Source organism: Hyposmocoma kahamanoa, unplaced genomic scaffold, assembly GCF_003589595.1.
Source record: "Hyposmocoma kahamanoa isolate Upper Pololo Valley unplaced genomic scaffold, ASM358959v1 230, whole genome shotgun sequence".
Taxonomy (NCBI): Eukaryota; Metazoa; Arthropoda; class Insecta; order Lepidoptera; family Cosmopterigidae; genus Hyposmocoma; species Hyposmocoma kahamanoa.
The window spans coordinates 987,679-1,053,226 of record NW_020653749.1 but is presented as its reverse complement, the minus strand read 5'-3'; the positions used below and the strand labels follow the sequence as shown (position 1 = coordinate 1,053,226).

At 35.9% G+C, this 65,548-nt stretch overlaps 1 protein-coding gene across 1 annotated transcript; it reads left to right on the top strand.

Annotated features, from left to right (window-relative positions):
- The first annotated feature begins 26,762 nt into the window (after window positions 1–26,762).
- LOC113228377 lies at window positions 26,763–57,953 on the top strand. Its single transcript, XM_026461653.1, has 24 exons — window positions 26,763–26,777; window positions 34,087–34,237; window positions 34,536–34,647; window positions 35,270–35,451; window positions 35,757–35,939; window positions 36,340–36,480; window positions 36,715–36,823; window positions 37,371–37,528; window positions 38,400–38,458; window positions 40,106–40,273; window positions 41,041–41,170; window positions 41,579–41,663; window positions 42,326–42,531; window positions 42,766–42,848; window positions 43,826–44,003; window positions 44,581–44,598; window positions 44,814–44,948; window positions 48,488–48,521; window positions 52,758–53,503; window positions 53,902–54,006; window positions 54,369–54,478; window positions 54,910–56,148; window positions 56,257–56,967; window positions 57,871–57,953. Exons 2-23 carry the CDS (start codon window positions 34,183–34,185, stop codon window positions 56,962–56,964), a joined length of 4,944 nt encoding a protein of 1,647 aa, XP_026317438.1. The 5' UTR covers window positions 26,763–26,777; window positions 34,087–34,182; the 3' UTR covers window positions 56,965–56,967; window positions 57,871–57,953.
- Window positions 57,954–65,548: the final 7,595 nt, after the last annotated feature.

Genomic DNA, 65,548 nt, shown 5'->3' with positions numbered 1-65,548 from the left:
GCATCGCGTGAGCGGTTATACGTTGAATCCTTTTTGCTTAACTACGTCCAATTACAGTACCACTCAGTGCATTAAATCGTAAAGATCTGAGGGGCACTGTTACCGCGTCCGTCACCCTGAGACATAAGGGACCGGAACGCAGTAATGCTCATATTACTACTTGGTGGCAGCATTTCCAGTGGTAGGATTTTTCATCAGAGGAGAAATATTGGATCCCAAACCGGTGGTACAGAGAAACCATCTTCTTTGTTGAAATTAGGATGTTTTTTAATTTCAATGGCATCTCGCAGCATCTTGGTTTGTTTGAAAAAAAACATACATACGCGATTTAAATCCGGAAAAATAGTTTCATTTCACCCGGATATTTAGAATGCTTGCCATCGTGTTGGAAGGATTTGCCAAGCACAATAAGATACTCGCCATTGTACGGGACAGGAGTCCTTTCGTGCACCTCCAGCAAAACAAGTTTCGCTGCACAACGCGGGAGTAGCGACAATTACATTCTTCCGCACAGCCCGTAAGTCAGTTAGTGACAATTAGTTTACATAATAAACGATAGTGAATTTAGCTACCCATACATATGAACTGTGAGAACACAGCGGTAACAAATAACGCGTATATCTGAATAGGGGGTAGATTCAGAACCTTACGATAACTCTTACCGATTCGATTTTATATCGTTCGATTTCTTTTCATTCTCTCGACTCGACGACAAAGCGCCTATTTTGCGTGTGGTGGGTGCAGGGTCCTACTCGTGCCACCCAAGCTCCTCCAGGAATCTCAGCAGCCTCCTTGGTTTGCTGAAGACTTCGGGGAGCGACCTTGGCACTCCAAGGTATTTTGCCCTGTAGTTGACCACGCCGGAGCACTGAAGTAGGACGTGCGCAGCCGTTTCCTCCCCCTCCATGCACGCTCTGCATAGAGGGCTGTCTGTGATACCTAAATTGAAAAGGTGTTTATTGTATGGACCATGACCCGTTAGGGCGGCAGTTAGAGTGCGAAGCTCTTGTCTTTTAAATTTAATTAGTATTCGAGATAGACTGGCATTGAGCGTTGGTAGTGCTTCTCTCGCCTGTCTACAAACCGTAAGGGTGGTCCATGTATTATTATGTGAAGATTTTGTACCTTGTGTATAGTTGTTCTGGACCATTGGCAGGGGAGGGACACGATCGGTTCTGGTCCTACAGCGTCCGTCTCCACAGCACCCGTATCGAACGTCAAACTATCGTATTCGAAGCCGAACCGAAACAACGTCACACCCGTACGATTACTCATACTTCTCGAACGGCAAAGACTACAAAAGTTATCGAACGAAAGTTACCGAACGTTCTATTGTTTACAACGCAAGAATGTAATATGGAAATCTCTTACTTCTCTCTTACTAAACTAATGCATTCTTATATTTTAGGCCTTTAAACTCTTCCTTACAATCTATTTCACCGACGAACTCCGTAAAAAAAGGGTACCCTTCGATTCGAGAACGATATCCATTCAAACGATTCGGTTATAATATCGAAGAGTTCTGAGTCGGGGTCCTGGCCTTACTACTCTGATCTTATGGGTAGGCGTGTCGTTTACCACCAGGGATGGGTCGAACAAGTCGTGCTAGTTCGTCCCGTCATTTGACATCATAAAAACAATTACGTTACGTCGTAAATGCCATTGATCTCACTCTAGCCTTGAACAGCTCCAAATTGTGGCTTTCGGGAAATTGCATAATTATTTAATATCTTGTGCCAAATACGACATTTTGTACAGTTGTAATTAACATAAGTTGTTTACGCTTAACTTAGTTAAGCAACAAGATACGCCTCTAATTAGTATATGCTTTAATTTATGGACACGATCTAACACAGAAACATCAATCGCGTTTACATATCGCCAGCCTTTAATTAAACACCCGCCCTCGGCGCAAAATTCAATTTTGCACACAAGATTACGTATAAGCGGAGACATAAAGTGATGCTAGATAAGCTTATGACGTATGTACCTTTCCTTGCGTATTTAAATTCAAATCGTAATGTATAAACGCTACCTCGTTCGTAAGGCAGATTCCCCTAAGAAAAATTCCAGGAATTATAAGATAAACACTGTTTATGTAGGGTGACAGCAGCCCAGTGGAAGAATAATTGCTTCTTATGGCGTGTTAACACAAGGTTAACTGCCTTCATCTGCCTAAGAAAGCGCAGTTGTCACGTTATTTACACGGACGAGACGAATGCCGCCTTCGCCGAAATCAGCAAGTCATTATAAATCCAAGTTTACTCACAGAGACACAACATATTGTTCGAAACATTCAACGAACTGATTATAGTTAAAGAAATATTATTTGCACCGTTGAATGTTATCTCTTGGAACGGCTTATCCTTTCCATCACAATAGTGTAATGCGTCGCGTCGCGTCGCATCGCCTAGGATTCCCTGGACTGCACATCGTATGAACGAGAAATTGCAGTTGTAAAATCACATAACTGTTACGTACACTGTCACCCCTCCCGCACAGCGCAGTTACCTCAGGAACCGACTTAGTTAAGCTGTAAGCCTGCAATACCTCTGGCTAACAGTAAAGGGAAACATTGTAATGAAACCTAGCAGGTCGAAGATGGTTATAAGTGGAAGTTTGGCCCATGTGGTGAATTATACCTTAAATTCTATAGAGATTTGTATGTACTTGTGTACTTACCTATTTCTGCCGCCAAGCAGTAATGTCTAAGGGTGCTGGTGAAATTACAGGCACATGGGACTTATCAACAACTCTGAGTGGCACTGCGACTGTTATGGACAGCGTGTAGCTTACCATCAGACATGCGACTTGTTCGTCCCGATATAAAAAAAAACTGTTATTTGTTTATGTTTGTAACTAATTTAATCTTAATTTTCATATTAACAATTGACAAATTAAACCGTAAACACCTTCGTCTCATTTATCATCTTTAAGCCACTTAGCAATATATAGTCCTGATTTCTACAACTTCATGTTTATTACGCATTTAATTTGCTTGTGTTAGTAGGTAGTATTGCTATCTTAAAACCCAGGTCTTGGAGGAATTCGAGCACACACTTGAAATTGCTAGCAATCTTCGTCTCTAGTGTTAGTCTTTAGTCTGCTGCTACTTCGCTTTAGTACAGCGATTCCCAAACTCTTCAATGACAGCAATCCCGTAGATCGAACAAAAATATCACATCCTTATTAAAATAACAAAAGTACTTTAAGCTATGGAATTTGTTTATATTTGTGTTACGGGTACATTTTCTCCAAGTCTGCAGACTTCAGATAACGATAAGCTGCATTAGTAGAATAAGATGTCTTCTCAGTAGAGACACATCTGTTCTCTCTCTATCCATGTATCACTAATGGTGGAAGGAATTAGGTCGCTGGATGCAATTTTTCATCCTGTCGCCGCGATCCGAGTCCGCTTAAACTGCGCATAAAGACGACGACAATCTTAATCTTTGTATATGAACTGACGAAGTTAATTTTCTTTACAAATTTGTTGTGTTTATTCAGATATTAAGGCGTACTGTAAGGGTGTAGAGTTATTTCAAATCAATGTAACGCTCTTTTATACGCGTACAACCTATGTTTAAGAATGTCTAGGTGTTCATTAAATACTTACAATAGTAACAATAATGTACCAGACAACCACTCCAATTACTTAGTCTCAAACTTAAGAATTCCCTGTAAAAACAGCCCCATATCTTTCTATATAAGTTTTGTTAATAGTGAAACCCCCATGTTAACCTCTTGGTTAAGCACGAAGAACTATAACCTGTGCAATTAAGTCCTCGCAGGGACCTTCTCAGTCAGGCCCTGACCCCAGATCGACTTCATCCGGTTCTCAGGAGGCTAGTTAGCGTCTAAGGTGAGTTGCCTGTACTAGAGCAATGGAATTTACGCAAATTTGAAAAGTAGGTTTCCCAAATTGGTCTTTTTTTGGATACACACATTATGTCGTTTAAAATGGCGTGACTTGTATATTTAAATGGAGTTGTTCACATGTAGTACAACATGATTAACTGTCGTTTGTGACTTTTTGTCGTTACGATGACAGAATGTCATGACAATGGGTCGTCACTATAAAAATGTGACGACAGATAATCGCAACTTCAAACGATTCTGTCGTGCAAACGACAAGGCGGCAGCCGTGACCCGATAAATTGTCGTCACGATCCAGTAGGAACAGCATGACAGTCGTTCAACGATAAAGTAAATTTATTAAACAACACCCTGACTTTTACACTAACACTGACGACCTGCCTCAACGACACACTTTTAGACCACGCAATAGATTGCTTCTGCCACGATCTCGGCTACACATGCACAGCTCAAGTCCCCACTCGATGTCGGTGAGGATATTCAATGAGCTCCCGCCCATTATTAAAAGCGAGGAAAAATATTCACTGTTTCTAAATAAATTAAAATTACATCTTATTAATAAATGCTATTACAATGTAAATGAATACTTTGATGACAAATAAAAATAATAACATTATAATAAATTTGAATAATAAATAAATGTTAATTATATACTGTAGGGTTATGCTACTGTAGTAGCACTACAGTTGCATGACTTTATAGTGTATAATTATATAATTATATATCTATAATTATAATCTAATTAAATTCAAACTTTCAAGTGACATAATTATACTCATAATATGACGTATTTCTTTATTATTATATGACATTTTTTTTATATTATTATTTGATAAATAACAATATTATTATTTAATTAATAATTGAAACCTCGGCCTATCTCTGCTGTTATTGTTATCCCTAATAAAGGGCTCATTAAGACATGTTTACCATATGAATGCAATAAATATATTGAGTATTGAGTATTGAAATAAACGTCCACGACACAGTCACGACAGATAGTCGTGATATGGAAACAGGCTAGACGCGACAGTCGTCCAACCATAAATAAAAAAATACGGTATAATGGGAACACGCCCTTAAACGACATGTCTGTCCAGAGCGGTTACAATGCCATTCAGACCTTTAAATAGTTCTCTCAAATCTGAGGGACACTGACACTGCGCCTGTCACATTGAGTCTTAAGTTTACATGTCCCATGTGCCTGTAATTTCACCAGCACCCTTACCGTTCAAAAACGTAGCTTATTATACTGTTTGGCGGCAAAAATAGATAAATACAGTGGCAATACTTTCCTGGACGAACTCTTTCACAAGGACCTCTACTGCTACTAAATCTATCCAGAGCCCATAGTGCAAGCCGTTGGGCCACCGAGGTCGTCGTACATTAAAAGTCAGTTGTTCAGTTTATTGAAGTATTTCTGAAATATATCCTCCTTCCGTTTACTAGAAAGTTCAAAACACTCCATCCTTAAGTCATTGACTCATCATCTATTCACACGAAATGCTTTGCTTCATCTTTCATGATGCGTAGCGCAAAAGCGACATCTATATTTCCCGAACGCTGCATTTTAGGGCTTAATCAAAGCTAGAGTGAGTAGGCATTTACTAAACAAACGAGTGGCATCGTCATCCACATCGTCAGTGTATTCAAACTTTCGTCTATTTTTAACCCCAAAAAAAGGGGGAGTTACAAGTTAAACCTTTGTCTCACTTTTTTCAGCATTTAGAATGAAATCTCAATCTCAAATAATCTTTATTTTATAGGTAAACAAAGTACAAAACTTGAACAAACTCTCACTCAAAAATTGATGAAGCTCTACTGCTTATTCGTAAGGTAGATTCCCCTGAAAAGAATGAGCAAGAAACTCTAGAGGTTGCACTTTGTAAATATATATGTGCTTTTTCTTATAGAAATGGTAATTTAATCAGAATAGTTCTTACGGCGAAAGCTCCGCAAATACGCCTGTTTGCGAAATGCCTGTGAGCTGCACGCGAGCATTACGTTGTGCGATCTACTTGCGAGCCGTTCCATAGATTAACATGTATTTAAATGCACGCGTGCAGCGCGCGTGCGGTATGCGAGCACATGCAGCGCGTTCGCGGTGCGTTCGCCAAACCCCACAGTCCAGTTACCAGTACCCAGTTAGTCGTAAAATGAATAATTTATTTTATTTCCACTTGTTCGATCGACTTCAAACTGATATGGTAACCTTGATCTGATATTGCAACCAAGAACAATCTGCAGACTACTAACTTCTAACTACTTCTTACATTAGAACCACTGTGTAAAAAACATACAATATGACATCGCCTTTGAAGTATCGCGAAATGGCACTTTCATCTAGACATTATGTCATTCCGTAGGGTTGTCATCATGTGTTTTTTTTATTTAGTTTGTTGCAGTGGGTATCCTGCTACTATGTCCATGTTGGGAATAATAAAAAAAATGTTGTTGTGGGGCTTTCTCACAAGCCGTTTCATAGTATGTGCAGTAGTTGAAATGTGTAGTATATAAGGAAGATAATTTAAAAAATATTTTAATAGCTTTTTGCACTCTAAAACAGCACAATAAGGCATTTTTATATGATTTTAGAGAATTCACGCGGAAGAATGACATACACATGAAAATGGCGGGCTGAGCTTACGTGGACAACTGTCCATACTGTGGTCACGCGTGCGATGCTAACCAACCATTTCTACTAGTATTTATTGTTCTATAGGCAAAACTACTGTGTTTGGACTCATTAAATTGATCTCGGCGTGCTCTTAGCTTACGATGGTGACTCTATCGACTTTTCGAAGTAATACTGTATAGTATCGGGTTCTTTTTAATCTACGAGACAAGTAGAAACCCCTTCAATAACAACACCATCTTACTCAAAAAGAACAAAACTTTTGCATTCGCTGTCCGTTGCTATAACAAAACTGTGAGAAAATAAAATTAGAGAGGTGCCAATTCTACAAGTATTCAGTGAATCATAAAAAAACCATTTGCTAGCAAACTTTCCGGCAATAAAAAAAACGAAAAGCAAGCAAAGCGAGCCGTCTCTTAAAATAGTATCTACTGGTCTAGAGTAACCACTTTATTCGAAATAAATAGTTTCGTCCTCAGCGAATACTTTCTTTAAAGCGTCGTTTGTTGCGAAAGAATTACTTACAGGCGTTCCTTGGAGTTGTATCTGTTGGTTTATTCGTTTCGGATTTGTCGTCAACGAACGAACGGTATCTCTAAGTAGAATAAAGTGATATGTACTCGTGATAAATAAATAAATTAACCAACATATGGGTCCCACAGATGATAATAATAATAATAAAGATATTTATTCTGGTTTTTTTTAATACTAAGTGACGTACCAATCGTGTGCCTGATGGTAAGCGACACACCGGAACCGGAACGTGATATTGCTCACGTTTTTGCTTCTTACAAAAGAAAGACAACTACTAAACACCAAAGTGAGAATCATCCTTTCTCCTACTAGGCTACCACTGCTTCTTAACATTTATATAATATATGTAGTTATTAAGCGACGAGAATTTTGTGAAACTTACTTTTTAATAACTTTCTTATGATAAAATAAGTATGCATTGTATCTTTATCTCACCTGACGGAAAGCGACGATGAGGTCGAAGATAGAGCATGCACACCTAAATAACACCCATTCGCTCTCGCGTTGAACATAGTTACCAAGTAATAACCAAGTCTTATATCTTACAAACTATTAGAAGTTAATAATAACTTAACTTAATAATTACTAAGTTCCATCCACTAACATAACATGACGTTTTCGCATTATCTTACACATTATGAGTTAAGAAAGTGAAGCCACTGGGTACCTAGAGACAATTAATCAGTTTTATAACAGCTCCAATGGGCTATGAGGTGCTTATTATAAAATTTTAAATGATATATCCGAAATTGGTACTAGTGTTGATTGATAGAAAGTTCAAACACAAAGAAAATTTCCTTCGGGGTGACCCGACTCGAACAATCACAACACTAATGTCATTGGCCGAATCAGTTGATCTTACAATTGTTTTTATGTGTCTGTACCATTGACCTACCATATATATGTCGGAGTTAAGGCCGGAAAGGGAGACGTTGAGGGAAATACCCTTTTCGCTGATTTATTCAGCAATTATTTGATAATTGGCTTAATCACTCTTCGTCATCAATTCTTTCAGCCGGCGATGAAATAATAACGTCAGTTGAATGCAATTAGTTCGAAAGTATAATGGATGAATCAGGTTAAATCGGATTCTAAAATATAACGCGGCAAGACAGAAAGCGAGGCTGCGTCATGTCTTCACTTTCCAAGCAACTTACACAAAAGGACCACTTTTTTTCGTGAAGGACATTTTGCAGTTGGCTACTGATGGCTTTGACTGCGCCACCGCATAAGAGGGCGAGCTGAAGGCTCATAACCAGTAAAATAAACTTGAAACTAAGTAGCGGGACTGGGGGCGGCCAAGAGGGCGCGGACCTCGGCTCAGGGCGCTGAGGGCTTGCAATAGGGGAGAAGACCCCTGTTGTCAATGTGCGCCATTTATAAGCCTTGATCATCAACTTTACTTGTTATTTTCATATGGTAACCCTGCCAGTGACCGTCAGACAACTAATTAAGCTGAACAGACTCAAACTACACATTGCAACCTTACCCAGTTTGAGCTGTCAAACAGACGTGACATCTGTAAACAAAGAAACCATGGTCGAACTAGTTAATGCGTTTTGTTGGTAGCTTAGTAATTCGTTTCTCTTATATAATTAGAATGCAACTCGTGATAATATTAGCCAAGATTCAACCTTTCTTAAAACACATTACGTAAACAATACACCGAATTCTGTTACATTACGAATACTGCCTAACCTTACCTATTTCTGACGCCAAGTAATAATGTGATCATTATTGCGTTCCTGTTTTGAAGGGTAAGTAATAGACTCAGGGTGTCCGGCACAGTTGCAGGACTACTCAGCTGCGGTTTAAAGTTCTGAGTGGGACTGCAACTGCGCTTACCCATCCCGCTACTTGGCATCATAAACGATTCTTTATATATTATATTACATAATAGTGTTGGGGTGCCTCAAGGATCAGTCCTGGGTCCTCGCCTATTTATTCTGTATGTTAACGATTTGCCCATGGTCACACAATATCCATGTACCATGTTTGCGGACGACGTATCCATTGTAGTTTACAAAAGACCGAGACTTGATTTAGAATTCGAAATAAACGAAACTATCAAACGAGTAGTAAATTGGTTGGAATGCAATAACCTTCAAAACTAAGTTAAAGTTAAAGTTAAACTTATCTAAAACAACGTTTCCACAATTCCTAAATCACAATAAAAATCCTGCAAAACTCTCCATAGCACAACAATAGTCCCATAGTAGAGTCAACCACAACGAAGTTTCTTGACATCATGCTCGACACACATTTGACCTGGACAAAACATGTTGAATCAGTTTGTGAAAAAATCAACAATTTGCGTACGCAATTTACCGGTTAAAAAACATCTGTGACCAGAAAACTGCTTTGGTGGCCTACCACGGTTATGTGTATGTTCGACTCTACGGTATGGAATTGTTGTCTGGGGTAACTCTGTTCACATAAGTCGAGCTTTTATCCTAAAGAAGAAGTGCGTAAACTTCAAAAAATGTTCGTTTTTTAACCCGCAGCTTGACTTTGATTGCCTCTCCCGATCGGAAACTGCGTCTTTTCCGAGTCGACGCGCATAATTGCGATTGACAACTGGTCGATCGGAAACTTTTGACATTTCTAATCGGAACAATAGTTGATTTAACTCACAAATTAGAAAGATATAGTAGGAATCAGGTTCATCTTCTCGCTCAGAAACCCTTCTGATTTCGAGACTACCCAATCAGATGGATTCCGGTTTGAATCAAAATCAGGACGCTGATCCCTATCATTTGGCCCGACATGTACACTCTACTACATGTTTTCAAAGGAATTGCTATGACATGTGCGTAAAATTATATAATGTATTACCTGACGATATAAAAATGTTACCTTCGTCAAGATTTAAGAAAGTACTATTTGAATTGCTTGTTACACAATGTTTTTATAATGTAAATGAGTTTTTGACATTTAAATTTTGAAGCCTGCGACCCTCTACATATTTATTGCTTTGATATGAGTTCCTCTTTTTTATTAAATCATTTTTTCTTTAATTATATTATTTAATGAACAAAATTTAATTATATAATGTAATAAATGCGAACAATATATACTATTTATCGAGTTCTTAGGTTTTCGCGATTGTTACACATAGGAAATGAAACTATTTTTCCGGATTTAAATCGCGTATATTTGTTTTTTCAAACAAACCGATGTTTCGGGCCTTTTACAGGTCCCATGGTCACGGTTGACTGAGGTGGTACAGTCTTCAACCAGTTATGTCTAATATTGATGCAAACCTCCCTATTTTTGCCCAATTTTATTCACCCAAAATTATTCACCCAAACTGGTGATTCGGAGAAACCATCTTCCCTGTTGAAATTAGGATGTTTTTTAATTTCAATGGCCTCTCGCAGCATCCTGGGTAGATAACGGACTTCTTTTGCAAGGACCTGGTTTGAGATCCAGTATTTCCTCTAATGAAAAATCCCAAACAGACATAAGACTGCAGTACTAATTAATATGTTTTAGTTTATTCTAATTTCTATTATTAATTAATAATAAATTGAACTTAATAAAAATTCATTCAATAAAATAATTTGTAAAACTTAATATAGCATAAATTGGAATGTTTTCTTTGTAAAATTAAAAATAAGGTATTTAATTAATAACTATTGTAACTATAGTGAAAAAATAGGGTGGTTTGCATCTATATTAGACATAACTGGTTGAAGACTGTACCACCTCAGTCAACCGTGACCATGGGACCTGTAAAGGGCCCGAAACGTCGGTTTGTTTGAAAAAACAAATACACGCGATTTAAATCCGGAAAAATAGTTTCATTTCCAATATATAATATTTGCTATTAACGCGCAACACGCTGAACCATAAGCGTAATCTTAAATATGTAAACTGTATTTACCGTGTATGCTTACAAATAAATATATCTCTATCTCTCTATCTCTTAAGCGGCGTTTCCGCCATTAGCGCCATCTGTAAAAAAAACTGATGAAGTATAATGAAGTAGTGGAGTATATGAATATCATGATAGTAAAAAATCTTGATATTCAATAAATAAGTATCCGCATTGTTGTTGTTAATTTCGGACATGTTTCGAGTATTCAGAATGTCATCTGCCACATCCCTATTTTCCGCTTAGTTTGCCCTGGAAGCGGTTGGGAAAATATTCGCGACCGTTTAAAGAATTATTGTGCAATTGTACCGTCTAATGCTTGCTGGTTACATTTAAGACGCTTTGCTACAATACAATTTTCTATAACAGTTTGCCGGGTCGCTTGTTAAGAGTTATGATTGTTTCTTACTTTTAAGTTACGTCTAGTGGCGAGACGATGATAATACCTTCGAATCTTCAATGTTCACTTTGTATACAAAACAATAGAGCTTCTTGTGAAAGACATCTTCCAGACAGGAACTGCCACCTTACCATTTTATGCGCGAAGCAGTAATGTGAGTATTGCTGCATTTTGGTTTTGAAGGGCAAGGGTGCTAACAAGGTAAGCTTTTTAAAAAACTAAGAATTGTAACGCTCCCGCTATATACGTATTTGAAGTACGCATGTTTGTTAAAAAAAATTTAGCCCTATTTACTAGGAAACGTGAAGTATGCAGTTTTTTATTTGGACATCCTAACCACTTGACTGGCCCCTTCCATAGCACTACTTGCTTTTCTGGAATTGCTATAATATGTCCATAAACATATATAATGCTTTGCCTGCAGCGATCGCAGACTTGCCCTTAAACATGTTTAAAAATAAATTATTTGACTCGTTATGTGATCTGTGTGTATATGATATCAAATATTATTTAAAATAGGAGCTGAAACCTGTGATTCAGATAACAGTTGCAGTGCCAGTCAGAGCTTTAAATCGCAAAGATCTGAGGGGCACTACAACTGCGCCCGTCACCCTGAGACATAAGTTGATAAGTCCCATGTGCCTGTACTATCACCAGCACCCTTACCCTTCAAAGCTGGAACAGAGTAATACTGACATTACTGCTTGGCGGCAGAAACAGGTAATGTGTCAGTAGTTCTCTGGACGAACTCTTTCACAAGGAGCTCTATAGCTGCTACAAAAATTCCCGAGGTTTAAATTTAATTTAAAAAAAAACGCTTAACTGAAAATAATTAACTTACGTTCCAATTTTAATTAATTTCTACCTAATCTTTTTGTAAATGTAATAATGAACAAGATAAGATTCTGTCAGAACTTAATTATTAATCGAAAGTAATTTAATTTTACGCTAAAGTTAATTATTTTTGTAACGAACTGGACGGTTCTGAACGCAAATTTATTCCATCGTTGTAATTTTTATATCAAATAACAGACGTCTCACTGTTATGTACGGATCTCTAAAAACGATTTCATTATTCATGGTCTGGGTTGCGGTACATCGTTAAAAGAATAAGAGGACTGGTATGAAAAGATTGATGAATTCACTCACTCAAATGTAAATGGCAATCGAATTATAGGTCTGAAAATTTTTCGCATTTTTTTAAACGCATACATTGCAGCGCCATTTCGACTACTTTGTTGTTTATTAGCAGTCAACGACTTCAATTCTATAGACAAGAACATTCACAGCTACTACATATTCCAAACAAAACACTACCAGTGCTAAAGTTTTGTTCTGGTGTTGAATTTTGTCAAAGAGTATATGTGCCGTTGTATCGTGGACATACGTGACAGACCTATGTGGAATGAGCTAGGCAAGCAGATTATATTGAGAGTTTACAATGATATTTTGTTCATATTTGGGGAACTAACGTAAAGCCCCTGGCAAAGTCGCTATTCGTTGCACAATAGATTTCATTTTGCTTCGGCCCATGGGCCTTTCGCTTACTATTTATAATTATTATAACACTAAAAAGAAAAACAAATTAAGTAAAGAGTTTGTCCAGGGAAGTACTGCCACCTTACCTATTTGACAAGCACAATATGGCAGCTAATCACTCTTTTATAGTTTCCACATTCAGGTCATCTTGTTCTTTTCCCTTTGCTTTGGAACCATCCGCGTACAGCGGTATAAATCTTTTTCCATCTTTTTTTTTTCCACCATATGCATTGAAGAATGAAATTAAATAAATGAAGACAAGGATGGTGAAATTACAGCCTTATAAGTTGACTTGTCAATCGGCTGTAGTGGCAGTGCCCCTCAGATCTTTGCGATTTACATTTTAAATGCAACTGCTATGAGTAGGCGTGTCGCTTACAAATTTTTCGTCCCGTCATTAATCGGTATCATAAAAAACCCCCATTGCAATTTAGCATCTAAAGTCGAACTTAAAGAGTTTGAAACCGACTAAATTTCTAATCTTTGTAAAACAATAAATACATTAAAAAAATACATATTTATATATGTATTGTAATCAATAAATAAGTTTAATATGACACGTTCGTTCCTTCGAAAATTTTCAACATCGTTTCAAAGATTTAATTGGTTGGACGGTGTTTTGTTTTTTCTCCTTTTTGCTTTTAAACTAGTCACGGGAACTTGTCGATAAACTTTGCTTAGAAATAATATAATTTTGATCTATATCTAATATTACTTATTTTCTTTTTGACGCTCGACATAAATGGTACAATTTTAATTTGAGCTGAAGTTTTGATAATTAAACGTACACCATTGCGAATCGAGTGTACACAACTTATATGTACAGGGTGTAATCGTTAAGTGCGCCCAAGCGATTATTCGGTAAATACGAAATATCAAATACCTTGAAACTGATATCGAAAGTAACATACTTTCGAATAAGTAAAGTGACATCAAAAACTTTTTAAAAATAAAACTAGAAATATCCAAAATGTTAACGTTACACGCTTCCATACATAATATTCACATTCGTAGATTCGCTTTAGTTTCAAACAATTTCTTTGAATACAAATTATGGTACTTACTTAAAATAACTTAGCATCATTTTGTTTTTATTCAATTAAACGATAGTTTTTTTACTTTATTTATAGCAGTTTCGTTATCTGTGAACTTATTGTTACCTCTTAAAGTAACCAACTAAAGCACCTCAACGAATGTCATAATAAATGTATAGGAGCGTTTTTAAAGTGAAGTTTTGGATATAATTTTATTTTTATAAACTTATCGATGTCGTTTTACTCATTAGGTAACGTAGGTACTTTCGATATGACTTTAAAGATTTTTGATATCTTATATTTACTGAATAATCGTATGAGCACGCTTAACGATTACACCCTGTGTACAAACGCACTCAAATTTTATAATAAACAAATTGAAAAATAATATTTTTAAATTTTAATTATTTTGCAAGTTGCGCAAACATTAATAAGAACTTTAAAAATATAAATAAAACCAAAGTCGGCAATTGACGGGCGTTATCGATAAAACTTGGCTCTCTGCCTGTGAAATATCTCTGGCTGTTTGCCACATTGTTATCAATCTGTCCAGTGCTACCAACTTCCAAAACGGTATCTGCGATTTCATTTTAGGAAAAGCATTGGTGTTTATTTCTGTACATGTTTTCTTATCGACGCGTGTGTTGAGATTTAGTAAGACGGTTTAAGAAAAAGAGAAACACAGTACTATGCAGAAGGTAGCCCAATGGACGTGAAGTCAGAAGAAAAGGTAAACAAGGTGAAAAGGAAGACCCAAAAATAACTTATTTTTTACAAATATTAGTTAAGTTACTTGATTTTAATTGAAAACTGGTAAAACTGGGTTCGTTTCAGAACCTTAGGATAACTAACTCAGTTGTCGACCGATTTTTTTTCATTGTCATTCACAACACTCAAATAGAACGTCAAACTGTCGTATTAGAAACCGAACCTAAATGACGTCACACCCGTACGGTTACTCATACTTCTCGAACGGCAAAGACTACAAAAGTTATCGAATGAAAGTTACCGAACGTTCTATTATTTACAAAGAAAGAATGTAATATGTAAATCTTTTATTATTTGAAATAAGGTCTGGGTTTTGTTCAATTTCATTAATTTATTTTATAATAATGCATTCCTATATTTTAGGCCCAAAAAGTCGTAAAAATGTATATAAAAGAATTTTCATTTTTCTTATAATCTATTTCACCGACTAACTCCGTAAACGCTGTTGGATAACGATATCGTATCCGAATCCGAATCGAAGGTTTAATTCGGAATATTCTCAATAGCTCGGAAAGCACCCTTCGATTCGAGAACGACATACAATAGAACGATTCGGTTAAAATATCGAAAATCGGGATCCTGATCAGAATTTAGACATTGACGATGGAAAGAAAGCAAAGTGATAATGATGAAGAAAAAGAATTAGAACGATTCAAAATATCAAAAATAAATGGCCAGGAAGTAGAGAAAATGGTGATAAATAGATGGAATGACGGTGAAGGAGGTCGTCACAAGTCAATCTCGCTGCGTCTGTTGATTTCATCACTCCAGCCGAAAGTCTTCCCCCCAGACACGGGTTGCGGTAGTCAAAATGGAAATCCCTGAACCATGTCAGGTCACAATTACGCCGATGCAATGTAGAGACAACATGGTGAAATGGGGATATATCAACCCGACTCGCCGTTGTGCTTTCAGATCCCTTAAACAAAGTATGTCACACTTGCTCTCGTGCCCACTGTGTCGGACCAGCTGCACCCTCGAAGACCTGCTACAGGCAACAGATAAGGGCAGAAAGATAACTGCTTACTGAACCTAAGAAATTTAATACTGGTTTGATATTTTATTGGTTTTTGTAATTGACGCGACAAGAAGAATGCGTTACTTGTATTGGCTGTTAAAAAAATATGTATAGATGGCGATATTGTTTTTTTTTTATTAAAATATTTTACTTCCGTCTTACCTGATGGAAATTGATGATCCCACCATCCACATCACCATATCACACTTAAATAATGTCTATTCACTCTCGCCTTGAAAAAGTCCAAGTTATAACCGTCAGGGAACGAGTCCACAGGCAGGGAATTCCACTCCATAGCTGTTCGTCATACAAATGTGCAATCGAAAAGCTTCGTGCGAATTCTAGGAATATCCTGGAACCCCAGCCTACGCCTGGTCCCCTGATGATGGAAAGGGGAAGGCGGAATTTATTTGTACAATTCCCTCGCACTATATCATATAGTATATCGATATTGTTGCTTCTTCCTCTTATCGTATCGATGGCATACACTATAATGCTTGCTATCGTAGTTAAAGGATTTACCAATACACATGGCATACTTGCCGATTGTTGTCCAGCGCGTGCCATCTGACTTACTGATCCTTATTTTTAAAATGTTTACGGGATTTACGGAAATCTATTGTTATCAGTCCGTAGACAATACAAATTAATGCTTAATGTAATAACGTTAAAACCCTCTCCTATGAAATTTGGTTTGGTGCAGTTACGCGCTTTTTACCAATACTACGTACGCGGATTTACTTTAGTACTTATTTTAGTATTTAATAATAATAATAATAAAATTTTTATTTCTTAAAAACATGGTTTCTTAAATAATAGTGACTGGAGCTTCCTTTTAAGCATAGCCTGTATCAGGAAGCACAGCTCTTCAGTCCCTACACGTATTAAATTTCATAAACCAACTAATCATTCAAAACATGTGTGTGTGAATGTATTTGTGTGTGTGCGTGCGTGCGTGCGTGCGTGCGTGCGTGCGTACGTGCGTACCTGCGTGTGTGCGCACACACGTGTTTAAAAGTAGTTATCAAGCAGAGCCTCAACTTCTTCATATGTTTTCCCGCTATTTTATTTCGATATAATCTTTTTACACTCATAATACAATTTGCTGTACATTTTTAACTCCCTATCCAAAGTGTTTGCAGATAGGCAATACGACAAACGTGCAGCCAACATCTGCACGTTTGTCGTATTGCCTATCTGCAAATACAGTGTTGGTACTTGGAATTGATATTACAAGATCTAGCCTTCTTTTCTGTGTAATACTATGGTCATATGCTAAAGTGTTATGTTTTTAACACTATGCACTAGCATAGTGTTGCACCTCGAATGACCGTCATAAATTTTTTTAGGCTAAAACATAATATATACATAACATAGTCATTCGAGGTGCAACAAAACAATCTACGGCTATCGATAAGAAATCGATAACCAATGTCGCGTCACTAGTCTTTAATCGGATTACTGCAGTAGGCTGCGCATTATGGACGTTTACTTTTTTCGTACCCCCAACATTTTCCGTCCATTTTTTTTGTATATTTTCACATGAAAATTGTTTTACACTTTGCCATAAACTGTCAATTTTCTTTTGGTAATTTTATTTCCTATTTGGAGTACAAAGCTACTTTATTTGTTCTTCAGTTCTGAGCTAAACAGGATATTTCGTAGTATTTATACCCAAAAAGACGAGCAATTGACCTGTGTCTACTATGAATTAGATTGCACCTATGAATTAGATTGCCAAACCGCCAGGCTAGCATGCTAATTACGTCAAAACCTTCGTTACTATTAAAAGGCTGTATTTATAACGAAATAATTATAACTTTTTTACATCTATTAGCCAAGTTTTATTGAATTCGGATACCGGAAAGTTCGAAAAAACCGGTTTCATCTCCTAATTAACCCTTAGAGGTGGAATATTTTCTTCCAATTTTAATTGGGATCAATTCTGAAATACTTTTTTTCCAACAAAAAAAGAATCATCAAAATCGGTTCACAAATACCAGAGTAACCACGTAACATACCCAAAAAAATACAGTATGAATTGAGAACATCCTCCTTTTTGAAGTCGGTTAAAAAGCCGTGGTAGCCGTTTAACCTACCGTCTGTCAAGCAAAGGCCGTGAGTTCAAATCCGGGGTCGCATCAATGAGTTTTCGGAATTAAGTGCGTTAAATTTGAAATTTACGGTGAGCTTTTCGGTAAAGAAAAACATTGTGATGACTGCACATCGAAGAAGGTTCACAACGCTCGGAAAATGTGTGAATAAACCCGCATTTGGCCAGTGTATCCACAGAACAATAGATACAGTAGAATTGGTTAGTTAGCATCTGACGCGTGCCAACTATAGGTCTTGAAAGACCTACTTGAACTCAATCCGCCATTTTTGCTTCGCTTGGTATGTTTGTGTCATTCTTTCTGTGTTGTTTTAGAGTGCAGAACTGATAGCCGCACCAAAAATAATACTCGTGCTGGTGTTTCATATCATCGAAAAGTCTTATTTTAATATCAATTTTCTGTTTATCGAATTGATTCAGATGTAATCGTTCGTTGTAGTTCAGCTACTGGCCGCAAGATGGCAGCATGTTGAACAAAATTTCAATATAAAACCAAAACATCGTAACGTGCAATAAAGGTATTGAACTTTGAACGATATAGCAACTGGGTAAAGTTTAAATTATATTAACAATCCAGAATTTGTAACATCTTTTTAAGTTAGAAACTGTGACCAATCATTATCAAGATTTCATAGTGTTTATCATTTGTTTATGTGAGGTTTGGCAACAGCGGTTCCGATAATGATCGAGGCTTAAGGCACGTCCATCGCTTTTTCTTCCGTGAGCGTGGCGGGCTATGGTCTGAACCCTTGCTTGAGAAGAGACCTGTGCCCAGTATTGGGATGTATAAATGGCTTGACTATAATGAAATACTACGTCAGTAAAAAACATTACAGTCAAAGTCAAAGATCATTCATTCCACAGGTAAAATAAATTTACACTTGAAAACATTGACTTACAAATAAATGGACGACGGGTCTAATACAAAAACCACGAAAAAAATGTCCCAAGTCAACCTATTCGAAATTTAAATTGTAATGTCAACGCAGTATCGCGCTGTCAGTAGAACAAATGAAGACTAAAGCGGAGTTTGGCGCTCTGTATACGATTTTAGCGCCTTACAAGTGCGGACACTTTTTAGCGCGGACCCGACGTCCATATAATTGTAAGTCAATGCTTGAAAACGTCACATTTAAGCCACTGACTTACCTGAGAAGAACGAGCAAGAAACTCCAGGGATTGCTCTTTTCAAATAAACTTAAATGCGATGGAATACACTATGAATCAAATTTGTGTGGATTCTGGAGCCGTGTCGTCTTTCCATAAATCTTTATCTAGCACGTAGTCGTCAAATTTTAACCGACTTCAAAAAAAGGAGGAGGTTCTCAATTCGACTGTATGTTTTTTTTTGCATGTATGTTACACAATTTGTGAACCGATATTTCATGATTCTTTTTTTTGTTGGAAAGAGGGTACCTCCATAGTGGTCCCATTTAATTTTGTAGAAAATCGTCCACCTCTAAGGGTGGCTGTTCACGCATGAAGACTCATTTTTATAAATAGCGCCTAAATTTTATTATAAGGAGCAATTATTTTAATGGTATATGTTGCTATTCTCCAATTCAAGGCGTTTTTCTCTCAATATACTTTGAGTAGTGAGAACCAATTTTTATTATCTCCTGTGTCAAGTCCCGTATAGTGGCGAACTAGGGGATGAATCCGGGTTTGCGCACTTTCCGGTAACCGATTTTAATAAAACTTGGTAATTATATGTGATTTCACATACGTTTGAGGTCGGTTTTTTTAGTACTCTGTACTGAGATTGTGTAATATGACTTATCAATCAAAATTTTTTAATGTAGTTTTTAAACTTAGGAAATGATATTGTTAATATATGCTCCGGAATCTTGTTGCAAAAACGTATACAGTTTCCCATAAAAAATTTAAACCTGAAGGAAGTGACTTATAACGGGAAAATCGAACCTCTCCACCACGATCTTCATGATGGAGTTAGAACTTCATACTTCTTTTTCTTATTACTCAATTTAAGCAAGTAATTACTTAATTCCATTGAAAATAAAGTCGAATTTAGTAAATCACCCTTAAACACACTTCATAAAACCTTGGATAGAACAGATTAAGAATGAATACGCAGCGTGTTACTGAAACCAGTATTCATTTTAGAGCGTTATGTAAATAGTGATGTGACAGTGAAAGTAACTGTTGCGGAAATACTTTAAGTATTTGAATAATACATTTAGGTAGCACATGTCTGTACCTAATATAGTCCCAAATTTATTCACATGTACCATCCATGTGAAAAAAACCAACAAATTAATATGAATATTTAATTATTTTATTGTTTTATAAAGTATTTTACGTTCCACCAAGTCGCACGAACTATGGCCAGAATGAGATTGTTTCGCGCCTTACAAATACGTACAATAAGTTTTTCTGTAACATTGCATCTTTGCACATACTAAACATTCATTTAAGCGAAGAATTAGCGGAGTAATTTGGCCACGCTAAGCTTGAGATACTTGAGTTTTTCTTTTTTTTACCCCTGTCACGAACATTTAAATTATAACTTATTCCTTTAAAATTTTACCTTCTATTTACAATATTATTATTATGAATATTTGTTTTAATAATTCTGCTTTTTTTATCACTTCTACTATCAAAAAGGGTAAATTTATAGGGTTATGGACCCAAAAGTAGGTATGTCTCACTGGCGTGATAGCAACCAGTTCAGTGCCATTCAGTGCCGTATAAACGCTACAGCGGCAGAAAGCACTAACAATTCCAAATATGTGAGATGACTTTATACTATCGAAGTTAACAAAACGATAGCGCGTTTCAGAGTACAACTAATGCCATCTAGCAGTGGCGTGATGGAACTAATTGCATGTTAAAGTTGTGCTTGTTACAAATGTAGTTTGATTTCATGCTGTAACCAAATTTCTTAAAATATGACTATGAATATAAATAACACCCTAACAAACTAGAGATACTACGTATTGTTTCTTAGGGTAAATGACTGTTTATGATTTTTATGATTACAAGCACGAGTAAAAGTAATCGTTACCGCGTGCGCCTTCGGCGACATGTCACGACAACATTGACTATGAAAACGCAACGAAATGTTGCTTTAAGAATATACTCTAGAATTTAGAATATTAATCTGAATAGAAAACTACTTCTTTTTTTGTTTAAGAATATATTTTCTTAAAATACACCCAAGAAATTTTGAATTTATTTAAGATTATTTAAATTTGATGTAAGAGGTAAAAATTTTTTGATGTAAGTAATGTCCAATTAATTGATTAGAAATGAAATAAAATCTTGAAGTGAACGTATTTGTCTCAAAGTTAGAATAAACTTAAGAGTAAAACTATATTAGAAAAAGATAAGCAGTATCTTTGTAATGACAATATTTTATTACTTTTAACAAATATTTTTTCAGAATTAGCAAATATTTTGAGAAATTGCTCTTTCTTATTAGTAGAAATCCTTTTTTTCTGTGTAGTATTCAACTTACAACGTTTATTCAGATCGCTGAATAAACGTTGTGTGCCAATGAAAGTAACTGTTACAAACATACGTTACTAAATAATAATGTATTACTTTAACTTTTTAGTTAAGGTAGATGTAGTTGGTGTACACTCCGCTCTTCCGCCTGGTGTGGCAAGCGAGCAGCTACACAGTGTTGACGAAAGTTATAATTTAGAATACCTAATCGCTGTGAATTCGGTGATTCTATAAAACTGAATGTTTTTAAATCGGAAAGATCTGAGTGACACTGCATCTACGCCTGTAATTTCACCAGGACCCTTACCCTTCAAGACCGAAACACAGTAATACGCGCATTACTGCTTGATGGCAGAAATAGGAAGAAGATTATTGGAGTACTTTCTTGGATGAAATCTTTGACAAGCAGCTACTCTACTAAAATTGGACTATATTTTTGGGTGGTAGGACTCGTATTCGACTCCTCGTCGTATGAGATGGTAGATGACGTCACAGCAGTCCTCTGCACTCATGCACTATTGTTAGGACCTTCAAAATGTCCACCGTCACTATCAGTAATAACTAGACACCAAAACGACACAAATTATCAAGAATAAAAATAAAGTGGGAAGTGCACTTAGAAAAAGCACCCCAACCAATGACGCAGGCGAGAATGTTACAAAAAATGCAGACGACATTATTTCGCAATCCAACTCACATTTTTTCCGAACGCAAAGTAAGATTGTTTAGATATTTACGAACAGCTGGCGAAGACTGATATACAGCAATGCTGAGTCTTTAACGTTTTTGTCCACGTTACTCAATTGTATATTCTATTCTATTAGCATTGACTTACAAATAAATGGACGACGGGTCTAATACAAAAACCACGAAAAAAATGTCCCAAGTCAACCTGTTTAAACGTAGTGACATGTAAAGGAATATGAAAATGCTAAAACGTTGAATTTAAATTGTAATGTCATCGCAGTACTGTCTAATTTTGCTTGCTTCGCTGTCAGTCGAACAAACGAAGACTAAAGCTTGAATGACGCTCTGTATACGATTTTAACGCCCTATAAGTTCGGACACTTTTTAGCGCGGACCCGACGTCCATATAATTGTAAGTCAATGTCTATTAGTCATTAATTATCGTGATCCCTATGTTTGTGTTGTAACAGATATTTTTGAATACTAGCTAGTACCTAATCCCTATCTTTAATGAAGCACTCATTATTTACCTGAGGGCTGGTTATCTCCCTAATTAATTTTGTCCGTTTTTAATTACATTTTAGACCGGCTTGGTGAAAATATTAAACGTTACTTTATCAAGGCAATATCCCTTGAATTACTGCAGATTTACAGTGGGGCTTGGGATAATAGGACTTTCTAGCGGATAAACTCAGAAAAAATATCGTTACATCAACAATAGGTTTCCAAAACAAATATCAGCAGATACAAAAATTCGTAAAGTCCGCTAGTTCTTTCCGTGGCTTAGTCTTGCACGGTTTGCTAGAAAATTTGACGAATGTTTTTTTTAAAAGTAATGCGCATTATAACGTTGAAAATATTCAGCTAATTATAATCTTAACTTACAATTTCTTTTGAAGACTAAATTTCTTTTAATAACACTATAATGAATAATGAAAATGAATGTAACAAGAGTTCTAATGAAATATAATTCTTTTTTTAATTAAAATGTAAATAAAACACGATTTAAAATTAAAAAACCATTTTGAAGTTGTTTTGTAATGAGATTTAATTTAGGTCGGTTTTATTTTTATTAGACAAAATTCAGATAAATTTTTAAAATAAGCGAAATAAGTTGGTGTTTTTAAAGAAATTTTTAAATTGTGTTTTGTCCTATATAACAATTATTAATTATATTAGTAATAATCATTAAGTAATGTCAATAATAAAGTGTTGCTATGTGTGATTTGTCCCTGAGGACACTTGCGCGGGACATGCATAACTAAAGTAAACATTATTATGTACTATTTTGAGATAGTGTTGTTTTTGTAAGCAGACATATTATCGATATTGTGTTATTGAAACAATTCACTGCGAGGTTTTTATTATTTCATTATTATTACTTTTAAAGTTTACCTACAAATGAAAAAAGAAAGAAAGAATGGTTGGAAATTATAGGACTGCCGAACATAAACATTGGATCAAATACCATCTTCGTTTGTTCGCTCCATTTTGAAGTAAAATTTTAATAGAACTAGATTACATAATAATGCAATTGCATTGTTACTTTTATTGATAAATAACTTAATATTTAATTTTGATTAAAATGGCTAATGAGCCATTTTGCCTAGTAAAAGTAGCCTAGTGTTAATCATAATTTGATTACAGTAAACTGTACAAATTTGCAAACATAACAGTTTCAACATTCAAGCCATACATTTGCATGTCGATATTGACTTATCTATGATCATGGTACAACACTAAATCCGCCATATGTGTGGTACAATTTTGGTTTAGGTAGGTACGTTTATTCCGTAGATAGGGCAGCTCCTTTCCTTTATTTTTTCTATCCTTTAAGGAGTGACGGGCGCAGTGGCACTGCCCCTCAAATCTTTGCAATTTAAAGCTCTAATCGACACTGCTCCTGTTTAACCCCAGAAACAAATAAAAAAAACGTTTCCAAATTAACCCTTCCGGTAATCGAACCCGGAACCTCGTCACCTGGCGTCTAACGTGCTAGCCGTTAGACCATTAAAGCCGTCATAATAAAAAGACACAGCCCTTCATAAATCTGTAAAAAAAAGCTAACAGCAATTAAGTTCTGTATACACAACCGCCTGTACAAACAAATGTTTTGATTATATTGATCGTTTTAGTGGAGGTGCATGAATTTGCAAAATTACCGAGAATTGAACCCGTAACTACCTCACATAACAACAAGCCACCGAGTTCGACGAGATATAAATAATGTTTTTATAAAACAATAAAAATTACTTTATTTGAACATTTTTACGTACGATGCCGGAAGATCTTATCAATAATTTAATATAAAAAATTATGACCCGATAATTACGAAAAATCATTACTCATGCCTTTTGACAGTTTCCCCATTAAACCAGCAGGCGCCATCTAGTCACCCTTAATGCGAATTGCTGAAAAAAAAACACTAATTAAGTGAAAAATATACGGCGTTACAGAATAATAAATTCACTAATGCTTAATTAAGAAAATTGACTTACTCACTTTGTAATTAACGTCGTTCTGTGCTCAAGTACTTACATTCGTTATTAGCCCGCATAAGGTTGCCTTTACACCAAAGCTGTGCGAGGTAGCTAGGAGGTGAGAGGAGGTACGGCGGCGCGGTACGAGGATGCGTTACGGACTCTTTTCAGCTATGCACAGTCAGTCAGGGTCAGTTAGTGTCATGCTTTTAGTAGCTCTAGTCTCCTACACCGTTTTGCACACATTCCTCGCCCGCATCCCTCACACACATCTCTGGCTATTTTGTATATACAAATACTTAGCTCCGCTAACCTTTTCCCACCGGAGCTGCGCTAAGCGAGCCTGGGAAAATGAAGTAGTCTTATTGGTGGATTTTTTCCTCACACACCGCCTCGCTACGTCGCATATCTCTGATGGAAAGGCAGCCTTACGCAGTCACTCTATCGCGCGTGATCAGAAGTAACACTTCAAAAAAGTCGTTAAAAACCAATAAGAACAAAGATCTGCAAGAAGCACATAGAAAAATTGGTAAGGTCTGCTAGTTCGTTCTGTAACTTAGTTGCAAGAGCGTCAAGTACGGATTGCTAAAGGCGCTGGTTTGAATCCAGCCGAATCGAAGGAATGTTTGTGAGTGTTCAATCTTTGTATCATCATCAAAGCTGCTGGGTACGGGTCTCCTCTCAGAGGCCACACTGAAAGAGCAGCGGCCGGAGAAGAATTATTGGTGCAAGTTATTGGTGTAAGTTATTGGGTTAAGTTAGTCCATCACGTTGGCCCAATGCGGGTTTGGGGACTTCACTCGTATTCCGAGTGTTGCGAACCTTCTTCCACGTGCAGTCTCATCACAATGTTTTCCTCCGCCGTAAAGCTCAAGGTAAATTTCAAATTTCACGCACGTAAATTCCGAAAACTCCGAGGTGCTAGTCCGGATCCGAACCCACGGCCTACTTGAGAGACGGTAGGTCAAACCATTAGACTACCACGGCTTTTTAATAATAAACTAGTGGAGTAATTTCACAAAAAGTAATTGAATATCATTGTAGTGAAACATCGTGGTAATCATGAAACTTAATGTTACATTTTCTTCATTCATACATTCGTTCATTATGCGGGAAACCTATATCACAATCTTCAGAACCCTTCATCTTTATGAAAACTCAATCTACCTAGGTGTATTCCTCTGGAGCAGGCCCTCCTCAAACTCTCATTTGCCGTAATCTGAACCTAGCACTTCCACAAACGGCGGCCATTATGGTTCCTCGCCGATAACTGGAGAATTATTGTTATTAAACTTCGTTTTATGGGTTTATACTTTGTAAACCCTTAAATATACCTCCGTATACGGTTGAATGGATTGATTTCGAGCGCATAAAAGGTATTTAATATAGGTATTAAGGTATAAGTTTTATAAATAAACTAATTTGATATAATTTTTAGTAGCAGTGTACGAGAACTTCTTTATATATTAAGGAATTAATCGTAATTGGTTAAATTTGATTGAAAAAACGATGTGAACCAAATTAACTTGATCTTCAAAGCTGGGTCTCCTGAATCCTCAGCCTGTAGAACTCGCCACAAATTGATTATTGTCTTCAAAAATGTGTTTTACTTGCCGGCCGGCGTTGATATTATCAGTTACGACGTGAGAAAACTCAAAATAGGTATGGAAATTAGGTTTTTATAAAATTCGATACGACCACGTCCATCTTCCTTCCCTCTTACGTACACTTAGGCATAAACTTGATTCGTTTGCGCTAGCCACAGACCACGCTAGCCAACCAGAAAACCGCATTTTTTCATATGACATTAGAAACGAGTTACTAAACGAAAATTTAAAAAATATACGATATCTTGATCTCACATCGATATTGAACAAGCAGTAAAGCTCAGTGTGAAAGAGTTCGTCCAGAGAAATACTGCGTTACCTGTTTCTGCCGCTTAGCTGTAATGTGCTCCGGTTTTGAAGGGTTAGGGTGCTGGTGTAATTACGAGTGACGGGTAAAATAAGGCATTTTTCTACTATTTACGAGGTTTTGCGCGATATAATTGATAGGACCATAACTAACAAAGCGAAAATTATTAAGCTCAAGTTTGCGGAACTCCGCGAACTGTTGGCGCACGTGTCACGCAAACTGAGCACTTTTACAGTATTTATTATTTTGTGGTACAATCAGCGCACGTGTCTATTTGTATAGATACAAGCAGCCACAGGGATTTGAACCGTCTACCTCTCAAATGTTTTCCCAGTGACATACACCACTTTTACGAGGAATAATTTATTTGTAATAATTTTAATTTTAATTTTCTTGTTTCATGTCCGATCGTGCAGTCGAGGGAGATACAAACTGTAAGTATTATTTTTATAATTTCTAACATACACACATCAAAAAAAGTTTGCGATCACTTCGAAAAACTGAAATCTTTTTTGTTACTGTAGATTATATTATGATTTTTTCTTCTTTTTAGATTCTTTATTTAAAAATAAATTAGAACATAAAACAATGACCCCGTTCAATTGTTTTTTCATATAAAAAGGCTTTCAGTCCTAGCTTACGCTCATTCAGAAATCTGATTTAGTCAATTATAAGCGATTCAAGATATTTTTCGCGGAAAGTTGTGATTGAAAAAATGCCAAGAGGTTATCAGAGGTTTTACGAGCAAGAATAGTAACTTTGAGGGAAGAAGGATACACCACGAGAGTAATAGCACGCAGACTTGCTATATCCCAATCCTGTGTCGTGGCTACGTTGCAGAGGTATCACGGAATGGGGAATTTAGCTGACCGACCCCGCAGCGGTCGCCCAACTGTTTTGACAGCTGCCCAAAAGCGCTATATTAGATTGCTGGCAGCCCGTGATCCAACAATCAACGCCACTAAAATAAAAGCAGAAGTCAGGGCCGCCTCTGGGCTTGAAGTTAGCACGCAGACCGTTCGCAATTGCTTGCACCAGGCTGGATTACGAACACGGAGGTCTTGGCGAGCTCCGCTCAATTCCCGGCAACGTCAACAACGAAGATTGCAGTGGGCTAGACTTCGGCAAAATGAAGAAGGTGAGGACGAAAACATTTGGCAAAACTGTCTCTTCGTTGACGAATCCCGAATCAGCACTCATCCAGATAACCGACGTGTCCGTGTCTGGAGAAGACCAGGCGACCGTGAAAGACAAAGAACTGCCACTGGAACAGTTCAGCAAGGCGGAAAATCGGTGTCCTTTTGGGGTGGCATTATGATTGGAGCTAGAACGCCTTTGATCCCGTATCGGGGCTTCATGACAGCAGACATGTACAAAGCAGTTGCTATTGATGATATCGTCAGACCATTCCGAGTAAACCATGGGCACCAATTTGTACTGGTCGATGATAATGCGCCCGCACATCGAGCTCAACGAGTCAATGCTGCTCTTCAAGAATACGATATCACACGATTAGACTGGCCTGCCGGCTCGCCCGACTTAAACCCAATAGAGCACGCGTGGGATGCTCTTAAACGAGCAGTATGGAACCGTGAGCCACGTCCCCAGACAGTTCCAGATCTCAGGGAAGCCGCTATTGAAGAATGGGATAGGTTACCCCAGGTTACTCCTATTTAAAGAAAGCATACAACATAGATTTTTTCTTGATAAAGTTAAATTTAAAGAATTATGGGAGCTTATGCTATTGATCGCAAACTTTTTTTGATGTGTGTACTACATGGTGTAATAAAAAGTGTAATGTGTATTTTTTTAATTAGCAAATATTTTTTATAGGGTTCATTTTCTTCGCGATTTTTAGTCATATTTTGGAAAATTTGTCTTACTTACATCATTGTAACAGCCTGTTATGAGATGTCTAAATTTCTAGTATAGCTCCTCGATGACCTCCGTGGTCGAGTGGCTTGCACACCGGTTTTCATGGTATCACCATCTCTGAGGCCCCGGGTTCGATCCCCGGCCGAGTCAATGTAGAAAAACTAACTTTTCTATGTTGTCTCGGGTCTGGGTGCTTGTGGTACCGTTAATTTAGTTACTTACTTTGGAGATGAAAGCAACGTACGTGATCTTATCTAATATAGCTCCTAACAAATGATTAGTATGGCGTGACCTAGTTCCGCTCTCGGATTGTTTTATTAAATTCTATAAATTAAATATCAGAATATGATAGTACAAAGTACCCCATTTCGCTATATATATCTCAAAACGCCAGGCTTTAAACGCAAAGATGTGAGGGGCACTGCCACTGCGTCTATCAACCTGAGACATAAGTTGACAAGTCCCATGTGCCTGTAATTTCAACAGCACCCTTACCCTTCAAAACCGGAACGTGGTAAGGTGGCAGTACTTCCCTGGACGAACTCTTGCACGAGCACTGCTGCTGCTAAAAATGCTTACCATTAAGCGCACGACACGTTCGTACTGTCATTTGATATAAAAAAAAAACATAATCGACTGTGAACTGGCAATCGGTACTATCTCAATTTTGATAACTTTACAGGATGAGGAAAAAAATTGATTGTGTCATTAAATAGCGCCTGGTTTATTAAAGAAAGATACGTAGTTTTCAAATATTTTTATTAAACATGTACATAGTAGTGTACATACACTACGTATTTTTATTTAATAAACCTGATACTGTATTAATGACTTTTCCTTTACCTGTAAAGTTGTCAAAATCGCTTGCCAGTTCACAGTCGATATGTTTAATGTCGATGAGAAAAAGAGGGAATTCAATTTCGACCTTATTGTAAATCAATAAAAGGCTAACTAAAGCATCCAGGAAGCTGCCGTTTCCCTCTTCCACTTAGTGATAAACTCGGTGATAAAAACACTCAGTGTCATAGACCTGTCGGTGACAACCCTATAACTACCACACATAACAATATAAAACAACAATATCATCAGAACAATCGAATCTTAACTAAAGGAATTTAGTCTATGTCCTGTGTTAGGAACGTGGGGCCGGAAAACGTAAAACAATAATTTTGTCAGCGGTCACGTTTATTGCACGGGACGCATGTTTCTGCTGCGAATGCAAGTGCGTTGACCTGATGTTACAGTAATTCGCATATCTGGATACACAACACGTTGAAAGACCAGGCCCAGTTTAATCCTGGTGGCTGTGTGCCACGCGTTATTGATTTTCACAAACCAATTCAAGTACACCACTGTCACGATAAACTTTGAATAATCTCCCATGTGTAAAAATTATTTCATCAACCTATATGTACGTTCCACTGCTGGACCAGGGTCTTCTCTCTGGCGAGGGCTTAGGCCATAGTTCGCCACGCTGGGGGACTTTGCACGATTTCCGAGGAATGTGAACCTTGGTACAGGTTTCAACACGGTGTTCTCCTTCACCGAAAAGCTCATGGTAAATTTCGAATTAAACTTCGCACATAAACTGGATTCGAACCTACGACCTCCGCTTGAGGGTATCTATCAGTAGTTCGAAATGACATTTTCCAGAAGTAACGTTTGCTCGAATTTTCATAACCTTGAAAGTAACTTTGAGAGGAAAATGTTTTTTCTTTTAAACCTAACTTAACCTACCCGAACCAAATCGTGTCTTTGCGATAAACATCCAACATATCCTGAAAGAACAACGGTTTCGTTATAATTCGGTTTTCGGTGTAATGAAAATTCGTACAAACGTTATTTCGGAAAAAAAAAATCGAGTTTGTGATAGATTACTTCGCTTGAGATACGGTAGGTTAAACCATTAGGCGACTACGACTTTTCAGAAATTATTCTAAAAACAATTAATATATAAACAATTGTAGCGTTTTTATTTAAAAAAAGTCGACCTCAAAATTTCGTGGAATTACATCTATTTGTCAAGTTTTAATGAAATAGGTTACTGGGAAGGGCATGAAACAGGATTCATCCCCTTGTTTGCCACCCTTAGAAGTGGAATATTTTCATCAAATTTAAACGGGACCAATACTGAGGTACCCTCTTTCAACAAAAGAAGAATCATCAAAATCGGTTTATCGCATAACATACATACAAAAAAATACAATCGGATTGAGAATCTCCTCCTTTTTTTTTGAAACCATATGAATACGACTAATTTACATATTCCCAGTATCACTCACGCTCGCTCCTTGTCCACTCTGTCTATATACTGTCTATGTCTATCTGTCTGTATACTAACATAAAAAAAATAGTTTAACATTCTTCCCGTTTTACTCGCTAATAGTTGTTACATTACAAAGAAGAGACGCGTCAACGCTCGGTTTAATCTGCGCGGGGGCAGCGGCCTAGCGGCCCTTCGCCACTCAAAGTACTCACTTCGTAGTTGATCGCCGTAGTGACTGAACATGTAGATGAGATCCTTCTTTGACAATAATGGTTATTAATACAGAACTCATTCAGGACGCTGCAGTTAATACTATCAATTTGGTTTTTGTTTACTCAAATAAAAATGTACCGAAGATATTGGATACTTCCCTTTTTAAGAAACAGATCGATAAATGGATCATTTCAACTTCATTACAAAGATTTAAGAAAATATGAACATAAATTTTTCAAGTACACACGTATGTCAACTGAATCCTATGATTATTTGTTACGGAAAATCCAAACGATAATTACTGGAATAGACACAAATTGATTAAAACTCTGCGCGGTAGGTAGTGCAGTGTGCCATACCCTGCTAAATACAAGGTATGTGTCCTACTAACTACGCTATCACTGCTGAATCAAAATTCCCCAAACAAAATATTGCTTATATTTGGTTAGATTAGGAAACAGCGGCCTATCTATCATACAAAGGCTATCAATGCCCTTGGAGGCCGCTAGAATACGGTTAAAACAACTGTTATAGAGCCTTATAAATGCCGCGGTAATATGCGACGTATAAATTATATAACTAGCCCAGAGACTCGCAACAATCTCAAAGCGTCAAGTGTTAGTTTTCAGTTTTGTACATAAAACTACAGTCAATGGAAGTGACAAGTAAAAACCAACATATGGACGTAGGTACCGTAACGGTGCACATATTCTGAAACCGTAGTGGGATTCTATCCCAATGTCATGAAAATTAATAATTGCCTTACACTTGAAAGTTGCTTCTTAGTTGTCAACGTTTAAAATCTTTCCGGCGGTATGTACAGCGACAAGGACTTCAGTTTATATGTTACATACATTTGTGATTGCTTAGTAGCAACACCTCTCGCTAACGACTAGTGAAAACATCGTGACAAAACATACATGTCGAAAAAGGTTCACAATTCTCGGAAATCCTGTGAAGCCTCCAACCAGCATTGACCCACGTGGCAGACTGTGGACTGAATTCTCTCCCCGTAGTGAAGACCCGTGCCCGGTAGTGAGACGTATAATGAGTTGACGTGAGTCAATTAAAAGAACTTCAGCGTTAAGCTTAAATGTTGAACCGTTGGATTTCACAATCATTTTAAAATTTAAAATCCTTACTATGATTTAGTGACTAAATTTTAGTCCATACATTGACTTACACGCGTAACATACACAAAAAAAATGCAGTCGAATTTCGAAATTTCGAAAGTCGAAAACCTTTTTTTTGAAGTAATTGTTGGGTTTGAACCATCATAGTTTAGTTTAGTTTATTTCTCTCAACAACAAACAACAACAAATTTCATACAAATACAATTACATGTCATTTTATACTACTCTTCGAAAAGTGAGCGTCAGTTTACAAAATAATGAAGAAATAATTATATAATATACAAAATCAACATAATTAATTTAAACTAATAAATAATTGATTTAAACTAAGAATGTCAAGTGTATACAGAAAATGTCAATATGGATTCTTAATAACTAATAAATGTATATTACAGTATATAATAATACGATGAATGTCAAATTCATTAATAAATATAATAATTTAATTATTTATTAAGTACTTTGAGTGTACTCTATTCCTGAGTAAAGGGACTTTTCCAATAAAAGGTTCTTCAGTCTGCACCTGAACGTTGCCTCACAACATTCGTTTTTTAGTTCGGCAGGTAGGTGCTAATAACAGGTGGGTCCTATAACCCGCGGGTTTTTTTCATGAAGTGCAGTGCGACGCGGTACTGATCGGAGTTGTCCCGCCACGTCAACTATAAACCACGTAAGGGTGCTGCTGGATAATGGGGATCTGATGATTTATTATCTAAGGTTTCCTATACGAATACAACCGCTTTTGATATACGTTTGTATAATAGAGATCCTTACAATATCTGATATTATACCAAGTCACTTCCAGCATCTATATCCCCATCAAGTCACCCCACAAGTATTAGCAATGTAAATGTCTATTAATTACTTATGCATAGAAAATAGCAGACTTCAACCCTCCGAGGGCGCGAGGCTTTGTCAACTAATTCATTTAGCAAGACGCCTATTAAATTGTTCTACAATTACGTCTTTTACTGAAACTTTGGATCTTTAAAGATGCAGATTATAGATTACGTCGCCCTCATATTTGCTTATACTATTAACATTTGTAAATTTAGGTGGTGGAATTCAAACTCTATCGTCACTGGTAAAGAATTATTTTCGTAACTCCAAACCGCGTTTCTTGCCTTGTTTATTGTTTATTTAATTTGTGTCGTAAGTTTCTACGCCACGGAAAATAGATTCTTACCTCCGTATTTCTTTTCGCTTTGTCTCATCGATAACGGGCTGGTGTAGATGCCTATTTCGTGAGGTTTATCTCATTACGAGTAGCAGTTGACATTTCCTTAAATGATATATCGAAATTTGTATTTTTAGTCTTTCGTTTCTTTTTGAATGTTTTATCGTCAATTTAGTTGGTCAAATTTACAACATACATCTTAACATTACCTACATATATACCCACTCTGCACGCCCTTTACCCATCGAGGTAAACAGATACCACTTCCACTTGCTACGATCCGGGGACATATCTTTCTTCTCATCAACACGTATCACTGTATTTGAACACTTTACCATTGTGGTCGAACGTTTACTATGCTGGTCTGCTATGCAGAGGTCCCGAGAGAAATATTTGTATGACCTACATTTACTTCCCTCGTGAATTTGGGTGTAATTTGTGGTTGTCTATGTTTGTGTCCATGGCAACTCGCGATACAAGGTTTCTGTAGTGCAAGGCTATGAGTGTGTACGTTCAAAATATACACGTTCGTCTTTTAATGGCACTCTTGACGTGGCCTTGTCTTAGATCGTCTTCAATTTGGTCGTGGTAATTTCACATAGTTTGGTTGGGCTTTACCAACTTGTCCGTTCACAACTAACTTCCACATTCGTCAAAAGGAGCGGAAGTTGAGTGAAGATGACAACTAAAAATATAGGTTTTTAGATTCAGCATAAATTGATTCGGCGTTGTTGAGAGAAATATTCGTGTAAACGCACAATGATATCGTAAGACAAGTCTGACTCTAGTTGTGTTTTTTCCGGTACTTGTTACAACTGATCACACGATTTACCTTGAAAGTGGACAAAAACAATCGCTACTTATAAGTAGCGATTGTTTTATATATATGACTAAACATATTTTATTTTCAAGAATACTATTGGCGCCTGATGTTTCGTCAAATTTGCAATAGAAAATGTCAGAAAACTGAAATAGGGTTATTTTAGTCAAAGTCTTGCACTAGGTATCGTGTGCATTTTTGAGCTAGAATATTCCAGAAAAGTCTACATTATTAAGTCATTACTTCTTACTATCCATAGAGCGACTCAACCTTTGAAACAATATCCAACCTGACGTTCGAAGCAACACGCTACGAGAATGGAGCCAAGTTCCAGTGTGAAGCAGTCAACGACGTCATGGAGCAAATGAGGGAACAACCGCTGAGGGCTACTAAGGAGCTGGAGATTTGGTGTATGTTATCCTTTTTAACATTCATGAGCTAACAAGTAATAGTGAGGACAAGCTCAATAGATCGGCCAAGAACCTGATGAAGATCGAAATAAGCAGTCCTATGTCCCAGAACTAATAATTTGTGTAGACTAAAGTAGCCTATTTTTAACATCGGACGTGCATCTGTCGATGACAATGAAGCATATGTTATTTTATCCACGTCCTTTTGTAATGCTGATCAATATTTTTGCATTCTGACTTATCATATTGCATAAAATTGCTTTATCTATACCAATACTATTGAAATTTTGTTATTTAGACCCTCCCATCGTTCGTGTGGAGCCACCCAACATGACTGTCCTGGAAGGTGCTAATATTTTGCTCAAATGTGAATATGAGAGCAATCCTTCGTCTCTGGATCAAGTTATCTGGTAATTACTTTCTTAACAAATTGATACGGTAAATTAAACTATGGATGGATAACTATTTCAAGATAAAAAGGGACAGTAGAAAGAAAACTGACGGAAGTCTCTAAGGAGGTCGGAATCGTGGGAGTTAATTTAGCTAAACTAAAGAAAGTCGTGGAAAGTCCCTTCTACAAAACCCGGGACTTCTCGGAACTCATTATATTTGAATATACGTTTTATTTGTAGATATTTGGGTATATTAGCGACACTTTACTATTTCCTTTTAAATTTGCTACAATTTATTGTCTCAGAAAATAATATTGTAATTGTGTTTCTAAATGTACTTACGTATATAAATAATTTAGACATTTAAATAATAAACATGAGGCAATCTATATTTTGGAATGTTTAGAATATAAACAGTCAAGAAAGAAATTTTACACGCATTGATGACTAATTGTGTATGTCCATACTAAGAAAACGTTCATACTTTAGATAAATTAACTCCCTCAATTCCAATCACTGCTTATAAACTTAAGTAAATTATTTCATAAGATATTTTAACGACATGTAACCAAACCTGTAGTTTATTAACTGTATACTATATTTCTATGGAACTTAATCACCACTACTTGAAACTTTTCAGGTATCGAAATAATACACGTGTCGAAGTCAATGGTACATCACACTACAACGGCGGTACAGTAGACCAACACGCTCTCATCATCAGAAACGTTCGTGGCGACGACATGGGCAACTATACTTGTCTATTAGCCAATGCAGTTGGCAATGGAACCAGTGAAACCAGTATTGATGTTAATGTGTTGTGTAAGTATACGTCGTTAAATCCATTTTCGTTTTTCTTCTGTAGCATTACTATTGTCATGAATTTATGCAATTATAACATGGAAATTGATTATCTATATTGCCGGAAATTCTCGAGTAGCGACAAAGCGACAGAAGGGTTGTTACGCACAGTTCCAACTCCAGTGCATAACAGCTAAAGCCACTGAGAGCCATTGAGTGCAGATAGTCGAGATCTTTCATGCCAGCATTTTGTTGAAGAGACCAAACTTCAGCTGTTGAAAATGATACAAAAATCTGACTTAAGTTCAATACTTTTTTTTATTTAGTTCGCCCGCAAGTAAGCCTCTCCATGAACTACCCAAGCCCAATCTTAGAAACGGACCATCGCAACGTGACGCTGACCTGCGAAGTTACTTCGGGTAATCCGCCGATCCTGGATGAGGTCATCTGGTATTTGGATGGGGAGGTATTGAAACATTTGCCTGAATGCAACGGGACACAAAATGATGGTAAGAAAACAGTTACATTTGCTTCAGTCAATTCCAAAAGTCATAGGGTAAGACGGTACTGTATAGAGCATAGTATTACAGTACGACATTATTTGACACCACAAAGCTATAGCATATTTGGAAAATAGGGAAAACCAGCGCAACTGTATGTATAGAAGACTTAGGAAAAGAAATATTCATTATTTAGTGCATGTGCCACCGATCAATAGGATAATCTCAGCCAGTTTGTCAATTTCTACACCAAAAAAAATTATATTAGATAGTATTTTCATTTATCTGTCTGGATTTTATTAAGCGTTTTCTTGATGTATCACTTTTGTAATGAGGTTGACATGTTCAATAATGATCAAAGCCCTTAAATAAATAGAGTTAAAAAAATTTATTCTCAACTATCTTACAGAGAACCTATGCAACGAAGTGGATCCATCAATGCTACTTCTCCAAGACACGACAAAAAGCTTCCACGGAAATTACTCTTGTATGGGCAAGAACACTGCTGGGTGGGGAAACGAAAGTGCCAAGACTGAACTTGTTGTTAATTGTAAGTAGACAAGTGATTTGAAAATAGGACTTAAGTTCATAAATTTGTCTACCGAATTCAATAAACGTTTAAAAAAACAGCGATCTGTTTTCCTACAAACTAAAGTCACCATAAATCTTTAAAACTGGACTTCTCTTTTATTCAATAGACAAGTGCCAAAGTGATGCTATACACACATATCACAATCTTGCCTAAACGATGTATTGACTTGTATGTTTTATTGTAACATTTCAGATCCACCTGGACCAGCAAAGTTAACGTATTCTCCTTGGAGAGTGGTGAAAGGGAAGTCACTGGTGCTCAGCTGCAGTGTACAAGAAAAAGGAAGACCTGAAGCTCATAGGTAAGCCTACCCTAAAAATCAACCTTTTTTAAAATTTGGTCCCTAAGCTCGTCGCGACAGAACTGCTGCTGCTGCTCTCAACGAATCGCCTCTCTGCTACGGTTTGCGGGATGCGGAAAGTAAGGGAAAATATTCAACCAATCACAAGCATGCTAAGGAGCTGGTGTCAGCGACTCAAATTCTATTTTAGGTGGGGTGAGTTGAGGATCCTACTCGTGCCCTCCGAGCTCTTCAAGTAATCTCGGAGTGCAGCACTCCAAGCTTCTTCGCCTTGTAGTTGGCCATGCCGAAGCGTCATAATAGAACATACGCGGTAGTTTGCTTCCCCTCCATTCACGTTCTGCGTAGAGGGCAGTCCATGGTAACTAAATTGAAAGGTGTTTATTATTATATTGTGGATCAAGACCCGTTAGAACGACACTTAGAGTGCGTATCTCTTACCTTTTGAACTTAAGAGTTTTCGAGACAGACAGGCATTGAACGTTGGGAACTAATATTAAGACCTCTGTATTACTACATTCATTATATCATCTTCATCTGATTCCAGATTCCGTTGGCACCGTGGAGGCCGTTTAGTCAGCGATATCGTCTCGCAAAACTGGACAATTGACCCCGTCACTTTGGACCATCGGACCAACTTCTCTTGTCGTGGTATCAACGCGGGAGGAGAGGGCGAGGCGGCTTTTACTTCTATTGATGTACTTGGTCAGTATAACATTTCTTACACAATTATTATTGATAACTTTAGGGTTTTGGTATGAAAAAAATCACCACTTTTCAGTTCGAAAACTACTGGAATCGCTCTGTCACCAGTGTTCTGATCTTAAAATAATACCACTGTAATTAGTACTGTAATACTATTGTACTAAAGCCTTATTTTCGAAACTGTAAAATGGTTTACTTTAGGTTTAGGAACTTTAAAATAAGCGGAATTTATATTGATATACAATACATTCTATGTAATCGATCTAACAATACAATGTCCAAAATATCTAACACTACAATCTGTACATTCTACGTTCTTCCAAATACGGAACTGCAACAAACCTTCCACCATTGGCCATATTAACCGTCTTGCTCATACCAAAGCGAATCTTGGGAGGTATATGTACGCCATACTTGTTCAACCAATCATTCTTCATCATTATCCTATTATACATTCCACTACTCAGCACAGGACTCAATTCGAACCGAAGTCCGCTACCTGGCCGAACGTTCCCTACATTACTATACATTTAGTAAAGTTTGTGAACTTCTTCATCGTGCAGGTTTCATCATGATTAGTTTCCTCCATTGTTACACACGCTTATTAGTTATACACACGAATCAGCTTGAGCCGGTCCGAAAAAACTTTGTATCCATTCAATAAGAGCGAATAAGGCTTTACGAGTGTCGCTGTTGCTTGAACCGCCGACGCAGTAAGTATGGTGCCTTATTTAGCAAGAGCTGTCGTGAACCATCGATTTCTCACCTGAGAAGCATCTGTTCTCCTACTAGAATACTGCCACTATTTCACATGACCAATAGCGACTAATTAATTAGTTCCAGAAGCGATCAAACCTGTTCTCTGTTTCAGCTCCGCCGAGCTTCAAATACGCGATGAATCACTACAGTGGGGCTCTTTACAAATCGCAAGTGAGTGACATATTTTTAAACCAATATTGGTTCACAAACCAGGGCTTCGGAGTAATGTAGTATTAGTATTACGTTGCATAGTCTTGGGAAGTACTGCTAACGTACCCATTTCTGTCGCAAAGCAAAAATGTATTGGTGATAGTACCGGTACATGGGGTTCGTCTACTTTATGCCTCAGGCTGACGGGTGCAATGGCAGTGCTCCTCAGATCTTTGCGAGTTAACTGAGTGGCATTGCAATTGTTATAGATAGGCCAGTATCAAGCGAACGACTAGTTAGTCCCGTCTCTTGATACAGCTGTCATTATGGAGCTGGATGCGCTCTTCAATTCTTCTATGTCGTTCTTCTATTGGAGCTGTCTCATTTTAGTAGCTGTAGAGCTCCTTGTGAAAGCTCATTCAGGGAAGTACTGCCACCTTATCTATCTATTTCTGCAGCCAAGCGGTAATGTTGTAGGAGTTGGTATAAATAATTGTTATTTGAATGTAGGTATCAATGAAATATAGAAAAGTAGCCTTGACCGAACGCTGGAGTTTGATTGACGTCCCCACGTATCTAAACTGGACATGGCGCAGCCGGTACTACCTGATTGTATTTAGAGACCAAAAATTAAGAAATTTGGCAGTGATTTAATTAAAACATAGTGATGTGAAGTGTAAACATATCGGTAATATAATTATTAAGAGTGAAAAGAAAAAGTGAAATAGAAAAAATGCGAGTCAATTTTAGCTACCGCGACCGTATATTTTTGAAAATAATTTGGTTAACGTAACATCTGGTAATTTGTGCAACCGAGTGGGAAAGATGGAAGAAAGTGTTTAATATTTACTATGAAGGCTGCGAGCTATCACAAAAAGATCCTAAAGTACAAATAAATATTTTGCTGCACGTTATTGGTGATAAATGTCGCGAGGTGTACGAGCAATACACCGGCGAAAACAAAAATATCAAAGAATTGTTTTTAAAATTTATTGTAGCCAACGTAGATTTACCTCCTGTACCAAATAGAAGTTCATGTGAAAGGTTAAAATTGATTAATAGAATTTTATCATTGAAACATGAGTAAGACACAATAACAGTGACAAAATTCTAGATTAATATCCAGACTTTTTTGTAGGTATGAGTTGTTTGCAAGGAGAACACTAGATTTAAATCCGATATGATGAACCTGTCGTTCATGCACAGAGAAAATTACGTATTGCTATAAGCGAATTGCTTAGGAGCAAATCTCGAGGATGGATGGTATCGGTTCTGAAGGGTAAGGGTGCTGGTCAAATTAGAGGTACATGGGACTTGTCAAACTATGTCTCGGGGTGAGTGACCTTCAGATCTTTATGTTATAAAGCTCTGAATGGCACTACAACTGTTATGGACAGGCGTATCACTTACCACCAAGCGCTTGTTGAGATCGTTAGCCTTCGTTTCGTTTGGTCGTCCTGACATTTGGTATCATAAAAAAAAACAAAATAAGATTAATAGAAACCAACGTTTTGGGCTTTTACAGGTCTCATGGTCACGATTATAATATATTACGATATAAAGGCATGGGATCTGAAAAGAATCTGGAACGTTCGTCTGTTTGAACACAAATGTACCGAGTCAGTTTCGAAAAAACTTAAGAACTCGATATACCATTTTCTCTTTCAGAACATATCTCTGTCCTGCACGGTGGAGTGCGCTCCGCTGTGCACAGTGGAGTGGCTGAAGAACGGTGTTTTAATCGACCCACAGAAGACCGATCGATATTACATCGTTAATAGGACCATCGAGCCACAAGTTAACCGGAATGATTTTGAAGCCACCGAGTCTACTTTGGTAAGTTCCCACATTTGGTAATCCACAAGGACTACAACAAAGCAGTGTCATACAGGGTGACGTTTTAGACCCAGTAATATATCCTGCTGGAGACTATATATATTTAGTGAAGCTTCTCGAAACACATTTCGAAAACCATGGAAATTATTTTTATATGAATATTTTCATATGTATTTGACAGTCTCAAGAGTCCTTGTACTCATATAACTACGATGCACAATTTATAAAATGAAAGCATTTTTTTAATAGAACAAAAAATATGTGATCGCGACAGCGAACTCTTCGTGCCAACCTTACAAATGATTACGGAGTCACAGGTGAAGGACAATGTTAATGGTGCACAAAGCAGCTGTACGGTGTATAAATGAATGGAATTTACTCTTTAAATAATAACAAGAAAAATAAATGAACACAAAAAACAGGTTATTTATTTATTTAAAAACAGCCAGTGGTAGATACAACAAATCTTAGGAATAAAGAGTGACTGTGTAAAGAGAGCTAATAAGCGATACGAGAAGCGTATCTGTGTCCATCAGAAACAGTGACCCGTGCCCTTACTATAGGACGTATACATATATATGGATACATCAGATATCTGGGCATGCATTTCTTCCAAGCGTTTAAACCAAAGTCCACTATATCGGTTGTGTTTTGGTACAGCCACGCGTCTTCAATGTGTCTTAGGAATATTCTGATGTATGGAATTTCCTTGGTGAAATTCATAAACACATTTTACCTTTTCCAACTATCAACGATTTATTTCCCAGTTCTGGAACATGGCGGCGTGGCCCGGCGGCGTGCTTGACCGCGCGACGGACACCGCAAGCTACACTTGCCGGTCATCGCGGAACGACGCCGGTCCGCCTGTCAACAGCACCACTAAATTTGCTGTAGAGTGTAAGTACACCGACGATGGCTGTTATAAAACACTGGGCGTCCAAAACTCATGATGGCAAAGCCACAAGAACGTTGCCTCCCTTGTCTCCAAACAAATTAAAATCGGTCGATTTTGTTGGTCAACAATGTGACAAATTTTAACTGCCTCCGTGGCCGAACCCAGGTTGAATTCCTAGACTGGGAGAAATATTTGTATGGCCTACATTTTATTTCTCTCGTGACTTTGGGTGTAATTTGTGGTTGGCTATGTGGATATCCTTGGCGATACATTGTTTTCCTAGTCCGGCTATGAGTGTGTGCGTAATTATTATTAAATAATCCTACCAATTTACTTACTCAAGCCACAAAATGTCACTAAACCAGCTGTTATCTTAACATAGCTAACTCTGAACCATTTTCAAATTTCAGACGAGCCAGAAAACATAACGGTGACACCAAAAGCTGTGCCGGTAGTTGAGAACGAGATTCCAGCTAAAGTAGTTTGTTCCGCTAGGTAAGTCAGTTTATACGTAGCTATTGTTATTATAGTCTCTATTGTGTGCTACTGCAAGGCAAAGCCCAAACCAAAGTTCAAGCCCAAGTCAACCCAATTCCAAGCCTAAACCATAGTGTAATAAAATAAATCATTATTTTTGTTGCATCCATTACATATCTAGCCCACATTTTGAGATGCATCCTAATTACATGGCCAATCCCACAGATACTTAATAAACTGAAAACTGAAATACTTTTATTAACTATAAAAAGAGCTACAATGGAATTTGCACAACATTCACCAAAACCGGTTAACTAGCAAATAACGTCAGTTAGGAAGCTGGACATGGCACAAACAAATTACAACATTTCAGCTGTGACACGAATCAGATTAGAGGTTTAGGTCTGCATGTTGTGATTGCGTTTAGACCTAATTTTGTAACATGCGAAATTGAAAATATGCGAGTAATTTTATATTACACAAGAAAAAGATAGCTCATGCACGAAAATTATCTTCAATTCTACAGCTGCTACAAACGCGGCGATCAGACAGAAAGATGCATAATTTTACACATGTGATGAATGCTTGGAAAACGAATATTGATATAAATCGAGATAATGCGTTTTTTTACTGAGGGTACATAATTAACAATTGAGTAACAACACTTTTACCTTCCACAGAGGCTTTCCAATGCCTAGCTACTCCTGGCGTCGGGAAAACCCCAGCAAGAGCGGAGGCAAAGACCACACGAACAACTCCCTCATCCTATCGTCCTCCAATACACTACTCCTCGGAAAAGTACAACGGAAGGACGCAGGCAACTACGTGTGCGAGGCCTACAATCGGCATGGATCTGTGAATACAACTGTTCTTTTGGATGTTATGTGTAAGTCATTTAATAATTCTTTAGATTTTACATTCGTACAAAAATATGTCGCTCTAAACGTAATATAGTCCTGTTAGATTGTTAGTATTTTACAAAATAGTGTATATAAGCTGTAATAAAATGATGTTTTCGTATGTTAAGATAGGTATGCGAAATAAAAGAACTTTGTTATTATTACTGATACAAATTATTATTTTTTTATACTCAATATGGTTAAATTATTTCGTGTTACAGTTGTACCGGAGTGCAGTATAAAGAGAGTGGAAATAAAAGGTGAACAAGTTTTAGTATGTACTGCAATTGCCAATCCTATAGAGGTATGTAAATGATTTATTACGAAATAGTTTTTTTATATTAATACTACGCTTGATAGGCTGGTGTACATATCGATACTTTTATATCGCCCAACACAGACCAAAGGGCAAACCCAAGCCTAAGCTCCTCAAGCCTAATCTTAAATACAAGCCTGGACTTGGATCTGGATCCAAGATTCAGAGTATTTCAAGCACATTTTCCTTGATATAACTCTAGTTTTTTCAGAATGCGTTTCATAATTTTCAAGTCGAATAATAATAATTTAAAAAAATATATAAAAAAATGAAAAAAATACTGTGCCTATTTATAGTTGTATATTGTAACTCTTATCATATTATTTTATCTTTCACTGTGCACTTTCTTTAAGAGATTTTAAGATTTACCACATTTAAATATGCATTTGACTGTATGCACTATGATACTCTGGTCAGGAAACTTCGCCATTATGATATGGCGAGCCGCGACCTCGACCTTCTTAAATCATATTTCAGTGGTAGCATACAGAGAGTCGTTGTCAACGTTGAGATTATCAGAGTCTGCAATTAGCACGGGCGTCACTCAAGGTTCAATTCTAGGTCCAGACCAGAAATGACCAGAAAATTTATGAAGAAAGAAACGAAGTGCTTTGTGTATATATGTCCGAAATGACATTTTCCAGAAATAACGTTTGATCGAAATTTCATAACCTCGAAAGTAATTTTGAGAGGAAAATGTTTTTTCTTTTAAACGTAACTTAACCCAACCTAACCGCACCTAATCGTATCTTTGCGATAAACATTCAACATATCCTGAAAGAACAACTGCTTCGATAAAATTCGGTTTTCAGTGTAATGAAAATTCGGACACACGTTATTTCGGACAAAAAAAATTCGATTTTGTGATAGGTTACCATCTACAATATAAGAATCATACATGTATAGGGGAATCTCGAATTAAGTTAGTAAAATTGATTTAATTTTCAACTTCAACTCAATTTCAGGTCTCCTTTACATGGAAACTTCGCAACGAAAACGATACCCTTACATACAAAGCCAGGAGTGATGAAGGACCACGAAGCTACCTTACTCTAAGCTCCAGCGTCACCATGCATAGAAGATACCTCTGCTACGCCAATAACACTATTGGCATGTCCAAGCCTTGTTGGAAGGATGTTGATGGTGAGGAAATTATCGACAGAAATCACTAGCTGCTTGCAAGCGGGCAACACTTTTGCGTAGTGAACAAGCAACAACACAAAACAAGCTTAAAATATTTGACTCAAAATAAAATAGAATAGAATAGAATAGAAACCATTTATTGTAACGCCACAATATAAAAAAAAAACATAAAAACAAAGACTAATATAACTAGAACAGAAACAACACAAAGAACAGCATAAAAACATTTCAACAACAAGTTACATAATACTATAGTGACATGTGTGCGGCTGTGGCGTGTACAAAAGGATCCCATTCAGCTAAAGTCACAACCAAGGCTAGGTTGTGACGCTGGTTTTCAATGGGCCCTAGCCGAGTGAGTGAGAGTGAAAATATGTTCCTCTTACACCACTTGACTAATCATGTAAACTTGCTTTACCTGATAATAATGGATTGACCATCAACAAGGGTTTTCAACATTTAGCGAGCAACTCAAAAGCGTCTATAGTTTAAGGTGTTACATGTTTTTTTTTTTCAACCAATTTAAACCCACCCTTTATTAACAACAATTTATAAAAATACTGTTTTTTCTTCTTAGCCAACTGGGAAAGCTTGGGTAAGTGCTTGCAACGATAAACATGTACAACCCTTATAAGATTTTATAGTTATGGTTTTTATGATACTGTGCTAAAAATTTTATAAAATACACTTAGATAACACTTGGTACACAACTCATCATGAAAAGGTCGAGGGTATCTTCACGTTCCACAGACCACGAGAATACCTTGTTTGCGTTGATCGAGCTATGATTCTGAAAAATGTTTCTCACAGGAGCACTGCCGTGGTGGAAAGACCAGAAGAAACTGATCCTCATCGGAGGAATAGCACTGGCATTACTGATCGTGGTCGTGATTCTATGCATCATCATCATTTGCGTGTGCCGCCGCATGCGCGCGAAGTCCAAATGTGAGTGTGACCTTTTAGCATAATTGAAATAATCGATTTTATTATATTTTTTTATTTCTTTTTTATTTATTTAATATATTTTTCGCTTATACTTTTGAGTGTTAGTATAATGAACGATATCGACATTGACTTACAATTATATGGACGTCGGGTCCGAGCTAAAAAGTGTCCGAACTTATAGGGCGTTAAAATAGTAAACAGAGCGTCGTTCACGCTTTAGTCTTCGTTTGTTCGACTGACAGCGAAGCAAGCAAAATTAGACAGTACTGCGATGACATTACAATTTAAATTCAACGTTTTAGCTTTTTCGTATTCCTTTACATGTCACTACGTTTAAATAGGTTGACTTGGGACATTTTTTCGTGGTTTTTGTATTAGACCCGTCGTCCATTTATTTGTAAGTCAATGGATTTCGAGCACTATTCTCTACGTAATGAATTGGGTCCAATCATGTTTTCGCTGGTAACGATAAACAAATGTAGGTGAAATTTATCAGTATCCCCACACCATAATTAATAAGTTAGTGAGCCTCGCTCGATAAAACTTGTAATATCAGGAATAACACACTTAGATACTCTATATTACTTGTCTCCTTCTAGAAAAGACACAGACCATAGACCTCCCAGTACTTTTTTATGATGTCAAGTGAGGGGACGGACAAGTCGTGTGGTGTTAGCGACATGACTGTCCATAACATTTGCAGTGCCACGCAGAGCTTTAAATCGCAAAGACGCCTAACGCTATAACGCCTGGCACCCTGAGACACAAGTTGGCTAGTTCCATGTGCCTGTAATTCGGACGCTTTTTTGGATACTTAATACTGGTCAAATTGATGGTACTTACCATGTAAACCCGCAACGCCCTTGTAATAACTCACCCATGCATTTATTATATTATAATAACATATAACGGCATCGTAACGAAGCGGAGTCAGTACTTTCATATTTTTAAGTAAAAGTCCTAAATAATTAGGGTGCTCGTGAAATGTCCCAATCCCATATGCCTGTAACATGGGACTTGTCAACCGCACAGGACAATTAACATAGTATTATCTCTAAATTGCTTTAAGTTATATTAATATTACTTATTTAATTTCAAAGCGACAGTGTTGTTCTGTCACTTTGAAATTAAATCGTATACGAATGACATATAAATATGGCGAAGTTTTGGAGATAAATTATTAATATAACGGAATTTTGAGATAATATATGTTAGTTGTCAAGTGCGTTATGTCTGAGAGTGACGGGAAACTATTTTTCCGGATTTAAATCGCGTTAATTTTTTTTCAAACGAATTACCTTGTCGGATCCTTTACAGGTCCCATGGTTGAGTCAACCGTGACCATGGGACCCGAAAAGAGAGTTTAATTTCCTATATGTAGTCACGAAAACATAAAAACTAGATTTGTCACCTCTTGTTTATAATAATCATCACGATTACCAGCTGAAATATGTTTGTTTTTCAAAGTAAAGCATTTTCGGTTTAACCCTGCACGTGTCAAGCTATAGCTCGTGTTAAACTCTCTAACAATGAGTTACGACTATAAGTGGAGAATGTTTGCTTTTGAAAGTTGATTAAGGAAAACTCCCTCAGTTACCACAAAACTGCCAGATATAGCAGTTACTGAGGAGAACGGCTATATCGCACATTGAAAGCAATAAGAAAATTATTTTTTAGGCAATGAACTTTAATGTTTTTAAAAATAAGTTCTATTTTTAAAAAAACTATCGACACATCCGTAAAACAAAGCTGTATGTGTAAAACTACTTGTTCTCAGGACATCGTACATTTCGTTCGTTCTTCTTCGCTGTGGATGTCAGATCGACCTTTGTTCGATTTTATATTTCCGAAACGAAGTAAGATATATAAATTCTCAAAATACCTTTACATAGGCCTTAGTTTGAATAACGAAATTGTTCTCGTAACGTACTTATTCTCTTTTCGCTATATAATCACATCGGACTCTGTTCTTCGGATGAGTCGATATTTTCGTTTAGTGACGATATTGATTTCAATGTGCAATAAGTCAAAATCAATTTTTTTTGGCCTGTGAATGTTTTTAAAGTGCTTTACTTTCTTATTGTCTCTTCAGAATGCAAAGATAGAGAAGACTTTTAGTAAAATATAAATTGTCATGAACGTTGTATGAATGCGCCAGGGAACAAATCTTGTCAGTTTTGCTAAGTTAAACGTCCAGGGTAATATAAAAATTAATTGAGAACTGCTGATTTTCTGGAGTTAATTTAAAATATATTTTACCAATCATCATCGTTATTATCAACCCATTTATATACGTCCTAATGCTGGGCGCGGGTTTGACCATAATCCGCCACGCTATCTCAATGTGGGTTGTGAACCTTCTTGCAGGTTGCATCGCGATATTTACTTTCATAAAAAGCGTCATGACAAATTTCATAATAAAAAACTTTATTGCAGAATACAGAAAAATCCCCTGTACTATGAGTAGCTAGATCTTATGTCCGTCAAGTGCGTTGCCTCAAAATAACAATAATTAAGTTTGTTACAATAGTCTTATAAAAGATGGCTGGTAGAAGACAAAAGATTTTGCGCATAAGTTCCGAAAAAATCAGAGGTCTCTGCTAGAAAAGCTATAGGCCAAAGTATTCGGCTACCTTGGCTTTTCCAACCATACTGTTATAGTTGGCCAAAGATTATTTGCACGGATTCGTCTTATCTTAGAATACAATAGGACAAGAGTGAGTCTCGGTAATGTACGTGCTATCTGTATAAGTGCAAACAACTAATTTAAACACTTTTACGCATTGGCACTTATTCTAAACTTATTTATCTTTATGCGGAACTAATTTTCTTTGACTAGTGAGAAAGAGTCTGCAGACGGTGTTTTATGAAGTACCTATAGGTTTAAAAAAACGTCTGATGAGTAGAGAAATAATTTAAAACTAGAATTCAGAAAAACCATTTAGCGCACACATGTCCCGTACGATGGATCGAGATCATTCAGTCCATGTATTAGAAAGGATAAGCCGTTCCATGGGATAACATTCATCGGAGCAAATAATATTTCTTCAACTATAACATAATGTTACCAATAGCGGGGCACATTACTCGTGGTTCTAATAGTGCGGGGCACATTACTCCCCACTATTTCTTCAACTGTACCATAATGTTACCAATAGCGGCGTGGCTTTAATAGTGCGGGGCACATTACTCGCGGCTAGTTTTCGACTGACCAGACGCAGTGAGGGCAGACCACTTTCAAGGTAAATCGACCAGTGAAAGACTAGTCGTTGTGGTGGTCTTAGGGAGGCCTATGACCAATAGGCGTCTTTCGGCTTAAGTAATAATGATAATGATTGTCGCCAATATAACTAAATGGATTTTTCCCCTGGCTCTTCCATGAACAGTAAAAAATATAGACAAAATAACTTGCACTAGTGTTTTCTTGTACTAATTTTGTTCTTTGATTTTTTTTCGGACGCTGCCCTACTAAACACTGACATGATGACTAACAAAAAAAACAAAAATAACAAACAAATCGACGAATAAATATAATTTAGACAATAATCCAGTGGAGTTAGAGGAGAGAGAAAAGTAAGTGTGGTCTCCTTTTTTAATTTACTTGTTTTAATTATAAAAATATATATATATATATTATATTTCTAGATAGTCAAGAATGTCTAGTCTTAAATTAAAATTTAGTTCTTTTAGTAATCTAATCAAAAATGTTCAGACGAAAAACAAAATGGCAAAAATAAACAGAAATTTTTAAACCATTTTTAAACCTGAATGTTTTTGATTTTTGTTAAAAAAAGTTTCTTAGACTACTTTACCTTATTAACTATTTGTTTAATCTTATATATTTGTATTTTTTTTAACATTATAATAATGTTATTATTTATTTATGTTATCTAGATTTTCAGCCTCCTTCTTAGCAAGTCTATAGCTTAGTTTGTTTCTATGTTTAATTTAAATTTTGTAAGATTGACAATGACTTACATAAATTGAAGAAAAAATAGTAAAAAACAGCTTTTTAAAACTATAAAAAAAACTATTACAGATCATAGAAACCCAATAGTGTCATTTGCCCCTAGAAAATCCGTAGACAACAAAACTTGCCCCATTAAGTAGCCCCATAGATAGACATTTAAAAAAATACCCAATTTGCAGCGCCCTTGGTCCGAGCAGATTCGTGGCACACGTTGTCGATGCCCCCAACCCGGTCGCCGGTTTTAGTCCCCATGCAGAAATACTGAGAAACACTTGGGCCAAGTTAGTTAGGCCACAGTTGCCCCTTCGAGATCGGATCTTGCCCCAGATTGTTTGAACTTATTCTCAAGAATATAACATTATAAACGTTGTACTTTATATAAAGTGTATATCGTCGCTTCAGAGTGAAAATCTCACGCATTTTTACATTGTTTTTTAATTATTTTTGTTGAAGCAAAGCTTCTAAACTGATGATCTGAAAACGGCATAATTTAACTAATTAAAAAGCTAACAAAACGGTATTGTGTTTACTATATTTTACACCACATTTTTACCTTTATTCTGAAAAATTACATAGAAATCACATAAGAGCTATTCAATCTAAAGCGTCGATAAATGGAAATCAAATTTCAATACTTTAGAAATTGGTGTCAATTACAAATTAATGAAGCAACAGCCTTACCGTACCATACATTTTCTTTTTAACTGCTTGCAATGTATGTACAGTGTGTGTCCTGAGACATCTGCCCTTCAACAGACCTTTCGGTTCTATGAGCATTTTATACATACAACAAAAAAGTGTTAAAGGCATTTCAACTTTCTAAACTAATAACACACTCATAGCCTCGCATTAGAGAAATCCAGTGTCGCGGGTGTTATGGACACCCACAAGCACTGACAAGCACAAATTACACCCAAGGTCACGTGAGAAATAAATGTAGGCCATACAAATATTTCTCCCAGCCCAGGAATCGACCCCGGGACCTCTGCGTGGCCGTCCAGTATAGGGTTACTATGTTATTAACTGCATGAGGCAGTTAATATTGAAAGCATTAACGTTGGAGGTTTGCTTAAAATTATCCTCTTCATTTAGCCAATATTACATTTCATAAAAAAATCGTTAGGAAATCATGCCAAAATGAATTTTACATCTCACGAAGTAAAGATTAAGTTCGTTTGATACTTTCTTCACTTTTGTGTGCTCAGAACCAAAAGGTCATCTAGAGAGTCGGGGTATCTTGAGGCATTAACTGTACAATATGTCATAATAGAAAAAATGTAAATAGCTTATAAATAGAAAACTGTTGGGTAAATAAAATTTTGCTGGTTACTCAATGCAAGTACATGAATTTGAACTAGAGATATAGTTTCCAAAAACTGGAACAAGTTAAATCTCGAAGGGGCAAAAAAGGCCTTTGTTTGGGTTGAGTTTGGAGCCTGTAATTTTACTAAGTGCTTGGACCAACGGCTGTTAGTTTTTTTTTTACATAATAGTGTCATTATTTGTTAGAAAACTAACTTTTAATAGAGTTTATCATTAGTGTTTTTAGTATTAGCATGTTTCGTTACAGTAACCCTTATGAATAACTCAAACCTGTTAAGTATTGTTAGGGATTCGAAAACAAAGTCAGAAAGTACTATGTTTCTTTACCAATATTTTATTAATAGTAATATTTACGGCTGCATGGACAAGATAAAAAAAGTCTAACAACCACATCTGGTTCAAAACTACTATACCGGGAACACCCAGACCAGAACAAATCATGAAAGTTCTTTTCCCAAATGGTCCTACCGGGAATTGAACCCGGGACCCCCTCGTTTAGTGTTCACAGTCGCTTAAACTATTACTGGAAGCGTAAGACTTTGGATCTAGTTTAAATTCCAGTCTCCTAAAGATTTGCCTTTTCGTAAACGAAATTTATGGAGAGAAATAAATATTATTATTGTACTCCTTTCATGAACATATTCGACTAAACAGATTGAATTATCAACGTTTAAATTGGAAAAAGAATGACCAATCGTCTTTTAATTTCGAATGAACGTTCACGCGAAACCTGTGGCCACATATACCTACCAGGTCATATTTATTTGAAAAAAGAAAACATTCAATCGTCTTTTGTTTCGATTAAATGTCCATAATAATGAACAATAAACGTTCTGGTATATGTGATTCTGGGCCGTTTAATTCGAAAAAAGAATTACTTCAATCGTCTTTTGATTTCGAATAAATATTCATAATGAACCACTAGCCACGTGTACCAGAACGTTTAAATTGAGAAAAGAATGACCAAACGTCTTATTTTAATTTTGATTAAACGTTTTCCTGTTCATATACCAGATAATTATGCGGCCAGTGATTCGTATGAACGTTATTATCATATTTTAACCTTTTTTAACATTCCTCTAAATATCTCACTGCTATTACTATACTATTGTTGAAGGTAAAATTGAAATATGAAAAATTCTGTTAACACGTCAATAAAATCGTCGTTACAATATTGTAAGAAACAATTAAAGGATATCTACTTAACTCTAAAAGGGACAAAGTTCTACTAACATCGAACGTAACAGTCCTTACTCGAAAATATGAAATTACCTTATGCATAAATTTAATAATCTTTTACGGGAAGCGAGTAAATCGTATTTAATTGATTCTGAGAAAATACACTTTTTAAGTTAATACACTATTTTATTAACAGTGCGATATGTTCATGTTAATAATGTTTTTAATGTTTTTTTTAACTTCAAAATTTGTATGGACATAGGTCTATTTTTATAAAAAAATTTACAATTATACATACTAAATTCAAAGTATTTATTTCAAAGGAGCCGTATTACTTCCTGACTTTGTCAGTTTATTTAGCTAACTTTCTTATTATGTTCATCAAATTTGTATTCTTCGATAGGTTCCTAACTGCACTAACACCTGACGTTCTCAGACTAACTACGATCCATAACACAGGTATAAATAAACTAACATATTTTTATACTTCAAAATTTGTATTGACATAGATGGAGAATGCTTTCTTTATTTTTTCAGTCTTTTTTGGCTCGGTAGCTTTGTATATTGGCGTTAACGTTTGAAGTTTGTGTGGATTTCTTTTTGTTTCTTCGAACCGTTTCTTTATTAGAACGTGTTGCGTATAAATATCTTGGTAACACAAAACACGAGGCAAACGTGAATTGTTTAATTCTTCAACAGTTAAAATACTGCGAGATTTGAACCTAATTCGAAAATTAATGACACTTAAGAACTGCAATAAGACACTAGACCGAAAAATCTTGAGTTTTCCACGAATTACTGTTTCTTTACATTCTTCACTCCCTCCTTACATAATACTTCAGTAGTAAACCTTCGATTGTTCAAAATGCAGTACAGAAGAGGACTAGGGCTACATAAGTAGCACAATTCACGCTTGTCTCCTACATCTGTGTAGTCAATGTATTCAGCGTAACTTCACTTTAATATCACTGTGCATGGAAAATTACACAGGAAAGCATTCTTCCTATAATTCATGTATAGACATCGTTTTACATATGTATATTTTGATATATTATAATGTTTATTATTATCTTAATATTTTAATCCAATATATTTTTTATTTAAATTGCAACGTACGTATTTTAAATTGATATCCATGATATTCATATCTTATCACATTCAATTAAATATAATTATTATATTACTATATAGGCATTTATCTATTGTCATTTTTATATTAAAATACAATACACGAATGATCGATATGACAGATGGTTTTTTTACCAAAATCACCTGATTTTGACTTAATTCGTAATCATCGCTTGATTGTATTTTTGTTTATCTTTTGTTTCCTATAGTCCCGATGGTAGCTGTCTAAATGAAGTATCTATTGCCCAATCCATAATATCACAAGCGTTACCCGCACTATCGCCAAGGATAAATCTATCATTTAGCCCTAAATCTTGTGATCGGACACGGTTGGTTGATAACAGTCATTTAGAAATGAATAAATTTAGAGAAAACTCGACTTTACAAGCCAATCTATCCCAGCTGGAAGCAACTATTAACGCTCACAGATCTCCAAATGCCAATGACGTAAACGATGTCAACGAAACACAGACACCAAAAACGACAACAAGAAACGAAGCACAAGCAAATCCGTCACCTGTGGTATCACCCAACAAATGGCCTTTGAAACCTGGTGTCTTAGTGCATGTGAATTCAAACCATACACTAAGCCCAAAGAATCAAGCGAGGCTGCAAGCCGCAAATATTTCAAAAGCTGAAGAAAGAGACGACGAAGCAAATCTCGGTTTGTTAGAACGAAACAGAAAGACTGACGATTCCCAAGACAAGACTGAATACTCAAAAAAGACAGGGAAGCCCAGACGAAATACTCAAAATGTTGTGACAGGAATTTTTAAAACCCTAAGAAGAAAAAGCACTGATTCAGATGACAGCGGCAAATATAAAAAGATTAATAAAACCAACAAAAGGGCAGTGTCGTTAGTGAATTTGAATAAAATGGGCTATAGTTTGCCAAAGAATAGATTACGTTCATTTTTTCAAAGTGAAACGCCTAATGTAATAGTTACGGAAGGAGGTAGTTATTGCGTACATTTCATTACATTACACACTATTACAAAACGCACACATTTTTTCACAGTTATTTTGATCTATTGTGATCATTTGACTCAATTGTGAACTCTTACTGATATGTTATTATTAGTCAATTTCATCTCTGTTTGACCCATTACTCAATATAACCATCTTCTCGATACTTCTCTATGAATTCCCTAATCACTTTTCCTGTGATAATAAATACCTCACTTGTAACTTTTGCCCCGCAAAGATCACCATAGATTGTTGGGTTTGAATGATTATCAAAATCTTTCCAATTATTGCATTTGCTTTTTTTCTTTTATTGCTTATCGCCTGCACATTGTTTTTGCGCACGTTTGTTACTTTTTGCATTGTGTTTAACCCTTGCACGTGTTTTAGTTGTATCGTTCAAAAGGCCTGATAAAATTGCAACCAGTGCCCCTATTAAACCTTTTCGTGAGGAACCGGCCAAAACATGTAGGAAAAGAAAAAAACCTGGTGAGAGTAAGTACTTGCATGGTTTTTATATTGTTTTTCTATAGAGACGTAAACTACATTATTGTTGTGTTTGTTACTCATCTTAAAGAACAGAGAATGACTGGATCTCAAAAAGATTTTGACTTTTAAAACTATTGATGTAAGTTCAAATGCATGGTCACAATCACAATATCATCTGATGTGATGTTTAATGAAAGGCCTATTCACTCTAGCCTTCATTAGAGTATTCCATCCCTTTTTATTCAGTTCCGGTTCAAAAACTTTGGAAAATAATTGTTCTCTTTCTTTTTAAGTGATATCAACAGTACCCATAACATCACCAAATGGTATAAACTTTAACATTTATAAGATTCATTTATACTCCATAGGCCCACCTACGAATGGCGTAGATAATGCCCCCAACGGCAACCTTGGAGCGGACAACCCAGGTGTCTACGAGAACCTGCCGTTCCACGGTCTACAACAACCTCCTAATAAGGTATTGTATACTTGATATTTGTTGAATGATGAGAATACTTCATGTATGAAGGTCTGTGTCATTAATAAATTAATTTTTATTTGGTTTTAAAACATACTACGACATTTTTATCTTCATCTACTTAATTTTTATTAATATCTTTATTCCGGAACAACGTATGTATCACATAATAAATATAAATAATCACTTTACTTGAAGTACCTACCTTTACCTTACCTATTTTTATTCTTTATTAACTGAAATATATTTAAAGAAACCATTAAATATGTATTAAAACAAGATTTATCTGTAATATCTATAAAAACCATCAACTTTATATGTTAACATTGTTTTGTTCTTTGTCTTGTTTTTGCTTCCATCAATTAATTTGCATTTCTAATTTATTTAATTTCATTCATTTCATGTTTTGTTTTGGCATGCAACAATAAAAGCCTGTGCAAGTCATACAACCTCGAATCGTGGAGACTAACCAAAAAACTGCCAAAGGAATAGCTGACTTACAAAAGCAATTGACTACAAACCCATCTTTTACACCAAGAGTTGTCTGCCCACCATTCGTTCAGAATACAGTAACGTATCCTATAAATTCTCCATCAACTTCTCAAATACAAACTACCTATGGAATACCAGTACTATCACCGATACAACAAATGTATCCTTTACATCAGACGGTGTTACTTAATTCGTACTTGCCAGCAATGCAAACGTCATTTCTGAAACAATTCCCAACGATTGATGAAGAAATTGAACCGGACACTAAGAAATTCTCCTCTCTTAATACGAGAAATGTGAGGAAACTTCCACAGTTTCAAAGCATGAGAGCCGTCCGCAAAAGAAATATTGAGCGATTTTACCCTAATACTGAATATGGAGAAAACTTTACTGAAATAAACAATAACAAGGATCAAGACGAATCTGGAAGTGACAAAGATGTACTGAATGAAGTCGAGAATATAATTTATGCAAATTTCCCTTCGCTGCTTAAAATTAAATCGAATATAAGTGGTGTGGATCAGTTTGAGAATCTCACAGATTCTATACAAGTTTGCGAAGAGAGCGCTGATCAAATTAATGTTTCAAACGATTCTCTTAATAGACCAGTGCCTGCACCTAGAACAAAACTCTCTCCTGTTAAACCTTCTCCTAATAAAGATCACGTGTATGTAAATTTATCAATGCCTTTGATAAAAACCAACTTTACTAAATCATATGACGTAGTTGATGCTCCTGTAAGACCTACAAAATCTGCGGAAGATATTTCAAAGACTGAGAAATCTGGTTTATCATTACCTAGAGCTCCTAAACTTAGATTAAATAAAGTACAAAATAATAATGAATCTAAAAACAATGAGAGTGGTAATGAAGACGATAATGATGGAGCAAATGATGAAAATCTTGAAAAGAAACAGGATTCCAAACCAAATATAATCGGAGCAACTCCAAAAAGAAACTTGTCGGCAATTCTACCTTCGAGTTCATTAGTCAAAGCCGTTGTGAGCCAATTTAATGAAAAATCTGAGATTAATAAAGTCGGTTTACCGAAACGACAGGTGATACTCCAAAAACCCTTACAAATACCAAAGTTATCCGAAAAACCTGTACCAAAGAGAACGTTACGGCGCAGCAATTCCGTTCAAAGTAGTTTAACTATCAACAGCGATAATTCTGAGGTATAACGCTTTTTTCTTTTTTTTTATCATCCCATTTTCGTACCCCATATGTTTGTCTTATTCTTACAATAACCAACTAATAAACGTGACTAATGTTTTCATTTTCAGAATACTAACATCCTACAACAGCAGTACCTACAAAAGCGCAATCATTTCACTAACCTTAGCTCCAAAGGGAAAAACAAGAAAAACTTTCAAATACCTCTGCAGAAACACCATAGCTTCTGTTACTTTCAACCAATAAGAGTCGACAAACGATTGCCTGTTGATCAGGAAAGATCGTACAATAATACAATAGGACCCTTGATATATCAACCTCCAGACACTCAGTACTACACCAAAACCTTGAACAGAACTAGAGAAAAGAACTCACAGAAATTGAATCGTCTAAAAAAATCTGAAAGTCTCAGAGAAAAGCTGTCATGTGTCGGAGTGTATGATAATTATGAGAAACCAGATTACCCGGAACCTGAATATAATGACAGTGAAAGAAGAAACTACTTACAGTTCTTGAAAGGGAATTACATATCAAATTCAACAAGAAACCTTGGTCCTGAGAATTATAATTTTAATACTGGTAATAAGGATGATAAACCTAAACATAAGAAGTTAGTTTATGCAGATTTAGCTTTAGGGAACCATAATTTAAAATTTAAGAATACAGTCAATTCTAATAGACACTTGTATGATACGTACGCGGTGGGAGATAGTACTAACAAGGAAACTAACTGTAGTTATAAGAATGTAAGAAAAGGCAGTCATAGTCAGCAAAGGAGTGATTATGCGACGCTCAAATTCAACGAGATTGACGTTTGAGAGGTAAGTAAAGTATTGAGAGGAAGATATGGCTTGAAATATTTTAACCTCAAACTTCAGTCTGTTCTTGTCAATTCAAAATATATTTTCATTTAACTTTTGAGCAAAAATAATATGTCACGAGTTTTTTATGTCTGATTTTTCAAAACTTTTGTCTATCATTTTAATAATTTATAAAAATAATGGTAATATGTGTTATTAAGTGAAAGCCTGAAGCATGATTTTCAAATTTACGATAAATATTTAATAATGTAATAAAACATAAAAATATAATAATAATGCTTTTATCATAGGCATGTTAAAATGCTGTGTTGTGACGTTCTGATCTTTTTATTTCTAGGCCCGTTTTACCAAGAGTGACACGTACATTTATTAAATAAAGGTAATTTTTCTAAATTCATACATAATCGCTTTCAATGTTTCTTTTATTCTTGTGTATTTTAATTTCTCACGTACGCTTTTTCTTTAAAACTATTTTATTTAATAAAATATTTCTTACTGTTTTAATATTCATATATATGTAATAGAACCTCTTTATTAAATAAAACTTGCTGCATGTTTTATGAATTTTGTTTTATTTATTTATATTTATAGTATATATAATATTATTATTTTGTTTGCTTATTATAGTTTCACTTAATACGTATTACCATTTTTATTTACTAGCAAAACAATATTTCCAATCACACACAACAGTTGGATGAAAAGCACACATTTTTTATTATATACAGTTCCTGTCCTGCAAAGTACATTTGTATGCTCGAATTTTACGCTATAGATAGACCCTTGAAAATAAATAAATGAACACTTACAATCAGTTACAAAGCCTTTACGTGACGGTGCAGACAATAAAATACAACAATTGAAAATGAAAACGAAAAATCAAACCCCAATTTTTATTCACAGCCTTTCAAACCGGATGACCAATTCATTTACGCCGACGCGGACATGAAGGACTATGGACCGATTAATTACAAAGCAGCCTCAATTTACGCCCAGATGAAAAAAATCAAGGAACAACAGAAAATGCAGGAGATTTACGACAAACAAAATCCGGATGACGATATGCTTTAATGTATTTTATTATTTAGCGGTGATTTACAGGGTCATTTGTAAATTACTAACATCATAAATAACAACATTTGTCCCATGACTTAATAACTCAGATTTACTTTCGCACAAAAATAAAAATATTAAAATAGAACACTATAAACAGTGATAACTCTGTGCGGTACGATGCAAAACGTTTAAACGGGGGTCGTTGGGGTGGGGGCAGGGAAGACGCTTGCACATTTATTGAACTTTTAACCTTACTACCAAATACAACTCTGACTGATAGTACAAAACTTTGGTAAATATATTATGTTTTATAAAACGTCATGTAACAAAAGTTGTTTTTATGATGTTAGTTAGGGGGTGTTCCCATTATGTTGTAACGTTTTAAAATTCTAACATGTGCCTTGGACGTTTATTTTATCTTTGAACAACTGTTGTGTTGACAATTTATCGGTTCACGACAGCCGACTTGTCGTTTGCACGACAGAATCGTTTGTAGTTGCGGCTATCTGTCCTCACAATTTTATCGTCACGTATTATTTATCATCAGACGACTGTCGTTCTAGCTCTTCCAATTGTCTTGACAGTCCGTTGTTGTAACGTCAAAAAAGGCGTGAACGACAGTTAATCGTGTTGAACACCTTCATTTAAATGTACAAGCCACGACACTTTAGACTGAACGACTATATGTTATAACAGGAACACGACATAACAGGAACGCCCTTAATATAGTCCTGCAAGGGTCCTGTAAGGTATATCACCGCTCTACTTCGCTTAGTTTCTAATTATAATTAAAGCGTCAGCGAAGAAAACACCGCCACCGCTCTAAATATAATTACAGCCATAAGTAGGTTGTAGTAGAGTTATAAATGCTTGCTACCTTAAGGCCACTACTGACAACAGTAATTGCAGATAAAACGAATCCTCTCTTCAGCATTCATTAGTAAAACTTTTATTGTTATTTACGAAATATATATAATATACAAAATAAATATATATAGTAAAAAATTTTAGGGAAAAAATTATTACAATCTGAAAGAGGGTGACCAAGTACACTTTTTTATTATAATAATTATGCTCTTCCATGCTTGAAATCTTATATTTTTTACCAAATACGTTATACGAAAGAGTAAAGAGAAAAATGAGACGAGACTGCTCGCTAAGAAACAACCAGCGTCAAATAAACCCCAGATTTAATAAAGCTAGCCTGTTGTACAAATAAGATTTAAAATATAATAATACAAGTATGTAAATAATAATTCTAGCAAATAATTTTTTTTTTAACTATGTGTCATTTATATTATTGTTTTTTGTTTCTTGATGGATTCCTTTCTTTGTGACAACCCTTAGCTACCGGTTAGCTGTAGGCTTTAGGGTTGCCAAATGAATAAAATGTTCAACCTAAAATTTTTATTAACGAAACTATAATTTATGCACGCAAATAAACAAGCTTTTGTAAGCATGGCAACACTGTTAGAAGTTTTAATATCCGTCCATACGGGATTAACTACAAAATCAGTTCAGTTCTAGCGGAACCTATGTCTATGTAAATTAATAGTGTAATATAAATCATTTACATTATTCGTAGCATAAATTAGTCAAAAGAACAAAGACTATCCAAAGATATATAATGGATAAGTTAGTACGTACGCAATGTAGGTGTGTTCAAAAATCATACAGGCCCGTAGTAGTGATCGGCATTTATTTTGTACTTACTTAATTTTTTGTTACGTTGTGTCAAGTTTAATTTCGCAACGAATTACGAATTTCTAAATGATATTTTTTCTATATAGTTTTACATTTAAGTTTTTTGTTATTGTACGACAAGATAACACAGACTTTTACTTGTCTTTCTTAAAATGTAATTTATGGCTCCGATTGGTCATTTATTTCTTTACGTCCAACCAATGGAAACGCTGCATCCGTTCTACTAATCTTTTATAATATAATTTTATACGGACAATCTGTGTTAACTTGTCAAACTTTAACCATTGCAGTATTTTTAACATCGCTTTAAATAACGTTGTTTATGTAATAACAATTGTGATAATAGTCTGGAATATTGTTAATTTTTGGCAGTGTAGGTACTGTGTTTAAATATTTGACCTACTAAACCAAAAAGTTTCTTTTCTTCTAATTCAGAACTATAAAACGCTCCCCTGTAAACTTGGTAATTTCGACGTACTATACTTTACGTAGGAGGGATCGATATGTAAAATAAAAATGCTTGAGATGATTTCAAATAGATTAGAAAACTATCTTTACTTATGTAGGTACAATTTTTGCTCCATACAACTTTTTTGTGAACTTGAATAGCCGCCATTGCAGTTGATATCTCGCTTTCACTAGCGACAGTTAAGTATGCAAGTCTACACATACACTTTTTTTCTGTATTAACTTATTACGGAAATTGTAGTTTACGTCAACTCAGCATACTTCATCCTGCTCTACTTAACTATCACTTCAACATAGATCCAAACATTTGGTCCTTCGAGCTGGGAGTACTACGATACGATCAAAATGTAATGGTTTATAACGGAATGAAATTAAAAGTTTATTTACACTCCATTCTAAATAAAAAAAATCCATTTTAAATCATTAGTAAATGTTTTTACCCAATTTTTTAAATCATCACCATCGATAATGGTTTTATCTATTTTATTTTAAATCATCTCACACACGTTTTATTCTTGTACTACAATAGGTTTTTTAAAATTATAAAACATTCATAAATAACTCCAACAGTACAACTGCCAAAAAAGTCAAGTTCTAAAACCTGTCGACTTGGAGAAATATATTAAAAGTACCCTGTGTAACTAAAATCCAGTTAATACGTTTTTTCGTCTACTAATTTCAATTGTGAACAAAAAACTTGAAATATAGGCATGGGTATTATTTTAAGAAACAAAAAATCTTACTTTGCAACATTTTTTTTTATATTTGAATTAAAATGTCACGTCGTGATTTTTTTAAATTACAAATGGGTCTTTATTTTTTTTATTTTTCTTCTCATAATTTTAGTACAATTTTGAAGTAATTGCTTTTAAAGGTAACGAAAATTGCCTATGTTTTAAGTTTTAAGTTTTTTTAGATTATGATGTACTAGACAGCACTGTAAACAATGTGCTCAATTCATTGATTTAGTAGTTGTAAATTTGATAGAAGGTGCCGATTGAACTTTTGTCATGACAATTTCGTATAAGTCCAATAACAATTTTCTTTTTTTTTTCTTAAAATTTAAATTCATTCGGCGCCAACTATACGAAATGATAGAAAAAAAATACGTTAAAAGTATTTAGAGAAGGTTTTGTACATAAACGACTTGTTATAATATTGTCAGATAGTGTTAATAAAATTAAATTATGGATTTTTAAAAATGTGACTTTTACTCGAGACCGCCATTATCTATGTATGTATGTATATCCCACTATACTTGCTGAAGATGGTAGCAATAATGTGGCTTATTGACGTAGCGTGGGGGTGCCGTGGGGGCCGTGGTCCCAGAGCGGCATAGTAATGGGGGCGGCGGCGAGCGCGACCGAGCCAACTAAAATTATTATTTTTTTACTTAAAATTAGAAAATAAAACAACAATCAATACAAAAAATATTTTTCTATACTATATTTCACTTCTAATTAATAAAATTTATCACAGCCATGACTTAAATTTTACATTTCTTCAGATTCCGTCAACTTACAAATAAGAAAAACTCATACTGCCCTCTTTAATAATCTATTGTTTACCGCATATGACAGCCTATCGCAACGCCATCTGTTGAGCGCATATAATAACTACTATTGCTTGATCGTCATAGACCCGCTGCTCTATTGGAAAAGCACGCTCTCTGCCAATCACCAGCCAGGAAAGAGCGCTTGTGATTGGTGGAACGGACTTCTCCCGACAATCGTCGGGCGAAATAATGAGATTAAGTACCATGAGCAAATAAAAAGAATCCTTCTTCCCGTACTTGATACAATTTCATCAGAAATTACAGACTTATTTCTACACACATACTTGTGTATAATGAGCTACTTCAGAGTTTATACTACCTCAAATGGCTCTGGTTAATGGCTGAGGTAGTATCAACTCTTAACTTAAACTACAAATAGATAATCTAAAAAATTCTGTAACACATATTAATAAGTCTCAGACTTTTATCATAGTATAACGTAAAACAAGTATCGTAACTCCGTACAAAAGTAGTAGCATGGCTTGTATATGCGTCTATGTGTATGTGAGACCAGAGAGTATTTCCACCAATTGTTTTTGCCATTAGATAATAGCTCGTGCTGTGGTTGGGGATAGTGACGATCCGGTGCAGTTCGTCTAGCGCTCAAGACGCGGCTGAAGGAACATGTCCCGTAAATCATGATTATTAAATGTGTTAACTGAAGAATCAGATGAAGCCATCTTTTTTAACCGACTTAAAAAAAAGGAGGAGGTTGTCAATTAGACTATATATTCTTTTGTATATATGTTACGCAATATCTCCGGCAAACCTAACATTAACACTTGTAAACCGATTTTGATGATTCTTTTTTTGTTAAAAGAGGGTACCTCTGTAGTACTTTTTTAAATTAAATTTAAAAAACTTAAATTTGAAGATAATATTCCATTTCTAAGGGTGGCTTTTGAAGACGGTTTCTTCAGTATTAAATCAGTTTATTCTTTTTTTTTAATCTCAAATTTTCCTAATCCACCAGTCTCGCGATAGATATTAATACCGTTGCAGAGTACTCTGTGTTGGCAGAAATATGGTTCAATATTACATCAACAAATATTTCAATTATCGCTTCACCCACCCTCGTCAATCCAGACCATTTCCACTGAAGATCGGCTAGAAGAGCCAAATTTTGCCATATGAATTTCAATCCTCGTCTCGTTTCGCCTCGCCGGTAGAAAAGCACCTTTACACTGGTCGTTTATTATTATTCGAATGTGTGCATCCGTATAAGCCGCGCGGCAGTCGTGCACACATACAAGCCGCTGTTACTTTGTACAGAGTTACCATACTTCTTTTATTTTACTATGTTTATTATAGTTTTCTAAAAGACTCGTTCAATTAGTTTTTAGAAATTGTGTTAACAGAATAGACATTTAGAAAATTTGTATCACAAGCAGTCAATATCACAATTATTATTTGACGAGAATGTAGGTCCTTATACCAAACTAACGTAGGTACAAGTTACAAATAATGACTTACCAAAACTTACTCAAGTAACAACAGTTAATAATGTTAAGTATGTACAGTCAGTGTTCCAAAATACAAGACCCTCTAAACGACCTTTTGGTTCATATAAGTGTGAAGATATATGTTAAACAAACTTAATATTTACCTTATGAGATGCAAAATTCATTTTGATATATGATTTAATGACGGTTTTTTTAATTACAAATAGCATTGGTATTTTTTTCTTTTCAACCTGCCATCGGCTTGTAAAGCCATGATCAGATGGGCTTTCTTGATGGAGGAAGTTGCTCATGCGATCATCATCATGGTCTTCACATTCGTTGATTCAGGCTTTAGATGATCCATCGTTTCAACCGCGTTGGGTTTTATGAATGTAACAGATTTCTTGCCAATTCGTTCTTGTGGATAAGAAGTCGGGCTTTATATTTTTAATTGTGCTTCTTTACTTCTTCTTTTATAGTTAGTAAATTCAAATTTTCATGGATATCAGTATTGCTTATAAACCCAATGCTATAGTTCTCAGTACCATGGTCTGAAATTTATACAATATCTCGAGATTTGAGTTGCTGGCTAAGCCCCAAAGCTACATTCCATAAGTCTAGATGGGTTTGATGATGCACTTGTACACCATCAACTTTGTGAAATGAAAATGATTTATTTATAAGCAAAACTCCGACGTCAATTTTTTAATACAAAGTTGAAATACCTGTACCGCTTTTATGTTGAACGTGTGAGAGCGCTCTCAGAACCAAAAAGCTCCGTTATTGGTTATATTTTGATGCATCAACTGTACATAATACATACTTTCAGCTATATTTTTGTTAAAATGTTTTAATATAGAATTTTATTACCATTTTTAGGAATTTTTCTATTCCACTTTCCAATGAACTTCTCCTATTGTAGAATTTGAAAGCGTTTTAAAAAACCAAATGCAATAAATTTCTAAAGTAATGAGTTTCATAAGCTTGTAACAAGGGCTTATTAAATGCGACTACGATAACTCCTAACATTTGACTACAAGTCTCAGAATATAAATAAAAACAACCTAGCACTTAACTTCAGGTTCTAAAAATTTTTGTAGGGATCGGGTCCAGACCCAAAATAAACAAAATCTGAACACCAACGTCGCGCTGTGATGTCACCAGAGCAGCATGCTGGGTAGGCTGTTCTGGACTTTGTCAGCTTAGCACAACGTTGACAGAGATCTAGTAGTTCGTTCTGTGGATTAAAAGAATATATAATTATACTACTAATCGGCTACTAATAAGAACATTGGTTTGAAAGTGGATAACTCCTGAAGACATTTGCGTTACTAAGGGAATGTCTTAGGCGGCCTTTCACGGGCATGGCTGATGTCCACCGTCAGCCACACACCGGCCCCACCCTTTCATATTAATTGTTAAACAAAAGACGCGTCTACATTATCAGGGACGGGATCGATAAAATCTTGGACTATAGGAAGACGTCTACAAGATCGCAAGTGCGTTGCTGGCGTGGCGTGAGATATAACGACACTTCGCGGAAGAAAGACCGTAAATACCAATTTTATCGTAAGTTATTTATAGATGTAGGTGTTCTCTCAATCTATCTACGCACTATTTTGTTATTCACCAAAAAAATGAGTTTTTTTACGTAAACATAGACGTAATTATAAAAAAAGATATGAACCGAAACTTTTATACATTTATTGTTTTTAATTCGTCTTGTAAACTTTGCAATAGGCTTTTACGCCTTTTTTTCCCCGACGAATCGATTTAAGATCTCAACTCCGCATAGAACACAGCAATTCTGCTTTGCAGTAAATTAGGATCTATCATATGCCGTTATTATATGCATATGAAGGCTGTGAAAATGAATTGCAAGAATAATCGGAAGTGTCAACGATATTGAACCACTTCAGCTTTAAAGGTACACTTACGCACACGTACTCACATACATACATTTTTAGTAGCTGTAAAGCTCCTTGTGAAAGAGTTCGTCCAGAAAGGTACTGCCACCTTACCTATTTCTGCCGCCAAGCAGTAACGTAAGCATTACTGCGTTCCGGTTTCGAAAAGTTAGGGAGCTGGTGAAATACAGGCACATAGGACTTGTCAACTTATGTTTCGGAGTGACAGGCGCATTTGCAGTGCCTCATTTGTGATTTAAAGCACTAAGTGGCACTGCAACTGTTCTGGACAGGCGGGTCGCTTACTACTAGGAGCATGATTTGATCGTGTCGTCACTTGATATTATAAAAAAAAATACACTGACAACGACTTCAATCTTTTGCATCGGGGGTTAAAAAAAAACATCGCACAATTTTGTTAAATTTTTATTACACGTGCATCGTTATGG

Bases quoted from the DNA above. Each gene is read 5' to 3' on its own strand.
- LOC113228377 (XM_026461653.1), top strand. From the start codon at position 34,183: ATGGAGCAAATGAGGGAACAACCGCTGAGGGCTACTAAGGAGCTGGAG. The intron at 34,238-34,535 runs GTATGTTATCCT...TTTGTTATTTAG, and splicing joins TAAGGAGCTGGAGATTTGGT to ACCCTCCCATCGTTCGTGTG. The intron at 42,849-43,825 runs GTATGTAAATGA...ACTCAATTTCAG, and splicing joins CAATTGCCAATCCTATAGAG to GTCTCCTTTACATGGAAACT.